This window comes from Canis lupus, chromosome 17, assembly GCF_003254725.2.
Source record: "Canis lupus dingo isolate Sandy chromosome 17, ASM325472v2, whole genome shotgun sequence".
NCBI lineage: Eukaryota > Metazoa > Chordata > Mammalia > Carnivora > Canidae > Canis > Canis lupus.
The window spans coordinates 27,044,550-27,116,638 of record NC_064259.1 but is presented as its reverse complement, the minus strand read 5'-3'; the positions used below and the strand labels follow the sequence as shown (position 1 = coordinate 27,116,638).

At 36.4% G+C, this 72,089-nt stretch overlaps 1 long non-coding RNA gene across 1 annotated transcript; it reads right to left on the bottom strand.

Annotated features, from left to right (window-relative positions):
• Positions 1 to 15,994: 15,994 nt before the first annotated feature.
• On the bottom strand, positions 15,995 to 21,138 carry LOC112665087 (uncharacterized). Its single transcript, XR_003140205.3, has 4 exons — positions 20,727 to 21,138; positions 19,694 to 19,810; positions 17,095 to 17,165; positions 15,995 to 16,345 (listed from the first exon to the last, which is right to left on the bottom strand). It is a non-coding gene; the product is annotated as an uncharacterized LOC112665087 (long non-coding RNA).
• Between the last annotated feature and the right edge of the window lie 50,951 nt (positions 21,139 to 72,089).

The window sequence follows — 72,089 nt, the reverse complement described above, 5'->3', positions numbered from 1 at the left end:
TAGTCTTCAAAGTTTCTTGCTGACTCTCAAAGTTTCTTCTTGCTCTCTACAGAAGTTCTCCTGACCTGCCTGCCTATTATACCTTTAATATGAAGCTCATAGCTAACTCCATAGATAAGGCAACTTTGTCAGGCTTGTCTTCATGCTTGGGATGATCTCAACCTGCATCACAAGAAGACAAACCAAGATGCCTCACTGCCCCAGTGCCCTTACATCAAAGGTGTGAAGAATTAGGTGCTTATAAAATTGAACTGTGAAGCAGAGAGAAAACCCAAATCCCTTAAGACTGACAACATGTAAAAACATATAGAGAGAATTCAGTGTAAAATTCAGAATAGAAGAGACAGCAATGGAGAACTGGGTGTCTTAGTCATCAGTTTGGACTGCTATAATAACAAATTAGTACAGACTGAGTGGCTTAAATATTCACTTCTCACAGTTCTGGAGAGTGGGAAGGCCAAGAGCAAGATGCAGCAGACCTAGTGTCTGATGAGAGCCTGCTTCTTGGTATGTAGATAGCTGTCTTCTGGTTCTATTTTCACATGGCAGAGGGCAGTGAGAGAACAAGAAAGCTCTCTTATAAGGTCACTAGTCCCATTCATGAGGGCTCTACCATCATTACCTAAATATCTCCCAAAGACCTCACTACTTAATATCATCACATCAGGGATTAGGATTTCAACATATGAATGGGGGAAAGGGGAAAACACAAATATTCAGCCCATAGCAATGAGTGATGGATCTGGTCATTGTATCTGGTAATGACAAATGCCCTGATCACAGACTTTAAGGACAGAGGTTACAGTAAATAAGATAATTATCTCCAACTGACCCATAATAGAGATATTGTTGTCCCAGGACAGGGCCTAAGCACTGAGGAATCACACGGATAACATCTAAGGTGATGCCAAGTCAGGCTTCATGGACACCATGTTCTTCTGAGCCATAGGGCTAAACATTTAAACCTGGCTCCCTATAAAAGTCTTAAGATTCATAGAAATAGGAGAAAATGATATTTTGATTGATTTTAATTCATCCATGGTATGGAGATATAAAACATTGTTTAAGGCAATGGAGAAAAAGAATTCTCTGCTTTTGAATAATCCAATTCTACTTTTATACTCTTTTGTTAACAGATAACATGATTTCTGATTTTAAATTTGCTATTCCATAAGTAAATTTTATTGGATTGTGTGATGGTTTTAATATATTTTAATAATTTTTTAAAGGCTAATCTATGAAAGAAAAGTCATGAGGCTCATTTGGTCACATTCCCAGGAATGAAACAGTCTTATCAAATAGAACTTAAGTATACCACCACCACTGCACCATCCCCAGCTTTTCCCAACTCACAAGTTACATTTCTACCTATATTTGTTAACTGTAGATATAGGTATACACTGCCATGTAATTTTGAGTATAATTAATTCTACCTTTTTATGAGTGAAATGTGTAAAACATTTTATGTTAAAACAGAGATTTTCCATACTTGTAGGATGAGTAAAATGTTAGTTGACATTAATCACTATGCCTGAATCCCTATTCCTCTTTCTCATCTTAGAAATAAAGATAATATAAAACTACTTGTAAGTAGTTGTAGATTCTTTGCTTAATCTTCTCTACCAGAAGAGAAGTAATTTGGGAAGTAATCTACTTCCCAAATTACTCTTTCCTTCCCTCTTCACACACAAACTTTTATCTCATAATTTTAAATTTATTTAGCAATAAGTTTAGTACATGCTAGGCATCAGCATGTACTAAAATAAAAAATAAAAACTAGGTATATAGGGCACCTGGGTGGCCCAGTGGTTGAGCATCTGCCTTTGGCTAAGGTCATGATCCCAGGGTCCTGGGATCAAGTCCTGCACTGGGCTCCCCACAGGGAGCCTGATTCTCCATCTGTCTATGTCTCTGACTCTCTCTGAATATGTCATGAATAAATAAATAAAATCTTTAAAAAAAAAAACAACCTAGGTATGTAAAGGTATGTAAAGAAAATAAAAACACCATATATTCCTCAAGAAATTCATAATCCAGTAAAAGAGATAGTTAAAATATCTTATGCAAGGATTTATTTATTTTTTCAATAATTAGTAACTGAATACCTTAAATATACCTCTCGTTGTGCTAAAGATGGGGTAAAAACACCATGGGGTAACACCAGGGTACTTATAATCTAGTTGGAGTGGGGGTTGATAGACAACAAATATATAGAAATAATGTATAATTAAAATTGAGTCAAGTTTTTTTAAATTAAATAGGATGCTCTAAAGACAATATAGTGAAAGACTTACTCAAAGATGGACATCAAAATATTTGAAGAAGGGACAGAAAAAAATCAAAAGAACATCAGGAGAGCCGAGGGGAAAGGGACTTTCAATGAAGAGAAGTTAATTCTGGCAAACAGCATTTTGTACAACTAGAGTCTTTTTTCACTTGTCTCTCTGGACTGGAGGTTGGGGAACGTCATGGAAGATTTCTCAGAGGAGGTTATTTTTTAGTGGAATTTTAATGCATGTAGGAGTCTTGCCAAGGTGCAAAGAGAAGATACATAAAAGCATGGAAATATGCACCATATGTAAGTAATGAAAGTCCTTTCCATTGAACTGAGGCATATGTTCTGTAGTGAAGAGAGGCAATATTTGAAATAATGAATAAGAGGCCTTGAATGCCATGGAGAGGAATTTTAACTTTATCTGGTAGACAATCAAGTAATTTCATTTTACATGGAAAAATATGTAACCAGATTTGTATTTTTAAAAGGTTACTCTGATTATGAAGGAGTAACAAAAGCGTGAGAATTTGGGCAGAAGAAAATAGGAGGACATTGTAACCATAACTTTGCAACAATGTGTAGAATGCCAAAAGTCGAAGTATCTAATCCACTAGAGTAATTCATATATAAATTTATGAAGTTCAAAATTGTAGTTGTGGCAGTTAAACCAGAAGGAAACAAAAACACAGTAGACTCAAAAATGGAATATGTCCAAGGACTTGATGGTAGATAATTCAGAAAGAGTTTTAAAAGAGTTAGAACAAAGATGGTTATAGGATTTATGATAGGACTCCATTTATCAGGGCCAGAAACCCGTTTTATTTAAGATGAATAAATTGAATGGCAATATCAAAGAAATATTTACATATTCAAAAATGAAGCTCAAGAAAGAAAATAAGTTTAGAGATTCCTATTTTTAGAACCACCCATTTAGCAAATTCAGTTGGAATCCTCAAAGTGCATGAAAGAAAGCAATATATAAGCCCTCCTAAGTAATAACTAAAGAGTCAGAAATACAAAAAATTAAATACCAGTTTATGGCTACAGCCTACATTTGAAGGCAAGAAAGACAAGACTACTGAGAAATTTACTGATACAACATACAAGGAAGAAGGAGTAGCCAGAACACTAATGTGCCATGAAAAACATCTGGGTCATTTCAGAGTTGGTCAGTTGATTTCAGGATTTTAGAAAACTCCAGAGTCTGTTATATTCCCCTGGAGAGTGTTGCTTTTTTGGGTTGCTTTTGTAGGTAGTCTACTTGGCTAAACTCAAACTGCAAACTCTGTCTCTTGATTAGCATCTCTAATCTTAGTTCAAATCTTTTGTCCTTAGCTAACATATTTGGAATATGCTCATTGCATGAATATTTCAGATGTCATCCAGAGATATGAACAGAGTTCACACACAGAACATGAAAATCCTCCTTTCTGGCTCTCCACTTTCTAGGATTCCTTTGTCATTTTTCAGCAGCAGTGACTTCCTTGTATTCTGTCTTCTAATTCTTCAGTTCAATCCCCTCAAATATCTCCAAAATTAGATGATTTCTAGGTTCCTCCTCACTTTTACAGTAACATGCTGAACACAGGTTAGTAAAAATGGCCTAATTTAAACACCATTCTTAGAATTTCTGATTAATACGAAACATAATGGGGCTATTACCTCCCTTAGCCATGACAGACTATTTTAATTCATGCTACTCAAGATTGTATTCACATTTAAATACCCAGTTGGTTCCTTTTAAACTTCAGATCAGTTAAAATCATACTTTTCTTTGGATTTTTTTCTTCATAAAGCAGTTCCTAAATTAAGACTTGTCAGTTGAAAGAACATCAATGTAGACTTCCCCTACATTGTATAAATGCAATTCACTTAGGACATGACCTAAAACAATCTTCACATAATTTCAATGTTTTTGTCATAGATTTATTTACTCATTCATATGTATTCTTTCAGCAAATATTTATTTAAATCCTCTCTGGCACTTGAGAACCAGAGGTGAACATCAAGGAAAAAATTACTCTCCTTATGGAAGTTATATCTGGATTTGGGGTGCTAAATTATACATAGGTAAACAAGTGATAACATGAGATATGCATCTACAAAAAATACTAATTCAGAGGGATACATATACCCTGATATGTGGCATTATCTACAATAGACAAATTATGGAAACAGCTCAAGTGTCCATTGACTGAAGAATGGATAAAGATGTGGTATGCATATACAATGGAATATTAATCAACCATAAAAAAGAACGAGATCTTGCCATTTGCAACAAAATGGATGGAGCTAGAGAGTACTCTGCTAAGTGAAATAAGTCAGTCAGAGAAAGATAAATACCATATGATTTCACTTGTATGTGGAATTTAAGAAACAAAATAAATGAGCAAAGGGAACAATGAGAGGCAAAGCAAGGAACAGACTCTTAACTATAGAGAACACACTGATGGTTACCAGAGGGGAGGAGGTTGGAGGATAGATTAAATAGGTGATGAGGATTAAGAAGTACACTTGTTGTAATGAGCACTGGCTAATGTATGGAAGTGTTGAACCACTATATTGTACACCTAAAACTAATATTACACTGTATGTTAACTAATGAAGTTAAATAAAAATTTCAAAAAAATTATAACCATGTAAGGTGATAGATGTTAATTAAATTTACTGTGGTTATAATTTTGCTACAATTAGGTGTTGCACATCTAAAAAATAAATAAATTAGTTATATTTAAATTTAAAAAACAAACAGGATTATATGGTAATATAATAGTGATCAAGGATGTATCATTTGTATTGGGAGTCTGAAATGTTTTATTAACAAGGATCCTACTAAACCAATTGAAATCTAAGTGTTGTGTGTATCATCATTTTTTTCTTTCTCTCAACCATCTGCAAATAACTCTTAATCTTTTTCTAATTATTTCTTAGAAATGTTGAAAAGTTCAAGAGTAGAAAAAAGCCATGTCAATTTGGTAAATTCCTTCCCTCTGCCAGAATGTCCTATGAACCCCACTCTTTGGGTATTTTAAATCATGAAGGAATCAACCCACTTAATTTCTGTGTAATGGACAATGTTTCCTCATCTGGCCAGAATTATAACATCAGAGAATTTATTCAATAATATTGTCCACTTGTTGGAATATTTTCTCCATTTTTTAACCAAAGAAATTTCCAGTGGTTTGAATTGCATCTCATTTAATTTCCCTTATTTATTTTTTCTGTCTCCTCTTAATCCAAGTAACAACACACACATATATATATAAATAAATATATATATTATATATAAATATATATATAAATATATATTCTATATATATATAAATAAAAGTAGATAAAAAAAATTTCTAGGACTGGAGGCATGGCAAGTATTCACCCTCTTTTCATCCTCTAAGCTACCAAGTGTTAAAAATATCTCACACATAATAGGTAGGAAATAAATGTGAGTTAAATTATAAAATAAAATGATTAAATACGAAACAAGTGCCAAAATCAAATGGCCAGAGAAAAAGTAATTAATTTTTACAAATCAGGGAAATAAAATGATTTTAGCAAACTGTTACATCCTGTACAGTTGGAGTATTTTTCCATATAAGTAATGGACACAAGATTATCAATCCTTATAAATACAAGGTATAACATCAAATTCTTGGCGGTGAGACATCCATTATAAATCTCAATGATACAATTTATCTCATGATGCATATCATAGTTCTTTGGATAGTATCTAATAAGTATATATCTTTAAATACTTGCCTACTAAATGTTACCTATGAGAAAGGAAATGATTCTCTATAGACCAGAACGATCCTCTCTCTAAATCCTTATTCACTCATTCCCAGAGATAGAAGAAGTCAAGTTAAAGAACAGAGCTTCCTAAGATGTTTCTTGATGTCATACATTTTACCAGTTTTATCACATCTTCACAATAAATAATATGCTATCTTACATCATCTTATCATTGGTTGTAGATATATACTAGTTGAGAAAAAAAACCTTTCCATTCTGATTTGAATTCATCTCTTTCCATTAAATGTTATTTGCCAATACAAGTGTAACATGCACACAGTTCACCCTAAAATAAAACAATATTCAGTAAGCATAATGAACAAAATTTATAATTACTTACCTCATTTCCAAGAAATGCACCATAGGTCTGGTTTTGATCCGATCAACAGCATATAAGAAAACCATTCCCCAGAGAGAACATGGCACACCAAAAGTAAGAATGTTTGGATTTACACGTTAGGTTAGTTATCTTTTTACGTCTTCTCTATGTCAAACTAAATAATCTCTATTCTTATGTCTTTTACTACCATAATATTTTAATCTTCTTAGTATGCCTCATGTCTAAATTTCTTAAATCTTTAGAATTATGGTGTCAACTGGGCACAGAGCTTCAGTAACAGGTGTTTGCTAAGTGCTGGCTTTCCTTAGAGGATCATCATACTGTGCTTACATGCTGTTCTCAAGTCCACGAATCCCAAGTTTATATTCACTCATAAATGAAAGTAATGCAAGAATTTCTACTTCTTCTAGTAGGAAGGAAAATCAATGAAAATATTTCACAATTTCTTTGCTTCCCTAACAGACTGAAATAAAATGTTTGCCTCAACAATATTCATAAGAAGCACTGTCATTTTAGAAAATGCCTATGCAAACATAAGCACTCCTAGGCCAAGCCCATATGCCTACAGCTTTGGACACTTTCACATTAATTCTAGGGTACTGTATTAAGACTAATCTTATATATTAATCATTTTGTCTCAGTCTTTACAATGGCTATAGGAGAAGAAGAAAACAACCCCCAATGAATCATTCAAATATATTCTGAGAAGCATATGCTTTACTCACTAAAATAAAAATATTATTTTGGTATATATAAAATACTTGGGGGAAGCACTGAGAACAAAATCAGTCATGTCTTAGCTAAAAAATAAAGTTTGTGGAGGATAAGAATATAAAGATAATATTAAATAAAATATATCTATTTGCCTATTATCTCTAAGCTGAGTCTAACAAAAAGGCAATGATCCAATTGAGAAAATAAACCTTTGTTTTAACAAGGCATGGCCATTGACTTATGAGTCATTAAATTTGACCCTCCATAATGCAGTGTAGGCAATCATTTAACAAAACCCCTTCCCCTTCTTCATAAGAATTTGACCTTTGGTTAGCTCTCTATTTTTGTTTCTCCAGGGACCAAATAAATATCACCTCTGTTACCAGCCAATATTGATTAGAGCAGAAATGATCTATGATTGGTAGACTTCATCTGGACTGGAAGGAACTACAAAGAAATTATCATTCCTGAGGGGGACAACCCATGAAGACACATGATATGGGCTACCCTGAGTATTGTGACTCTTATGTCCATACACAGCTCTCTAACTGCCATTGGGAGAGAATGTCTATAGAAATAATACAAGATATTTTGTTTTGTGTGGAATACAAAACTTCTAAGTAAGGAAGGCTCTGGAACCTAGCCAATGTGAATCTCATCTCCTTGTATGTGAGCTATCACCTGGGAGAAAATAACTACTGGTTGGTTCCATGAATACTTCCTTTAGAAAAGAAATATGTAACTCTGCTCTGTTAGCAAGATATGATTCTTTTCCTACATCATTTTTATTAGATTGGTGCCAAATATTGCCCACAAACACAAACTGCTCCCACTTCAATACCTTTGGTACATGCCATGAAAGTGGCATTCAACTTTCAAGGGGATTTATGTAAATCTAATGGGAGTCAGAATCCAAGATTATAGGAAGCCTTATGAATTGCCAAGTGATTAGCAACCAAAAGGATAATCACTAGAAGAGTCATTTCCTTCTTATAGTTGCACCCTATTCTCCATCTATCCCTTTGCATGAAGCAGTTTCCAAGGGGTCTAAAAAAATACCATAGTGCAGTGACTTGCCCCACCACCATCACTACCAACACCAATACTTTATAGATGAGGTGAGCCAGAGAAGAGACTAGCCAGTGTGGTTTGGGCCATGAAACAGTTTAGGAAAAAAGGAGATGAAACTACTCTGCATCTTCAATAAATGTTGGCCTATACTTAGCATTTAACAACAACAACAACAAAAAAAAAAAAATCACAAGAAAATTGTACAAATGCTAAGTAATCCAAATATTACCTTAAGTATTCATGGATAGCCAAGGTATAAAGGTAAAGTTCTGAGAACTTAAATAGAGACCTATGTGTTTCTGCCATTAATGCCTAATCCATGAATTCCCTTCTAATATAAACATAACAGGGAAATCAAAACTATATATATACATATATATATATACAGAAATGGGGTCCTTTCAAAAACTCTCTAAAGAGGAAGGAAAATATAGAGCTTACAATTTAAAACAAATCCTCTTTATGTTTACCCAGATCAGTTTGTTCCCGGAAGGTATGGATCCCACTTCCACTACATTTAAGTCTGGGCTGATATCTATGAAATTCAGTGGGATTTGGTCTAAATGGTCTTAGGATCCCTCCCAGTATCTCAAAGTCCATGGTGTTTTAACTCATTTGAATTGTTGCCCACAAATAGAACCTTGAAAAATAAAGAACCCCTTAGTAAATTCATCCTCCTCCTTAGAAAAACAAATCAGAGATCATGTCATAGTTTAGTCATTGTTTTTCTTTTTATCTTTAAAATGCCTTTTGTATTGTAGCTGTGTCTTCTCCAAGCTCATTTTTCCTGATCATTGATTTTTTTTAAAGAAGTTGCTGAAATCTCTTATCCCACAACTTAATTATGCTTCTGTAAGCAATATAAGTAGGTTAGAAATTCCCTTTCCCTCCATTTAACTTAATCAAAAGTTACTTCTTCAATAAAGATCCCCAGTGCTATGGCGAGCAGCTTTATGAATCAGAGAAGAGTTGAGAAGAATCCAAGCACTTCTTGGATACAATCAGCAAGGGGCATTATCAATAAGTGTCAGGCTAATAGAATTGCTTTAAATCTTGGATAAATTAAGGTAAAGCCACATAATTTCAGTTACTACAAATGATTCCCTACTGGGATGAAATTTTTGTAGACAAGATCCGAGATCAATGACAACCAGCTACTTTAAATACAATTGCATTCCTTTCTCCTTTCTCATTAACTGTTCCTATAAATGCCTTCTCAGCAGTGAGATAAATTAGTTTCTACGAGACACTAATTCCACATGGAAGTGTTTATTTAAAATATAATTCCTTTTATTTATAATTTTTTAAACCCAGAAGAATGTTATATTCCTGAAAGGAACTATTACTTAATCTACTATGCTTAGAAGCAACTAACCAGCCTAATCAGGAAAAAAAATAACCCCAAAATTTTTGGATTAAGATTACGTATTAGCATACAGCCACCAAGAAGAAAATGTCATTTTAACATTCAAGATAATATATAATTATCACACATTAGCATAAGGACTAAATTGTATATTGCAGTTATCTGCATATGATAGGATATTTGTATCAATGCGAGTTTGATGAGAAGGGGAAAGAAGAATGGGAATTTTGCCTGAAAAATATTAACAATGATGAAAATATAATTTGTATTTTAAAAAAAAAGAAACTTCAAAGTGAAACTGAATATGTTAAATAGAGAAACATAGCTCAAGGAATGAATTTGAATTACCTTTACATGAATGTTTGGTATCTAGCATATTCTAATAGGCTCCATAATTGGGATTGATGAAGAATGCTTTGCCTTATGAACAAGGTAGTTCGTTTGAGTTTATTATTCATTCTTGCTGCCCTAATATGAATTATCAAGTATAGTAGAAAGAGTATAGGCTTTGGGGCCAGATAAAAATTAGTTTAAGTCAAGTCATCAGCATTTGCTATGCATCAGAACATGAGCAATTCCTTAATTTCTCTGAGCTTTTGTCTTCTTTTAAATTTAAGACTAAATCTCACCCAAAAAGTGTCAAGGCAGGATTAAATGTGATAGTATATTCGAATATCTATGAAGGGGCCAGTGTTAAATGCAAGGATAGCCACAACTGGATAGAAATCAACTAGAATAGAAATCAAATGTCTCACAGTTCTGGAGGCCAAAAGTCCAAAATTAAGGTATCCGCAGGGCTGCATCTGTCATCTCTGCTCCCATTAGAGGCTCTTGGCCTTCCAACTTCTTTCTGGTGGCTTTAGGTATTCCTTGGCTTGTGGTTGCAACACTTTAATTTTCTGCCTTCTTGAAAACATGACCTTATACTCTATATCTTCTCTTCTTGTCTCTTCTGAGGACATTTGTGAATGGATTTAGGGCCCACCTGAATAATCCAGGATGATCTCATCTCAATATCTATAATTTTATTTTATCTACTGCAGCCTTGGTTCAAACTAAAGTCACATTCACAAGTCCTGGAACATGGACATATCCTTTAGTGGGCTACCCTTTAACCCACTATGAGACCTAAACGTAAAAATGCTCAATAGACGTCAGATTTTTCTAAAAATATATATAATGCATAGATTTACAGAACATTTGAGCAAGAAAGGAAAGGGTGAGCAAGACACTGATATTAAAATTAGTCCTCAGGTGATGAAAATCACCATTTTTCTAAGATTAAAATATTTACATAATTTGTAAATTTTTCTTATATCCACCCATCCAAGCTCACTATTTTCCAGAATAGTCCTAGAGAGGAGCCATGCCCTCCCATTTACTATTACATCTCAAAGCACTAGCCCAATGCCTGGCAGTTAGTGGTAGCTCAATAAATATTAATTAAATACATAAATAAATGAAAAGAAATAAATGCCTCTCAACTAGCTGGGGTAGATCCAGACTTATAAACTAGTTATTCTGATCACTGTTACTATCATCACTATCATCGAGAGACTGTTTTGTTGGTGCTACATTGTTTTTATTACAAACAAATTGAACTACACATTAGCACTGTAAGGAAGTACCCAGAGGGATTCATTCTGTGATTTTACTTAGAATTAGTATGTGGCTAATCAGTGATTCAGGAAGCCTGATCACTGACAAAGCCTTATGGTTTTGATTAGTTAAATGAATAAATCAAAAGAATTCTTGCAAGATAATAGTAGGGTTCAAAATACACCATGAGCCATTAGAGGCAGGATTATTGCAGAAAGAAGACTACATGGTAGGATTTGAAAAGTATCCTACCAAAATGTATTATCTGCCTTCCAGAAGTCTCATTGGAACTTAGTTCTTTAGATTAAGAAGACATTGCATCTTTTAAAAAATTTCTGTTAAAGTGCAAAGACTCCTTGGGAGTATTTTAAGTTATTTATTAGGGTATACAAATATATGAACACATACTATGTGTGGCATTGGACAAGATATTGTGAACTCTATGGTGATAAACAGGACATGGACTTGTACTCAGGAAGTCTGTGGCCCAGTGGAAGAGACAAGATCTATACAACTAAATCTAATTCAAGGCATAAAGCATTATAATTTCAACTAAAATATCTACTATTAGAGGAACATGGGATAGGAAGCTATTAATTCTGATTGAAAAAAAATGTGATAGAATTTGAACTGAATTTCAAAAAATAGGTTGGGTATTGGTAAGGAAAAATGGAGGAAAGGCCATTAAGGCTGAGTAAAGTAGGAGGAAGAGAATGTTACAACTCCTGAGAAAAAAAGGGGACAGGGAGAAGTTGAACAGAGGAACAGGAAGGAAAGCGCCCACAGTTTTCTAGGCATCCTTCTCTCAAGGATTTACCCTACTTTCAGCAATGCCTAGAACTTCAGAGAAGTTCCAGAGGGTCCAGTGAGCATCACAATGCTGGATTGGAGAGTGGAGGTCTCTGCAGGATAATCAGAGCTAGAATGTGTCGAAGACAGTGCTTGGGGAAGATTAAGTCAAAGCTGAATATTGTGATTGGGAAGGCAATCCTCTAAACTCATTTCCATTGCTTCCTAGATTTATAAATTGATCTTAGAAGCCACCCACAATATAGGGCCTGGCAGATACACTCTCTACTGAGTGGCTTCTCCTTGGCCAGACAGCTCAAAACCCCACCCGGCCTTTTCTTTCTGTTCTCATGACTGCCTCATCTCTTGAAAGATGCTCCTCCAAGCCATTCTCCAGATCCAGCAATGTCCCCCTGCCTACCCCACCATTTTTTCTTTCTCATTTCTTGCTCTTCTTCATGCCAGCCTCAATACATTTCTTCCTTATTTTCCTTAATACTCTTGGGCTGAGTTGATTTATCTGCAGCTGGTTCTAGAGGTAGGAAGACAGTGCTATTAAAAGTCCTTAAAAAAAGACCAAGTTAGTCCTCCCAAATATTTACATAGGAAAAACGGTGTATTTAACGGACTTGGTGAGGAAAAAACTTATGTTTGCTTAACTGAGGAAATTGCTTCTTCAGTGCAATTCATTTCCATGGCCTAATAAAGGATTAACAGCACACCTACTGTGGAAGTATCTTTTAAAAGCTCCAACCTATGCCTGTAAACTCTAAATTGCTGTTTTCAAGAGTCTACTTCCTGCTGAGCTACTTTTGTTCTTTTCATGAAGCTTCCCTGATCTATTATGAATGCTGCATTCTTCCAATTTTCCTGTGCATACAGTCATTTCCAAGGATGACTTCATACATTTTATACAGAGCTTTTAAAACCATTTGTGAAGGAAAAGTGAATGTTTAACAGTAAAATGCATTTCTGAAGGTCTCTGATAATGGGAATGATCCCTTGATTAGACATTTCCTTTCTATTAGGGATATTTTTTTTAAGCCTATCTTTTCCCATTGTTGCTGTTCAAGTTCAAAGATGGAAATTAGTGATTTCCTGAAGATTCATGTTAATTTAGATAATTTAGAGCTAGACACATTTTGGGTCATGGTCATTTGGGACATTTTTTGAGCAATGTAGGACATTGGTGTAACAATGAGTTTATTTTTTCCAGTTCATAAAAACTTGAAAGTTATGTATGAAAGAATGCCATTTTCCTACCCTATTGAAACCTTATGTTTTCTTTTACTTTGGAAGAGTTTTAGGGAATCAAAAAAGCTCCTTCATCTTCACTTTTAGAGTCTCTTCTCCCTAACAATTTTCTTTCATTAATAACATTAGAATAATCTTTACTCCAGGGCACCTGGGTGGTTCAGTCCATTAAGTGTTTGCCGTCAGCTCAGGTCATGATGCCAGAGTCCTGGAATTGAGCCCTGTGTTGGGCTCCCTGCTCAATGAGGAGCCTGTTTTCCCTCTCCCTCTGCCTCTGCCTCTCCCTCTGCTTGTGCTCTCTCTCTCTATGTCAAATAAATAAAATCTTTCTAAAAAAATGATTTTTACTATTTTTGTTCAAAAATATAGAATAGCTTTTTTTTTAAGATTTTATTTATTTGCTCATGAGAGACACACAGAGAGAGATAGAGAGAAGCAGAGACACAGGCAGAGGGAGAAGCAGGCTCCATGCAAGGAGCCCAACATGGGACTCGACCCTGGGATTTCAGAATCACGCCCTGGGCCGAAGGTAGGCACTAAACCGCTGGGCCACCCAGGCATCCCATTTTTTTTCTTTTAGTATAGTTGACACATGTTACATTAGTCTCAGGTGGACAACTGAGTGATTAAACTCTGCATGTTATGCTATCCTTACCACAAGGGTAGCTACAATACCATTGACTATATCCCTATGCTACGCCTTTTATCTCTGTGACTTATTCATTCCATAACTAAAAACTTGGACCTCCCACTCCCCTTCACCCATTTTGTCCATCTCCTGCCCCCTCCTCTCCAGCAACCTATTACTTTATTCTCTGTATTTATGGAAGAATAGCTTTTTATTTTATTTTGTTTTGTTTCAAAGGTAGTAGCTAGTAGCTACTAGAACTGCCCCTGCCATTATAGTTTATATTACAATTTATTGTAATGTTCTTTGTTAAAGGGGGAAGGAAAAGTTAAGCTTTTCCTGGAAAGGAGAATTGAAACAACAGTGCCTGCTTACATGAAGTTTGTAAAAGATGATATAGAAAAGATCATTTTTCTTTTCTTTATATCTCAATCTGAATTTCATTCTTAAAAATAAAATCCCCAAATGATTAGCAAATGGAAACTTTCTTTCCAGCTATAAGACTTGAGCTAAGCTTATCCAAATTAATGCCCTTCTAAGGTAATTTTAAAAGTAGTAGCCACCTCACTGATCTTTTGTGATCTGTATCACTTCACAAATCCAGTCACCTGCTCCAATGATGAATCTATAATCCTGGCTAGAATCAGCCAAAGGTAATTCAGAAATCTATATGGAATAGCCATTTTTGCCTCTGTGTGAGATAACAATTGAGGCCTCTGAATTTTTATTTCTCCTAAATTAAAAAAGTAAAGATGAAAGCACTACAAGATAATAACAAAGGCAATGAAGCAGTCAGGTAATGGCCCGGGCCAAATTTAGGGTAAACATTTATTCATTGCTACTCCCACAGAAAATGTGCCTGGTGCCTGAACTCCCTGAGCCATGTGGGTCTGGCCATCTGAACAAATCTCTTCAGTCATAAGGTCAGTACTTAACCTGATTACACCTTTAGGTTAATTTCTTTTTAATACGGTTATAGGACAGGCTTTTGGAAAAATAAGGCCATTTGTTGGCCACTGAGTACAGAAGATGTGCATTGGCACAGTTAGGAGACAACACACGGGTGTTCTGAGACTGGTTTTGCCACATATTAAGTCTGTGACCTTGGGAAAGACAATTTAAAAAGTCACATGCTAGAGTTAATTTGTGCCATTCTATGCATTGCTAAAGATCCCAACTACTGAATGCATGTAAGTTATGTAACTATTCAGTATACCCAAAATAATAATGTTCATAGTCATTGTCAGCATTAAACAGAGAAGAATAGATGAAAAGATGATTGGTAAAATACTCAGGGGCATATATGATTTGGTATGGTCCTCATTTTGACCATTAACAATAAGCATTTTACATGAAAATCCATTTTTATCCACCTCAGTAATGTAAATAGTATGGTCCTAAAAAGTAAAATACACATTTTAGGACCATACCATTAGGAATTTCTGAAAGAAAATCATTCTCTACCACATCACAAATGCCTTCCTACTACTCAAGCTATTATATTAAAATGAACACGTGTGGAATAGACGTACATGTGCCAGGCCCTGAGTAGAGTAGAAAGAATATATTTCCGACACCTATGACTTTGAGCTTGGCCATGTTTTCTGCTTTGGAAATAACATGCTATACCACTTAATAGTCCCTCCACCTGTACATGAGATTACTTGTTCCTCCATGCCTTACCAACTTGACTTAACATATTCATTAATTTTAACAAATCTGGTAAACAGAAAATCATGTTACTTTAACTTGCTTTGATTTTCATATACATATTGAACATTTGTATTTATGCTTTGATAAATACCTTTTTCATATCATCTCCCCTACATTTTATCAGATGCAACCTTTTTGTTTCTGTCTACAGTACATTTCAAAATTAAATTTTAAGTACTCTTTACAACAACTCAACTGTTGTTCAATTTATCCCACTAAAAAACTATATTCTCAAGAATATAAAGATACACGCACATATTGCTCAAAATAGTATAATTTAAAATAACTCAAAAGGTCTTTGGGGGAGGTGTAAGGAGAGGAAGTCCTAAGTTTTCTTGTTTCTTCTTATTACAATGATAAGTGATATTCTTTCACAAGTTTTTAAACTTCAAAATTTAGACTATTAAAAGAAGAAAACTAAAACAACACAACGGGAAAAAAAACACTACTAGCAATTCCACTGTTGAATAGCCATTCTATTATACCCATATGAATATCAGTATATATTTTTATACTGTATCATTTTGCAACCTACACATTTCATTTAATAATATATGATGATAATTTTTCTGACGTTAAATACTCTTCTACAACATCATTTTTATTTTTCTTTTAGTTTTTATGTATTTATTCATGAGAGACACAGAGAGAGGCAGAGACATAGGCAGAGGGAGAAGGAGGCTCTTTGCAGGAGCCGGATGCAGGGCTCCATCCTTGATTGTAGGATCACGACCTGAGCCGAAGGCAGCCACCCAACCACTGAGCCACTCACTTGTCCCAACAGGGTGATTTTGGATGTTTTATTTACTACAGGAAAAAAATTTAAGGGCAAAAAATGAAATTAATACAAACTTACTAGGACTGCCATTCAAATATCCTAAAAAAAAAGAGCCTTCCCAAATCGGGGAGACAATGTTATTAATAAATAAATTTTAAAAACATGTTTGAATTAATATACTGGTTGTGGCCAAATTTATAACCTACTAAAATTCTGCTTTTATGACTTCACTTATATTTATATATTATATTTATATAATAGGTTAAACCAAAGGAAATTGTCATTATTTGACATGAAATTAAAATATATTGCTGGCTCTTATATGTAATATAATAATCTATTTCTTTTTCTGAGAATAAAAGTCAATTGTTAAATATGTATAGGTGATGGCTAGTTATTCCTGCTTTTATGATATATTTTGGGTATGATTTATAGGTTTATATGTTACTAAAACCTGGATAAAAAATATTATTTCAAACTCTAATACTGTTTATGAGAAAATATGTTCCACAGCATTATTGATTTCTTGGAACACATACCAACAAAATGGTCATTTCTAGAAGTTAAAGAAAAGGAAATGATCAAAACTGTGCCATTTTTCTCATTTGGTAAAAGTATATAAAATTTAAGAATTATAGGACAAAGAAAGGATATTGAGAATCCTTTGTCTAATGTAGCTGAGTAGAAACTTTATATTTACTGATATGACTACTATATTTCATCTAGGAGCTTTCCTCATTGTATAGGAAAAACTAATTAACAGAACTAAAATATTTACCTTAACTGAGTATTCTGTGCTCCTTTCACCAGAATTCTGAAAAAGGCAAACAAGCTTTCCCTTTTGGCCTCCTATTGATAGAAAGGCATATTTAACTGCTGTCTTCAGAACATTCTTTTATAAATATGAATGATTTAAATATATATATTCTTTATTTGAACACTACATTTATAAAAATAGAGACAGCTCCTTGAGTTTTAATTAAAAGAGATGGATGCTGAAAAGAGAATCACAAGTAATAACCCTTGGATTCTCAAAGCAGCACCATCCTAGAGTGGTAGGAGTTCTTGATTTCACCACCAGAGCTCACTGGGGCAAAAATGACCAATTTTCTATAGAGATGGAGCAGAAACACAGCTGCTATGTCCATGCTATTCCTGAGACCAAAGCCTCAGTATCACTTCTTGCTGAAATCAGAGTATACCACACTTAACAGAGTGACCAACTCATTTGATCCAGGTTTCTTCTGTATACTTCTTGGTGGTTAGTCTTCCATTACAAGGTCCGTCTCAATTTTCCCAGGCCAAAGTAGATCCTCAAGTTGGCAGAGATGTCACATCTTGTCAGTGTTCTGTTTAGTCAAACTTAGTGTGGGCTCCAGTTATTATACCACAATTCCATAATACATGGGATTTAAAACTTAATATCAGAGGACTAACTGAAAATCTCATATCATCAATGTATCAGTTTTCTCTTCACATGGAGAGGTGCTCACACTGTAGGAGGCATATGTGAGCCAAATCCAAAAGGGAAAACAAAGATAAAGTCTTCCATCTCACACTGGGGTACACACTCTTTGAAATTTAGTGATAGTAAATCTAGAAAGGTCCATAAAAATTAAATTATAATTTTGACTTTCTAGTTTCTGCCACTAAATGTACTTGAATTTGAGAGTTAAATTTCTATATTAAGCAAACCCTATATCCTAATGCAGATGCATCCCTGGGTCACAATTTAGCTGCCAGATTTGCAAGGTTGGATTGAGTTCCAATGTATGCTGCTTCACAGAATATGAGTCATATAGTGTTTTTAGCCTCTAGTCCTCCATGCAAGACTCAACTCTGACTGAGAATCCTGCTCCTCTTATAATAGATTCTTCTCAGGAGGATTTTTCTCTAAGATGGACTGGTAAAAGCTACTTCAGTCCCCAAGACTAGTTTTAACAAATTTGAATTTCAAAGGAAACACCCCAGACTCTCTCTTCATTTAAATTTGTGGGTAGAAATAAAAGTGTTACAATTCCTTTACTTAAAACCACATAGGATTACCCAAGCTCCACATGGAGAAGAATATGACTCCACCTAGATCTGGAATCTTCATTTGGACCATTTTACTCCCTGTGTATAGAGCACCTGCTACATATAAATGTCATGCCATTCATTTTCTTCCTCATGGTGCTGTTGTGAAAAGGTGTGAAGACAGGAGGAGTATGTCTGACTTCTAAAGGAGACTGTACTAGCATTAATCTCCATTATTTCTTCTAATACAAATCTGTGTACAAAATTATTAAAATCACTCCTAAACATCCTCTTGCCCCACCCTATACCCAAAAGCCCAAAAGCCAAAAAAAGCCAACAAAATTTCCCCAAAATTATTCTATTTAATTTTAAAATAACCTATGTTAAACTGTTTTCACTACTTTGGGGGCTCATCTTAAGTGGCAATAACTCAAGCTAATGTTAGAGAAATGAGGAAATAAAGTTAGTAGAAGCATTTACAGTGTCTTCTAACAATGGACATGGTTTTGTTCTTTGTTTTAGTAATTGAGACTTAATAATTTAACCATCATTGGATTGTCCATGATAATGACAATCTGAAAACCAATTCCCACATGTATTATATCACTTTCCCAGCCTTACGGAATTCTTTAAAGAAAATAAAAAAGATACATGGAACTTTGTGCTACAATTCTATATTCAGCTATTTAGGATTTTGGTTGTTAAAAGGTATCAGAAATAGAAACTTTTTCTGAAATGTATTTTTTACACTATTTTACTCATCAGTAATAATAACGATTCCTTAACACAGCCCATGGTCATAACCCAAATAACCTCCAGAAAAGCAAAGGGTTGGAAGGTCATATTGCTGCTAAACTAAAACTGTTCAACGTATCAGTTTCCTATTTAAAAATCTCAAAGAATCTTGAAAAGAATTAATAAAACATAAAGCATAGAATTTTGAAGCTATAAAGAGTCTTACATTTTTCTCTTATGAGAAAAATGTAAAAGCACTTAGTAAACTGTAAAGTACCATACAAATCTATAAAATGTGTATTGCCCTCATCTGTGTAAAGCCTCTCATTTTACAAGTAACAGAATAGAGAGATTGAGAGATATAAAAGATTCTTCAAAAGCCTTTGCAGTGCTTTTCAAAAATCATTAGAACTATCAACACCCACCCCCAGGCAAATTCCCATTAAATTTAATCCACAATTACTGGTCTAGTATCAGCAGTTTTTCTAGCCATTCTCTTTTAACTCAACAGCTGCATATGTCACTAAACTAACCCAGAGAATATAAGACTGTGTATGTAATAGGCATTTTCCAAATTCCCCACAACTGCATATTTTCTCAAAAAGGAAATGAAAGACAATACTTACCTCATACTCTATTTTTCTTAATCTGGCTCACCAAACTCTTCTAGGGCCTATTATTTTTTTTGTAACTGATAGCATTTAATGTTGGATAGATCCAACATTAACCTCTCACCCTGCAAGCTATTAAGAAAAGCTGGTTAGAGACAAAAAAGATGCAGCAAATTGTACCTTTAGAGCTAAACAAAAGATGAATTTAAGTAGTAAATGAAATTGTTGCCCTACTCCCTAGAGCAATAGCTTTCAAATGAATTTTATTCATACATTTCTTTCTTTAAAAGAAGTCTTTCCATAAAGCTACGGAACATGAACACGCAAGGAGCTTCTCTGAAATATGAGTGGGAAGTCCAGATAAGCCCTTACCAGTTAGGGACCCTGAATACAGTGGAGCCCTAGAGGTTAAAACCCAAACTCTCTAAACTAGCATTTTTGATCCAGTCTAATCTAACTTCAACCCTGAGATTTAATAAACAAAAAGTGCTCTATGATTAGGATATGACAGCAAGATATTTCAGTCTCTCTGCAAGCAAATTAGCATATTAGAAATGTACGAACGCAACTAGGTGGTAACAGAGTGGTAGAAAGGAAATAATATTAGGGACAGAAGACTTTGTTTCTAGTTTATTCTACCTAACTTAGAGTGAGTCTCTAAATTTCTGGACTTCAGAGATTCATCTGTCAAACTTAAGAATAGTATGATACTTTTATGCTGGATGCTGGACCAAATCATTTCTTAGTGTTTCTTCATACCGTAAGACACATGATTCCATTCAATAAATATGTTTTCAATAATTGTTTCATGCTAAGGCACATGAGATATAATGATAAGCAAGACAGGCAAAATCCTTACATTCAAGAACAAAGTCTTATGAAAAAGACATAATAACAATTAATACTTGGGGATTCGTTTGGGTTAGGATTACACATGCTAGTAACAATCTGAAGTCAGACTGCTACATGGACTAGGCCATTTTATATATATATATATATATATATATATATATGTATATATATATATATATATATATTTTAGACTTACTTGGGAGAACTTCAATTTCCATATAGAATATTGGTCTTGGTGCTATTTTGGTCTTTGGCCCAGAGAACAACGTCTGACTCAGAAGAACCAAGATCTATGGTCTTAGATATTTAAGTGTCACAAAGCCATCCTCACTGTGGGAATGGATCGATTTAGGTAACTGGAGTTGATTGTCCTATGAGGGAATAAGGATGCTAAGCAGTCAAAGCAATATATAATTCATAGGCAGCTAATAAAGAAAACCTGTCTGGAAGAAGTGATATCTAAACTGAAAACTAAAATATGAGAAGGAAGTAGCCAAAGTAGGGTGGGGAGAAGGTGCAGTTGGGCAAGGATAAGAGCTCTCAGACCAGGCATGAGAGTAGTTTCAGCAAAACCCCGAAGTGAGAAAAGAGGGAGCATTTGGTAGGGGATGAGGTTACAGAAGAAAGCAAAGACCAGATTATTCAGATCTCTGTGTACCTTGTTAAAGACATTAAAGATATAATGCTAGGCATGGAAATATTTTAAGCAGGGACAATATTCAATTTAATTTGTATTTTTAAAATATAATGCTGCATTTAGTATAGAGAGTAGGAGTTAATAAACTTAAAAAACTAACGATATATAGTTATATAGACCTTACTATGTAAAGTCACACATATTAACTCATTCATTCTCATCAACGCTATGAGATAGTTCCTATTTTTATACATTTTTATAGATGAGCATACTGAGTGACCTGCCCAAGCCCCATACCAGTGAGTGGCCATATCTGAATTTGAACAATTTGGGAGTGAGGGAGTAGAAAAGTAGAAAATAATCAGTTTTAGTCATGCTGAGTTTAAGTGATTTATGGGACATTCCAGAAAGCATTTGAATATGTTGGTTTGAAGCTCTAGAAGGAGAATTACAATATTTGAAAGTAATTAAAATCATGGTAATGGACAATACAGTACCAGGAAAAAGAATCAAGAACACCCCATTTTAGTTAAATAAAAAATTAACATAAGTATTTTGTAGAGGTTAATGAAAATAATATAGTAACAACGTTAAGCAAATAAACCTTGAGCCCATGCATAAACAGAAAATAAAAGCAAAGACTTTGAAATAAGAGTTCAACCCAGAATGGCTTGAGCATAAGACCTTAGGCAGTATGCCCATATGTCCATGGAATCAGATCTAATGTCCATCCTCTATGCAATAATTGGAGAGGACACAGAGAACTAAAAGTCATCACCAAGCTAATAAGAGAAATTGCAAGTTTATATCAAGTCCCAATACATCAGCACTACTGCACATAAATGATAGCTTAAGTTCATAATGTACAATTTTAACTTACAACTAATGCATTTGGTCATTCCCAACTAATTGTTTTTCCGCCTCCCTGAAGTTCTAATTAAAGAAATTCTGGTATTTTGATAGGGAGACCATAGCAGACAAGATTTTCGTCCCCAGAGGGGAGAAATACAAATTAGCAGCACCCTTTACTGAATATTATTTATTGCTTCTATAATGTCCATTTTTACTTGTGTATTCTATACACTAGTTAGCACCATCCTGTGAACCGAATAAGTTTTCAATAATTGCTTAGTTACAGCAGAAGAACAGCTAGTAAGTGCTGCTGTGGATTTAGCCATTCAGAATGCTAAGCATTTACAGTCTCAATTTGCAAATACTGAACACTGTCAGCACAAAATGATAAAAAGGAAGTAAGCAAAAAGAGTCAAACTAATCAGCATATATCTGCCTTCCTTTTTTCATATTTTTTGTACCTGTAAAGTTGACCAGAGTTCTCTCTCCCCTCCCCAGAAAATGTCATTGTAAACCAAGGTTAAATAAGGAATTGAAAAAGTATTGTATGAAGAGAACATAAAAGGAAAGGAAACCTGACTTTCCTATCTTTTCCACAACTCCTGCTGCACTTTGTCTCCTTGGGGCCCCAGCTATCAAATGAATTGATCCCTGACATTTTTGAACACAGGCGCTGCATGTCTGACACATGTATATAGAAGATGGTAGCTTCTACTGCCCACATATCAGCAGAGCAGAGGAAGGCAAATAGCATTCATTGGGTTCATCCTCTGTGTCCTTTCACTTACAGTATCTCAGGTGACCTTCCAATTAGTCCATTAATCAACACATCTTTGCAGAGAGTCATATGGCAGACACTCTGTACTAGGGATGCTGTGGTGAATAAGAATACATGCTCCTTTTGATAATGATCTGAGTTTTTCCTAGCTTGTAGGTGTGAGATTGAGAATTAGCCAAATGTTTGGCTCTTAAACCTCTCACTTTTTAGTATAATCACCTTTCCTCCTAGGCATTTTTACTCACTCTGGGTTACACAGCCACAAAATGTCTATGTCCCTAAATAGGGGTTAAGAATTAAAGACAGAAATAGTAATAATAGCATAGTTCTTGTTTATGCTTTAAGAATCTTGTCACAAGAAAGTAGAATAATTAAAACGAGGCCTTTGTTGGTTGCCATGGTGCAAAGAGCAACAAATGGGCAAGGAGTTTTCCAAGATATCTGTAGTAGAGAAACTAGGAGTTAAAACAGAAGGCATGCCTCCTCTAAGCTCAGTAGTGGACCTGGTGCTACCAAAGCATGAATAGAGATCCATGACTTATTTCTCTAAGTCTGCTGCACACTCCATAAGCCCAAAAAAGTATCTAATGTTAATTTAGGAATATGACAAAATTCTCCTTCCATTTGTCTATTTTTCTTTTGTTCACAAAGGAGTAAGTCAGCAAGGAGTTACCACAAAGTACTGTGCCAGGTCAGTTCACCCCTTGATAAAAATTAATGTGATACAATCACAGCCCAGGTGACTAAAACTAGAGGATTGCCAAGTATAATTTGCTGAGTCACTGCTTTAGAAAATCAAGGTACTTCTTTGAGAACAAATCTCTAGTGATCTTTGAATTTGAGTAAAAAGTATGGGAGGCTTTGGTGAAGCATTGTGGAACTCCATAATAGACAGGCCTCCATCCCTGGTTGTTAAGTCAGGATCCTCATCCTGATGGCTCTTCCTTCCATCAACTCATTTCAGCCTTCTAACCAGGCTTATGTGAGAATTCCTTTTTGTGCTGAATATTAACACAATCAACTTAAGGGAGCAGATAAGAACCTGCTCCCTCGTTACTTGCACATCCTTTCATTTATTACATAACATTAAAATCATGCAAAATATTTACTAATTTGCCAACCACAATTTTTATCATCACTATAAAGTCCTTAAAGTAAAGCACTACCTGCTAACAAAGATAATCCTATTTCAAAGATATGTATTCCCTGAGTTGCAAGATGGCACAATGGGAATTATTCTATCACTTATCAGATTAGGGCTTCTCCTTTGGTGAAGACCAACCACCAAGAGTATTACACTCTAACACTGCTCAACTTAAATAAAGTCCTCTCAACCATGAGCTTTGGAGAGAAAAAGTGATAGGGCAGAAAAGAGTAGTCTAGGAATGGCTTCCTCGGCCCCAAAATGCTCCATCATGAAAAGCAGCAATTTCACTTAAGCATTGTCCCATTTCAAAATGCAGATCAGATTAATGGCTTGGGCTACACGGAACCAGGGACAAGGCTGTACCCACAGAAAGGAGATGAGCCTTCTCCAAGGTGCTGAATTCAAGCAGTGGAAGAAAAACCTTGCCCCTGGGATACTATATTCTTATGTTGATGGACATGCCAGAAGGAAGGTTTTCAGCTTCTGGATTGGTGTCTGAACACAAAGCAAGCTAGAAAAATTCCTAAAGAGCTGTGCCACCGGAAGAACCTCCTCAAGGAACTGGCCCCTGCATCCTTTATCTCTTCTTGGATTCAGGAAAATTAACAAGTGACAATCCAGCCACAAACCACCAAGGCAAAAGTTTGATTATTCTGAGTTGGTTCAAATTCCACCTACAAAGAATCTATTGTCCTATTAAGGACATTCTGAACTAGGGCTATAACTTACAGCCCCTTTCAGTTATCAACTAAAATTCCTTCAGTAAACTGTCTACCCCACAGATAACTGAGTTAAAAATTGCATCAGAATGTCTTGAAAGTTACTTTAATACAAGACCCATTAAATGGAATAAAGATTCACGCCTGGATTGTCCTTTAATAAAGTTTCATTATTTCTTCATATTTATGGGGACCACGGTTACAGAGAGGGCTGACAGCTCTGGAGTTTTAACAAACTACTGCTCAATTCCTGAGGAAAATGAGGACCTCAGAGTCCTTTCTTCAGTCTCAGAGTGAATTATGAATTGGCTGACCTACACTAGTACAGCCTTCAACCAAAAAAAAAAAAAAAAAATTAAAAAGGTAGGAGAACTCGGGAATAAATCAGCTGTCCCCTGAGGACACAAGACAGAGATGAAAACTCGCTGACTTCTTTGAGTTCTCCCAGAGTGACAACTAGGACAAGGAAGCTAAAAAGAACAAAGACTGTATGAGGTAATAAAAATGTCTGCTCTGAATTTTAGGCTGTCACCCCACAAAGCAAATCTGAGATTTGAGAATAATCTGGTTTGATTTTTGTTATCTCAAAGGTTCTAAATTGCCAGGCAAGCCCTATAGAGCAATTGTTTTCAACCAGTGGTGTGAAGCAGAGTCACCTTTAGATCTTTTTTTTTAATCTATTTTCTGCCCTTGTATTGCTGAGAGATAAGTGGGTTTAAAGTGGAACCAGGGTAATTTTTCAGAGCCCCTTAAAAGATTTGGAGGCACTCCATTGATTAAGAACCATTGTTAAGGAGACTAATCAATTTCCAGGAGGATAGTGTTTCTCAAACTTTAATGTGCCTGTGAATCATCCCGTTATCACCTTCCAATCCCAGGATCATATTAAAATGCAGATTCTGACTCAGTAGGTCTGAGATGGGACTGAATTTCTACATTTCTAGCAAGCTCCCTAATTATGTCCATGCTGCCAGTAAGGGAATGCCACTCTGAGGCAAATCGGTAAGCTTTATACATCAGCTTACTTCAGAAGGCTGCCCTCAGGTATATAGGCATGGGGTAGAGGCTAGGAGCCTGGTGCTGATTCATGTGTGGTTTGTGGATCAGCCACCAGAAAATCACTTGAGGTACTTATTAAAATTAGGATTCTAGGGCCTCACCCCAAGATCCCCAGTCAGAGCAAATCAAACAAACTTCCTGAGTAATGCTTTTGTATACACTAAAATTTAAGAACCATTAAAAGTCAGAGATTATCAACAATGGATAATTAAAAGAATTATGAGTCCTAGAATCATTCAATGATGAATTATATATTTAAACTCATTATTAATTTAACACATTTCAGCCTTTTCTAGTTATAACTGTGAGACTGAAAACAATACATACAGCCATCTTGATACTTAACTTTATATATATATATATATATATATATACACAAAGAATGAACAAAAATTCAAATATCATTAAGATCGCTTATCTCTACATTGACTATTCTCTCAGCCAGGAGACTATCTCCACAGCTGTTAGGCTTTAGGATCACTTACCAGCTACCCTAGTCTATCTATTTTTCCAACTGTTTTTCCTTTACCATCACCTGCTCACATTCACCTTCTTTCTCTCACCTGCCTACTCCATATATTCTCTATCTCTGCCAGAGAAAAATCGCTTTTAATTTTACCCAGCAAATATTGCTCTATGGCTCATACTCTGAACTCCAAATCCCTAAATGTCATTTTTGACAGTGGAATTTGAATTCAAAAAATGTAACAACCAAAATGCTTTTCTTCTCCAAAGTACTGATCAGAAGTAAATGCCATTCTCTTGCATATGAGAAAAATAGAAAAAAAAATCTACATCTACAAGAAGTTGAGTAGATACCAAATTTTAAATTAAGGCTGTACATGGAAGCTACACTTATAGTGAACATGGCATAATGTATAAGCTTGTTGAATCACTCTGTTGTATACCTGAAATCAATGTTACATTGTGTGTCAACTATATTCAAATAAAAACAATTAAAACTGTACCTAGGCATTACAAAATGGGGACCTGGAAATTACATATTTAATCCAATATTCAGGCCTTAAAATATTTTCTTCCCCCATACACAAGCTGGAATTTTTAGAGTCAAATTTACATGAAATGTCATTCTTTTAAATGTATTAAATTAAATATATAACTGCATATAATACATTATGCAAAATATTCTGTACATCTTTAGAGTACTTTTCATGTAACTAACTATTCCAGATTTGACAAATATCTCCTAACAGATGATTTCTCACAATTTAATTTGGAAAATGCTTGATGGAACTATACCATCCTCACCCATTTGTTCTTCCCTTTCACAGCCATACTTCCTGTGTTTATATCTTTTGTTGATAACAACATCAGAGACTGCTATGACAAATGAGCAAGGGTCAGAAAGGAATGGACCCATAATACCAGAAAAAGTGGCATGATTACTATTTGAGGTTCCCAAGATTGCTAAAACAAATTACCATAACCTTGGTAGCTTAAAACAACATATTTATTGTCTTACATTTCTTGGGGTGAGGAGTCCAAGATGTGTCTTACAAACTAAAATCAAAGAGTTGGCAGAGCTATGTTTCTTCTGGAATAAATTAAATTAAAATAGAAAGTAAATAAATAAAACACACTTTGCATATATTAGTCTTTAAAAAGGAAGCCTCTAGATGCAAAAGAAGGTTTGGAAGATGTAGTCCCAACTCAAGCATTCATGGTTTCATTGGGAAATATTTCATGGGGATTGATACCAATACAACATAATTCTTAGAAAGTGCCGCTCATCCTTTAATATTTTGACATGAGCACAGAAATCTTCCCCCTTAATGTCCCTTAGCTACAGCTAGGTCAAACTTGGAACATTAAAGTTGATTTTACTAAATATTTAAGGGTTTAAAATATATTAAAAATATATAGCATCTAAATGTCTATATAATCTGGTTTTGATAATCTGATTTGATCTCTAAAGTTTATATCACAGGTCTGATTTTTCCCCCTCCTAGATCCTGGTGAATATGCAGTAGGCAGAATCATCATGGCAGCCATCACTCAAGGGCTCACACTGGGACATTAACTTTTCTTAAAGTATGGACCCCACACAATGGGGTCACTGTTGCCAAACTCCTTATCAAAGATCCTCTTTCCTCTTTTCCTTTTTAAGTTCCCTGCTTAAAGCTATGCCTTCACAGAAGACAGACACCTGGAACTATCATTCTCAGCTTTCCTACCTTCTAGCTCCATGGCTTCTTCATCAATACCATGTACACACTCATACATGAGCTTCCCACCTCCATCAATGTGTTAGTCTTACAAACTGACATCAAGGTCAAGGGCTTAGTCTTGGAGAGGTTTGGCTAGGAGACAATAATCAAGATTTCAATACAAAATAAATGATAAGTGTTTAGAGCAGCATCTATAGAGAATGAGCACATATTCAATATTTTTTCTCCAGAGTCCTTCTTCCCTTTCCTCATGTTTCCTTAGAGAAGGTGCAAATGTTTCTAAATAACTAAAATGCTATATGTAATAAAATTTCTCTCCCTCTCTCTCTCTCTCTCATTCTCTCTCTCTCTCACCACTTTTATAATCAGTGGAGATGGATTGGACCTGGGGCAACATATCTCTACCTTGGCTGTATATTGGAATCACATAGAGAGCTTAAAACAATATCCTACTCTCCAAGGTTCTGATATAATTGGTCAGGTTGCTTCCCAAATCACTCTAATCTTCAGCCAAGGCTGAAAAGAGCTACTAACCTAGAACAGGATTCCTCTAACTTTACATATCACTATTTGGACTGGATAATAATTTGTTGTGAAGGCTTATTTGTATGCATTGTAGGATGTTTAGCAGCAGCCCTTACCTCTGCTCAATAGATGCCAGTAGCATCTCTCTACTCCAAGCTTTGACCATCAAAAATGTCTCCAAATATTGCCAAATGTCCCCTGGGAGGCAAAATTTCCTCCAGCTGAGAACCACTATACTAGAATACAGAAAACTGCTGCTCAGTATGATTCAAACTCTTCAGTCTTGATTTGTAAGTTGCTAGCAGTAAGCATCTGGTAGGGAGTAAGAGTGCTGCCTAAATTTGAATCCGTTCTACAACCTATCAGTTGTGTGACCTGAGGCAAGTTGCTTAACATCTCCATGCCAGTTGTGAAATCAAGCTAGCAAATACACATATCTTGAATGTTACTGTGGGATGAGCTAATACCAGTAATGCTCTTAAAGAATATCTATCATGTAGTAAGTGCTCAACAAATGTTAGCTTCTACTGTTGCTGTTAATTATTGCTTGCAACATTCTAAATCCATGAAGAAAATGAATAATGTGAGATTCTCACTCTAGTTTCTGTCAGTGACTTGGGTAGTGCAAGGCAAGTCAGAGTTCAGGAAGGTAACCTAATATCAAGTTTGCTTTGTCTGATAGCCCAGATAATGGCAGTTTTTGACCGAGTACATGGCTGATCAATAAAATATATCAGTCCCTATTTGGCTATCAGTTCCTCAAATCCAGAGGAAAGGCAATGATTCTCCTAACCCCATTTACTACATATATGTACATATACACATATATATATATACACAAAGTCTCCAACATATATTCCTTTCTTTGACTTATTAACATCGTCAATTCATTCATCCACTCAACCAACATTTATTGACTACCCATTAACTGTTATGAATATGGTACATATGCAGCTCCAATACAATCTAATCTCATGCCCTTTCTGTCCATGGAAATTGGAATATAGGATTTAATTTAAAAAAAAAAACTAAGAGTCACCTAGGCACAGTAGTTAAATTTCCATTGCCTCACACACAATAATGACTATTATTGATCATATCCATATAAACCTCCATTTTCCCAGACTTCTGAGTTTTAAAATCTAAAATATACTTATGCTCACATTCTAAAAGAATAACTTTAATACACAGTTATTTGACTACAAAAAATCTTATCCTTTATAATAGCAATCCTGATTGAGATTTAAATTAAAGATTATAAAGGAAAACTCCTCCTGGGTTTTTTCTTAATTAAAAACACACTTCACTTCTGGTCATCAAATGTATGTGGAGTTTTCCCACACCAAGCAATTCTGATTCTCCAGATATAAGCTGAGTTTCACAATTTAACTCGACTCTGACACTAACTACTTAAAGATAATGTCAGATCCCACAGGTTAAGAGTTCAATCCCACAAGACTGCTCCCTCAACTCCAGACACCAATCACAACTCCAGACTATCACCTGTGCTTCTTGCTGACAGGCTATAAATGAGGATTCCTATCAGGCCATCCTGGATTTGATCATTTGCTAAGATGGCTCACAGAATGGAGCTCCATTCTCTTTCAGGGTGCGTGACCCTCATTTCCAACATGTGTTTACCAACCAACCCAGAAGCTATTCAAATCCCATCCTCTTGGATTACTATGGAAGCATCATTACATAGGCATGATTGACTAAATCAGTGGCAATTGATTCAACCTCAACAACCATAACAATAAATATCCATGGGAAATAATAATCAATGGAAAAATAAAACACTTAAACAACTGCATATAAGTAGTGAAGATAAATAACATGGTTCTAAAAATCAAATATCCTTGTATTATTCTGGAAGAAAGTAAAAATATTGGTTTACTTTAGACTTTTATAAATATGCACAGGAGCACCTGGGTGGCTTAGTAAGGTAAGCATCTTACTCTTGATTTTGGCTCATGTCATGATCTCAGGGTCCTAGGATTGAGCCATGGGTTGGGCTCTACACTCAGTGGGGAGTCTGTTTCTCCCTCTGCTCTTCCCCCTGCTTCTGTGCTCACTTGCTCGCTCTCTGTCTCTCTCTCTCATATAAAGAAATAAAATCTTTATAAAAAATCCATACTAAGGAGCACCTGGGTGGCTCAGGCAGTTAAGCATCTGCCTTCTGCTCAGGTCATGATCCCAGGGTCCTGGGTCCTGTGGGGCTCCCTGCTCAGTTGGAAGTCTGCTTCTCCCCCTCCCTCTGACCCCTCTCCCCTGCTTGTGCATGATCTCGCTCTTTCTGTCTCAAAAATAAATAAAATATTTAAACTAGATAGATAAACTACACATGCTAAAACAGCAAGGGTAATCATTTAATGAATGATATGGAGCATATACTTCCAAACAAATAGAGGGAAGAAACTAGTGGGAAACAATATAAGAAGCCCCAATCAATGAAGTAATGATGAGAAAGGAAAGGTGAAAAAAGAACTAGAATGTATCATATGTAAGGAAGAGTTTGATTTAAATCAAAGGGAACTTGTGATCAAAAATCTATCTTTAAACTAAAATCAAAGATTTTTAGAAAATTTTAGATTTTTTTTCAAGGAAATTATAAAAAGAAAAAAATTATACAGAAAACATTACTTACGATGAACAGCTTTTTGATCCCCACCTCCAGAATCTCTGAAGAGCGGAAAGTGGGCAGAGAAAGAGGGAGAGGAAGCCATGAAGCTGCACATTTAAAGACACCCTAGGTGATTTGAGGCTGATGATCTAAAGTGCTGATTAGTAGCATAAGCATCACTTGGAGCTTGTTAAAAATGCAGGCTCTCAGGATCCATCTCAGACCTTCGGAGTCTGAATCTACACTTTATCAAGATTCTCAGATGATTCATACCCATACTGAAGGTTGAGAAACACTGCGTTAAGCACCTCTCAGGGAGTTCCTGCTGTAATTTAGATATGAACTAGAAAGAGTTTTTAAGGTATGAGGACTTTTAAAAGTTAATTTCTTTGTAGAATAAATATTCTTAAGCAGACATTTTTATACATTTTAAAACAGAATTTAAATCATTTTGTTTAACTATAAATGACATGGAGTCAGTGCTCTGATTATTATTAGATTGTGACTTAGGAGCTTATAACAGTTACAGGCTTGGCTGTAAGTAATGGAGACTTGGAAAATATAAGATTAAACAAGGCAGAAGTTTATTTCTTTCTCAAGTAAAAGCTGTCCACAGATGGGCAGAACAGTGTTGGGAATGTGGCTTCACACTGCCATCGAGGACCCTGGCTCTTATCTTTCTGCCTCAACTGGATGATACCTGTATCTCCAGGGATCAGCTCTCAATCCCAGCCAGTAGCTAGAAGAAAAGGACAAAGGGACATCTCCTCTCTTTTGAAGTGTATTTCTGGAAAATTCGTACAATACTTTTGCTTACATCTTGGCAGCCAGATCTTAGGCATATGCCTGTAATCTATTAACAAGGAATGATGGAAAATGTACACTTCTAGCTAGACATACTGCCAGTCCCAACATACCTGAGTTTTGTTAATAAGGGAATAAGGAGAGAATGGATGTTGGGGTGGGGAGCTCGCAGTCTCTGCTACAGACCTGCTGAGGAGTCCAAGCATGGCTAGAGGCAGCCCTCAATTTAAAATGCCTGACTTGGGATCCCTGGGTGGTGCAGCGCTTTAGCGCCTGCCTTTGGCCCATGGCACGATCCTGGAGACCCAGGATCGAATCCCACGTCGGGCTTCCGGTGCATGGAGCCTGCTTCCCCCTCTGCCTCTCTCTCTCTCTGTGCTATCATAAAAAAAATAAACATTTAAAATGCCTGACTTATAAAACAACATGTATATTTACAAGGGACCTGCTCTATTCTTTGAGAATACATTGTGTAATTTAATGCTTTGAAGAAATCTGTGAAGTGCAACATGAAAAAAATGAGAAAATGTGTAATGGCTTTACCCTAGTGAAGGCCACTGAGTGACTCAGCTTCAGGGGTTTCTTCCACCTAGTATCACTTTCCGAAAATACAAAGAACACCACTGGCGTGCTTTGCAGTGGTCCTAACCCAGGGACCCACTGCTTACCTCCTCTGTGCAAAATCCTTCCCTGGTACGGCCTGATGTTTTGCTTTGCCCTACCATCTTTTTTTTTAGCAACAGTATTTAAAACTCCCCAATTACCGATTCAAGCATCCTCTTTTAAAATATTAATAGCCATGGAATGGTTATGGGTCATCAGTCATTCGCTAGTGTGAATTGGTTTAATTATATTAATTTTCTAATGGCTGACAAAGATCAGCTGCTTCGTGGAAAGGAGACTATAGTTTGTGGCCCAGGGTGGTCATCAAATCACTTTAGAGGACCAAACTTTTGTTCTGCCCCTCAGCTGAAACGGTACAAAGGTTTAGCCTAAACACTAGAGACCAAAAGGAAAGGGGCATGAGGGTAATGTAGTGGCAGGCAAAAAGACCGATGGAAAATTTAAACTTAACTATTTCCAAAATTTGCCTAGGATTATCAAAGTACCAGGAATTGGTAAGACAGAAAAATTCCCTTCTCTCTGTAGCACCAGGGCAGACAACATAATGTGCTCAGGTTAGTATTATAAATACATCATGTAGGTCCATGGTGGATTCAGTATATTTTAAAGGATAGCTTAGAGATGAGCTAGCATGTATTATGTTCAATAGAAAATGCATAGAGCTCCAAACAACTGATGAGGAAATATAATTTTGCTTCCTGTTGTGTCCTTAACTTAGGGATTGCCAAATCTAGGCCACTTCTAACCAATATATCATTGTTGTTGAGGAACTCTTTTATATACACAATAATATGTAGGAGAACAAATATAAAACAGAAGTAGAGGAAAACAGTGCTGGTTAAATCCAAACTCAGCAAACTTGACCTCCAGCTCTCTCTCCCAGCTCCCAAAGATGGAGCCGACCTTCAGAACCAGCATTTTAAACCAAGATGGAACAGTGTCTCAAATAATGCAAGAGGTTAGATTTCCTTAGCAGGAAATATAAGGACTGCCTTCTCTGCAATGTCTGTATAGCATGTTGTATGTAAATCAGAGGCATGGTTACTGGGTGATAGGTGTTCATTTAAGAATAAAACACGGAGAGACCCACATGGGTGGCTCAGTTGGTTAAATAGCAGAATCTTGATTTTGGCTCAGGTCATGATCTTGGGGTCCTGGAACAGAGGAGCTCTTCCTCGGGCTCCCTGCTCAGTAGGGAGTCTGCAGGGAGCCTGCTTGTCTCCCTCTCTCTTTGCCCCTCCCCCTACTCATGCACACTCTCCAAATTGAAAAAAAAAAATCTTAAAAAAGAAAAGAATAAACTACTGAGATATGGATTGTATTGAATTTCACATTTTCAAAGAATTTTCATATACATGGCACCTGAGTGGCTCAGTCAGTTAAGTGTCTGCCTTCAGCTCAGGTCATGGTCTCAGGATCCTGGGATCGAGCCCCACATTGTCCTCCCTGCTCAGAGAGGAATCTGCTTCTCCCTCTCTCTCTGCTTTTCTTCCCGCTTGTTTCCCTCCCTCTCAAATAAATAAATAAAATATTTTTAAAAATTTTCATGGGCATCTGGGTGGCTCCATCAGTTAGGCATCTGCTTTTGGCTCAGGTCATGGTCCCAGGGTCCTTGGATCAAGCCCTGGATCAGGCTCCATGCTCAGCAGGGAGGTTGCTTCTCCCTTTTCTACCCACTCATGTTCTCTGTCCCTATCTCTGTCTCTCTCAAATAAAGTCTTTAAAAAAATAAAACAATAATAAAAAAACAAATTCAAAAAACTTTTCATATACATGCATCTTGTATAATGTGTCAACTCTATGAGGAAGGTAGTACAGGTACAGGTACTATTGTGATCATTTTATTGATAAGAAAATTGAGGTTCAAATAATTTAAGTGACTTTAATGAGTGACATTGCCTGAAAGTAATGAAGATAGAGTAATAAGGATTCAAAGCTCCTGATTTCTCAACCTGGGCTGCTCTGTACAATCACCAGGGAGACTTGGAAAAAAATAAAGTATAAGAATTTGGGGACAATGGAACTTGATTTTTAAACATTTCAGAACCCTTTCCCCCTCTAACCAAATCTGACAGAACAAATTTAAACACCCATACCCACAACAAAACTAGGAGTGTACATGAACCCAAAAATATGAGCAAGAAAGTAGGGAAAAACCAGCAGCAGCAAACACACATTATCCACATCTGCCTGGAGGAAGACCAAGAAGGCAAAGCAGCTTCTAATGGCTCTGAGAACCAGAGAGCCCCAAAGTGTAAAAACACTCACTGAAAAGTGTAATGTCAGTGTGAGAACACCTGCAGAAACCACGAGGGCTTTTACCAGCAACATAGTAATGTTGGGGGTGGGGGGACCATTTTAAGGAGATGTGGCATGAGCAGTAAAGGCCTTTTGAATTTTCCAAATGAAGAAAGGGAAGCTCCCATGCAACATAAAACCACACCCAGAGGGAAATACCAGTTGAGCAGCACAGGTAGGACAGACCAAAGGAGAAAGAAAACCCAGATGAAAGGAGAAGGATACAGAGGAGGCAGATTTCAGAAACCACTATACTTTTTAAAAATCATTTCATGAAAATAACAAAAAAGGTAGTTCTAAAGCCCTGAATCTAGAAAAGCCATCCTGGATCACCCTTCCTTCTAAAATCTGGGGAAACTTACTTCTCTTTAATATGAGCAAAAGAGAAGGCATTTGGTTAAATTCCATACAAAGTTATTATAAAATATATATAGCAGAATACAATAAAGGCTTTTCAGAAATATATGTTCACAAAAGTCTATCCTTATATTTCAGAAAAAGAAAAATGAAAATATTTACAAGAAATGATAGAAGCCAGGACACCTGGATGGCTCAGTTGGTTGAGCAACCAACTCTTGAGTGCAGCTCAGGTCATGATCTCAGGGTCATGGGATCGAGCCTCACATAGGCTCCACACTCAGCCCGGAGTCTGTTTGGAATTCTCTCTCCCTGTCCTTCTGCCCCTTACCCCCACTCGCTAGTGTGTGCTCTCTCTGAAATAAATAAACAAATCTTTTCTAAAAATGACAGAAGTTATGAAATCACAGCAGAAAACAGAATTAGAAACACACAGAAATGAGGTGATTGGAAAAACAAGTTTCTATGAAGAGATAGGGGATAAAACTCAGGAAAGAACATCAATAGAAGAAAAAGTAGATTTAGAAAAGAAGACTCAACCTGAAATCACTCAAAAAGCAAATAGACATAATGGATAATGCCTTAAGAGAAACAGAAAGTGGAAAAGAGGAAGGTTTTAAAATAAAAAAATACAAATATTTAATATATTTTTACAAAGATTTTATTTATTTATGAGAGATACAGAGAGGCAGAGACACAGGCAGAGGGAGAAGCAGACTCACTATGGGGAGCCTGATGCAAGATTCGATCCCAGGACTCTGGGACCACACCCTGAGCTAAAGGCAGATGCTCAACCACTGAGCCACCCAGGCATCCCATATTTAACATTATTTTTAAGAGAGAACATAGTCATGACATATTCTAGTAAAAGAACTGGATTTCAGGGGAAGAGAGAGAGAGAATCTTGTAGGCATCAAGCATGTCTCCTGCCTTCCCCGAAGCCACTTGTTAAGAAAAAAAGTAAATCAGGTTATCATCAGACATTTTGATTTTATGTCATAAGAAAATGAAGCAACATGTGAGGAATACTTACAGAAAAGAAAATGTGAACCATGCTGTATTATCCAGCGACCTAGAACTTCAGATAAAAAGGGCACAACTGTTATTAACCTGCCAAAGCAAACAAGCAAACGACTACAACCCTCAAGAAAATAGAATACTCAAGAATACTGTTTTTCTACTAAAGAAAGCTCAGGTAACCAGAATGACCAGAGAAACACTGATGTAAGATATGGTGGTAAATACTACACAATTCATTTGTAGAACTAAGAAATGATGATGATCATGGTGGGAAAAGTATAATGTGTGATGGTTATGATGAAGGATAGTTGGAAGGCAGGCAGGGACAAGGGGCTCCCCTAAGAGGAAACCACCCTCAAAAGGACTACACCACCCTGGAGGGAGCCCTCCACCCTTTCCCAAGTGATAGATAGGTGACAAAAAGCTGAGTGGATGACAGGCACATGGAAGGTTAATCCGATTAAAATAGCCCACCAACAAGCCTATAAAAACCCCTAGACTTGGAAACTTCTGTGACAACCCGCTCGGGTTCCCTCCTTCTTTGGAAGCTTTGTACTATTACTCAGAAAGCTTTGCTTCACTAGCACTCAGTAAGTCTTGCTTTGCTGCTCACCACTCTGCCTTGAACCTCTTCATTCTTTGAAGCGGCCTGACCAATAATCACAAGCACCAACGTAGGAAAAGAAATCCCAAAACAGTTACAGTCTCTGATTATAATAAAATGAGGGGACCAGAACAGGGACATATACAAAAAGGAGACTGAGTTCACTGATTGCCTTGGGTACAACCTAGGACTAAAAAAAAATTTCAAATACATACGGGAGGGACGCCTGGGTGGCTCAGTAGTTGAGTATCTGCCTTTGGCTCAGGGTGTGATTCTGAGGTCCCTGGATTGAGTCCCACATTGGGCTCCCAGCATGGAGCCTGCTTCTCCCTCTGCTTATGTCTCTGCCTCTCTCTCTCTCATGAATAAATAAATAAAATCTTTAAAAAAACAAACAAAAAACCAAATAGATACCAGAGGAGAGGGAAGAAATTACTAGTAAATTTAAGATTTCTGATAGTCAGGAACAAATAAAGAGTAACCAGAGAGAGAAATGAGAAGGAATGAACTATTGGTAGAACTACAATATGGAGGAATCTTAAAAATACTGAGGAAAAGAAGAAAAAAAAAAAGAGTAGAGAATGTATGACTCAGTATACAATTTTCGAAAATTCTGCTAATGTATAACAGGAAACCAATCAGCGGTTGCCTGGAGACAGGGAGGGGTTAGGGGCAGGAGGGTTAGCAGGTAGGGATTACAGAGATCACAAAGAAGCCACAGGAAAATCTTAGGTTGACAGGTTTATTCTCTTGATTGTGCCAATGGGTTCATGTGTATGCATATGTCAAAACTTCCTGAATTGTATGTTTTAAATTGTTTTTTATATGTCAATTATATTTCAATAAAACTATTAAATTAAAAAGATAAAAGGCCTATACTTAAAAGCAAAAGGAATAAATAACTTAATACCAACAAAGTGACATTTATATTGCTTCTGACTTGAGTATTTGGGTAGCTTTTGATGGAAACGATTTTTCTCTGCTCCAATCTTTGTCACCTGGGGAAATGGAATCATCTAAAGGCTCCCTCACTGACAGGTCTGGTGGTTAACGCTGTCTGCTGAGACCAGACCTGGGGCTGTTAGCCAAAACACATTGGAGTGAGCTCTCTCTGGAACCTTACCAAAGTGGCTGGTTCCAAAGGTGAGCATCCTGAGAGAAAGCCCAGCAGAAGCTGCATCACCTTTTATGATCTACCTACCAGAAGTCATGCAGGGTCATTTCTGTCTCATTCTGTTCATCGAAGTGTACTGTTTCAATGGGGGGGAAAAAAAAGATTCCTTTTGATGAGAAGTGGAAACACATGTGGGAATGGAAATATTTTTGTGACCATTTGCATTTGGAAAAATGCAATGTGCCATATGAGATATTAAATGAGCTCTGATGTTAATGAGGAACTGAGATTTTTGGCATGGAAGAAAGGAGATTCAGATGTAAAAGTGAAGAAATTAAAGAAAAACACTGCATTCCTGAATTTAAAAATATATACACATTTCTCGGCTCTATCTACTGGAAAGGCCTAGAAAATGAGCAATGCAGTAACAATGAACATGCCTAGCAATCAGATTTGCATCTCTAAATAGATTTCTCCATAAAAACCTAGGACTCCTTGGAGAAATGGCTGTTTCCAGGAATGTTTAAGATGAGCTTTCAAACCAGAAAGCGAGAATGCTATCAGAGGCTGCTGGGACTATGTCAGGGGGGCGGCGGGGGAAGTGGTCTCAGAATCCAAAATTTGTGAGAGGCTTCTCTGGTCATAGTAGAGGCAATTTAAGCATAAATAAGGAAAATGATTGTAAAACATTAAAACATCAAATATTTCTTAATTCATGCTTTCATAATAATACTATTTTAAAAACACTTCATTAGAACAAACCAGGAAGTACCTCGGTATCTGAAATCTGATAAATGAAGGGAAAAAAATCAAGCTTTTTTTTCTTTGCTGTGTAAACTATATCTCAGAGTAATCAAAGAGTTAATAAGAGAAAGCTGCTCCCTTTAGAAGTACTCCAGCTAGTAAGTAAAGAATCATTGAACTCAAATATCACCATTTTGTAAATCTTAATAAAAAAAATGAGTCTATCAGAAATGTTTTGCCTAATGATGGATGTTCCCAAAACATTGATGGAATAGCCTTTCCAAAGTAATCCCATCTAAATTCTATCAAGCTCATAGCTCTAACTACCAATTTATAGGAGATTACAGGGAACGTGTTTAATGATGGCCCAGAAATGACCCAGTCCCTTTTTTAAATTGCAAGAAAGAAGAGATGGAGGTAATCTATACATTAAAAGAGACGTTAAAAGACACAATAACAAATCCATGAATTCTCCTTGTTTGAATCCTGATTTGAGCCATCAAACTATAAAAAATAGGAGACAGCTGAGGACATGCAAACACTGGCAAGATATTTGATTATATAAAGGGATTAATTAAGCTATTAAGCTTCTAGTGGTCTGATGGTGTTGATTCTTTTAATGAGTTATCTTTTAGCCCCACATACATACATATAAAAACATGTACAAATGAAATTATATGATATCTAGGACTCACATCCAAAAACTCCAAGAGAAGGAGGCAGTGAAAGAGGGAATGACTGGGGGTATAGATGAACAAGTCGAACAATTAGTTGGGAGAAGCTGGGTGGTCGCTACACTGTCCTGTGGGTTCGTTCAATTATTTTCCCATTTTGTACATATGTGAAGGATGTTCTATAACAAAGTTTAAAAATAAGAGTAGATAAGTAGATCCTCACCTCACTTTCAGACATTCTGATTTAACTTTCTATTACTATCCCAGGTTGCTGGGTTTTTAAAAAATTCCTAGGGAATCTTAATGAGCAGCCATGAATGAGAACCACCTCACTGAGTCACATACCAGATATACTCAGACCTCCTAACATGAGAGAAAACCACACAGCCTGTCACCTAGGTGACTGATTTATCTCAGAAGCCACAAAACTAGCAGAGCCTTCATGTATAGAAGTACAGTGTATACACAAATATAAATATGCTAAAATAGTATACATTTCTGCTTGATAGGAAGAATAGCCAAAATTCAGTGAAGTGTTTTCTGTGGGATTTTCCTTCTGCACTGGGCTGTTTTACAGAGCTAGCTGGAGCAGGGTGGATTAGTGCAGAGCTAAACTGCAAAAAAGCCATTCAGTGACAGGGTGGCTGAGGCATTTGCCTGAACCAAGAATGCAACAAGCTTTTATCTGAGCATTTTTGGTTACAAATAACTCAGCTAAAGTACTCTTTATCACTTTCCATGGTAAGTGCATTTGGTTAATGCCACAGTGTGCTATTATAAAGTCCATCTTGATTAAATGCTTGGCATAATGGTTGAAATCGAGCAACACTTGAGATGTGTAAAGGCTCAATATATCACACTCATGGAAAACATAAACACACCCTGTTTTTCTTATTGTGAAATTTTAAGACATATTAATATTGCTCTCTCTACTAACTGAAATGGAAAAAAAAATCCTGAATCTCAACAAACCACTGTTTATTAACACTATCATTCAAAATTGCTAGAGCAGGTTATAGCACAAGAGCAATTTTTCCAAAAAGGGCTTAAAATATAGCACTGAGAAGACAGTCCTCAAAACACAGAATATCATTATACACTGGAGTCCTCAGTAAGCTAGCTGGAAGGTTTCTTTGCTCCTTAGGAACGTATCCTTGTAAATTGTTCTACTTAGAGGACATTTCAGGAAAATAAAATCTCTAAAGAATTTATCAACTGTTGCCAGTGCATGTGGTAAAGACTGGTTAAGTATTTACTTTTTCTTTTAAAAGAAAATTCAAGGTGGTACAATTCTGATCAAAATCTCACAAGAGGCACATATTCAGCCAGAACCTAAGTGATGTAGTGAAAGCAATGTCAAAACCGGGGGCCCCTTTCTTTTCGGGAACTGAGGGTGGTCATCTTATCCCAGAAGGTTGAAGGTACTTGGGTCTGACATCTGGTTCAACTCTCACTTTTCATTGCCAGCTTCCGCGTCCCTGACTATATAAAAATATTGATACATCTTTGCCCAACATACGATATCCAAAGCTTTGCTTGGAAACATGAATACTTAATTTTCTTCCAAGGACCTCTCCAGGACACTTTCATGAAAGTTGTACTTTTCATTGTTGTGGGTTTTTTTTAATTTATTGATTTATGTGGGTACGGGAAGGGCAGAGGGAGAGGGAGAGCTCAAGCAAACTCCATGCTAAGGGCAGAGCCTGACGTTGGGCTCCATCCCACCACCCTGAGATCACAACCTCAGCTGAAATCAAGAATCAGAAGCTTAACTGACTGTGCCACCCAGTGGGCTTCGGGCTTCCATACAAGAGAGTGCAAAGGGACTAGGCCTTGGGTTTGACAGGTTAGTTGGGTCCCTGTGAACATTATTTTACTTCTTTGAACTCCAGTATCTGCATCTGTAACACAGGAGTCAGATTACCTGCTTTTATAGGGTAATTAAAGGTTGAAAACAGTAACTGTGCAATGTCTTACCCATAATATGAGCTCAGTCAACATTTATCCCCCTACTTACCTACCCCAATTAGAAGAACTGCCTAAAGGAAATGAATACAACAACACTTATTACCAAACATTTTTCTAATCTAGATAGTATCCCACTGAGCATATTCCAGGAAGATTATTTTCTTGGGATGCTATTAGGTGATCTACCCAGTCCTGCCAGGGAAAAGGTAGTGTCTGTGGTCAAATAAGTTCGGGAAATTCTGTCTTCAAGACTGCTTTAAGACTTTTTCAGTCGCTAATGGAAACTATGACTCTGAAGGGATGACGGAGTATGCTACATTTTCCAGCATTCTGGGCAGTAGAAACCTTTTTGTCAGGAGCGCTTATTAACACCCGAAGGAACTAATATTCTGTGGAACACAGTGTGGCAAATACGGGTCCTGGGAAATGAACTGACAGGAGCAGTGGGCAGTATTTTGTTACCTCAAAAGATAACAATACTTTTCCTGTATCTTTTCTGTGCCTGGGGTTACTTATCTGTACCACAGGGATGAAATACCTTCAGCCAGTGGGTGATTTTTTTTTTTTTTTTTTTTGCATGTGGATGACTAAAAGTTGTTCATTCTTGTGAACAATTCAGTGAATAATTATAGTACCTGCTCCTTGGCAAATGAGCATGATTTCTAAAGGCACAGAGGTCACTTCATTCAGAAATATAATTAGTTGGACAAAAATGAATTGGACATTTTTATAATTTTAATAGACTGTTTTAAAGTAGGTTTGAGGGAACTCAGGGTCATGGAAATTTAAATTTTGTATGCACCAGTCAGATACATAATAAATAGCCATTTTGAAAAGGAAACTTTGATTTTGTTTAATGAATATCTGCCAATATCTGCATACCTATTATATGTAGAATGCAACATACTGGCTAACAGTGTTAGAAGGCGTGCATCCTTTGGAATAACAAATTGTAGTGAGTCTAAATTGTGAACTTACGGTACAGCAAAGGCTCATGCTGGCTCTTCAGGTAATCATTGGCTTTGAACCTCTGCCACATCTGGGCTTTTAGCATGCTGCAATATTTTAGTTTCAACTCTGCTTAGCAATGCCATTGCAGAAACCATTTTAACTAGTGCTCAAATGGGACGGAATATGTGTTGGTTGCCAAAGCAACTGCACAGTATGTGGTCTTACAGATCCGTTCCAGAGCAGCTGTGGTCTACTTTGGGGGAAGGTGAAAAGGAGGTCACTTGGATAGCAGTGGCTTCCAATCTACATATTCAAATGAGAGACATTCAAATTAACTATCCACAGATGATCCCAAGTACACCAGGAGGCTAAAGCCGTCCCAGCTGGGTAAGTCACTGGTCTCTGTGGGAAACAGAATTCTAAGTTGGTCTCCAAGATCCTCACCCCTTGTTCACACCCTACATACTCTGCTCCCCTTGAATATGAGTTAGTCTATGAATAGGGCCAATTTCATGCTTACAATCAGGTTACCTTACATGACAAAGGTGAAGGGATTCTGCAGATGTAATATAGATCCTAAATAAGTCGACATGGAGTTAATCAAAAGAGGTTATCCTGGGTAGGGCTGACCCAACCAGGTGAGCCCATAAAACAGACTGGATCCTCCCTATAGGATGAGATTAGAAGTGAGACACATTCTCCTTCTGGTCCTAGAGTAGTGAACTACCATGTTGTAGAGAGCCAAGTGGCAGGGATTGGTGGGTGACCTCAAGGATCTGTAGAATGACCCCTCAGTGACAGCTGGCACGAAAGAGGGGATCTCAGCCCTAGAACTACAAGGAATTCTCTGCCACAATCATTAGCTTGGAAAAGGACTCTTGGTGTCAGAAGAGACATCTAGATGGCAGCCTGGTGAGACCCTGACCTAACAAGGGGTACAGCTAATCATGCCTGGACTCTTGATCCACAGAAACTATGAAATCATATATGGATAGTGTTTTATATGATATGTTACACAGAAATAGAAAACTCATACAATCTCATCAACAACTGTCTCCTCAAACACATTTCTTAAATATTTTCAGCAAGAAATAAGAAATCATACAATGTTAGACCTATTAGGATACCATCAAAGTTTTCTCCTCAAACCTTTCACATCAGATATAAAATGATGATATAACCTGTTAAGAGTTGCATGTCAAGCTAAAAGAACCAAGACTGGAACAGAGGTTACCTGGCTGTCAGTCCATTGTTCTGTAAGCAAATCTTACCTGTCACCTAAGAAATACAATGCAGCACACAGAGAATTCCATGTGTACCTAACTCTCCCTATTAAGTAGGTTTAATTGTCCTTATTTATAGGCAGAAAATTCCTCCAATGGGTTTGCTCAGAACATGGAGCTTGATTCCATGAGGGCACAAATCAATACAGGTGTGCCAGCCATATCAAACCCTGAAGTCAAATCTAGGATTATAATGACAGTATTCCTGACACTCCATACATAAACATTTTTGTGAGTGTCCTCCTTGCCCAGGGGTTTATAAATACACATGATGTATCTATCAGAGTGCAGGCAAGAGACAGAAACCATGTGAGTTATTTGAATGGGAGAATTTAATATAAAGATGTAATAACTTGATAAATAGCTATTAACTAGGTAACTGAAAGGATAAGAAGAGATTTCTCTAATATAATAGGGAAGTATCTGCAAGAGACAGCTGTCATCCCAACAACCAGGGAACAAATGGAAGAGACTAGAAGCATTAAAACTTACAAGGAATCCTGTGAAGTTGAACATCAGACACCTGAGGAAAGAATGCCCGTTGCTGGGTGTATCTGGCTTGGAAGAGGGCCCCATGAAACTGGTACCCAGATCTCGAGAAAGGGAGCTCAGTGGGGCAAAGAAGCCTATTCTTCAAAGGCTAGGGAATTTTGAACTGGATTCAGCTGCTGTTGTAGGAAGGTGCTGCTATTGCCAGGGTGAAAGGTGAGGCAAGCCTCCTACCCTGCACCAGTCACTATGCCTGAGCCCTCCAGAAAGGGAAACCACAGCCAGTGGAAGTGAAGAGATGCTCTTCTCCATGTAAAACTGCTTGTGCAGATTCTCACAGCTACGCTACCTTGTACCCTTGTATCTCAGAGAGAGCATGGAGAAGCTGGCCTCTCGCTCTGTATCACTAGAACTGAAATTCAGGGGACTGGTCAGAAAATTATCAAATGAACAGACACTGCTGGGAGACCCCTCTTTGATCAGACTTGTGCATTCTGGCTCTCTTTCCTCATATGGTGAATCCTATCTCGTTCTTTAACGCAAAAAGCTCCGAGATAGATTGATAAGTAAGTCATCAGCACCCTTGAATTTACCCTGAATCCACAACTTTTACCACACTATCCTATATGCAAAGAGCATTTTAAGGAACAAAATAGCATCACAGTTTTGTATAGGATCTATAGCCTGATTGCATGAGATTGAATCATGTCTCCATGTGTGATCCTGGGCAAGTTAGTTGTGGACCTTGGGCTCCTCAACTATAAAATGGGGTGATGATAGTAGTGCCTGCCACATAAGATTGTTGTGAGAATTATATATGCTATTATAGGCAGAATGCTTGGAAGAGTGGCTGCCATAGCAATTGTTTTATAAATGGGAAATGTTCTTATAATTTATTCCTAAGTGTCATTGTGAAAATGTAACCAGATATTATGTCATCATACCAGGGGAATTCTGACTTCAGCACCAAGATATTTTATCATCCACCTGAAATCTAAATTTTGTAGTTCCTCAGGTTTGTTTTTCTTTTCTCTGATTATTTTCTTCCCAAAATGACTTCATCCTTTACTAGGACTATATATCATTTATATGTCATCAACTCCAAAATTTACTTCTCAAACACAGAACACTGCTCTCATCTTTAAACATACACATATCCCATTACCTACCTGAAATAGCCACTTCAACTGTAGATATCTTGAACATAGCATGCCCACAACTGAATCCTTAGCAACCCCACCCTCTTCCAATTTCTTTTTTCTGAGCCTTTTTTTTTTCTTGGTAAATGTACCAGAGCCCATCCAGATGCTCAACACAGAAATCTGGAAGTCTTCCAGGATTTATTTATCTCCATAACATCTCAGATTCAATTTATTAATATTTTAATCATTTTTCTCAAAAAATATAACTTAGTTCATGAATTTATCTTCCCCCATACCATTATTATTTTTTGTATAAATTACTGTTTCTACTCTTTGCCTCACCAAAATTCATCCCTATAAATCAGCCAGAAGATAATTTTAAAGCATGGATCAGGACATGAGGCTCTTTTATTTTTTTAAGTTTTATTTATTTATTCATGAGAGACACAGAGAGAGAGGCAGAGATGATATAGGCAGAGGGAGAAGCAGGCTCTCTGTGGGGAGCCTGATGTGGGACTCAATCCCAGGACCCTGGGATCATGACCTGAGCCAAAGGCAGATGCTCAATCACTGAGCCACTCAGCTGCCCCCATGACATCTTCTTAAATTCCCTGATGGCTTCTCAGTACACTGAAAATAAAACTCATGTTTTTTCCATGTGGCTGCCAGTGAATTCTGATGACATGCGTCCTTTCCTCTGCAACTTTCCCAGTCTTCCTGGACACCTTTCAGGTCTTCACACCCACCAAGCCCTGTCCTGCCTTAGAATCTCCATGCATGTGCTGCCCTCTTTGCTTGGAAAGTTCTTTCTTCTTTCATCTAGGTACTCACCCATATCCTGAGATCTTAACAAAAGTGTCAACTCCTTGGAAAGATCTTTTCTGATCACTCTGTCTAAAGTGGGTTCCCTCACCTATCATCTCACTCTTGTTCCATGATCCTCCACCTCCACCTCCTCCTCTTCATTCCCTTTAAAGCATTTATAATAATATGCAACCATTTAGATATTACTTTTATGTTCATTGTCTGTCTTCCTCTGCAAGATTGCTCTGAATCCTCTTTTCCTACCACTTTGTACTCTGCTACTAGCACAGTGCCAATCCCACAATAGATACTGAAAACCACTGTTGAATGAATGCATAAGGATATCATGGATCTTCCCCATAAATGTGTTTTTGTGAGGACAATAGAATTAAACACCCAGACTGAAATGAAAATTGCAAAATTCCTTGTGATGAAATGGTACAGCAACATATTTAGAATATCAGCACCACAAAAATTTTAAAATTCATATTTCCCCACCTTTCAATTCCAGATATAAGCAGATAATTGATGAGCTAAACCACAGAACTTCACATCTGATGTGGTTACCTATTGCTATTACCAATAGCTACCATGTCTTGAATCCTTTCTTCCCAAGAAAAGCCATACCTACTAGTTCTAATTTTACCATGTAAATTGCCAATACTTAGACCAAAGGCACAAATTCTAGTTCTTAATTAATCAATAGTCATGTCCTTTGGTGTTATTGTGAGAAATCATTATAGATCCTAAAATAAACGTTCCCAATATCTTGTGCCAGACTCATTCCCCCCACCCCCCCGCCCTTTATGTCATGCCTGGCATATGACCCCAGGCTTCTACGTTTGACCCTCATCATTCCACTTGCTGAGGTAGGCCTCCTAGCAAATATCTTGAAAAATATCTTTACATAAAGAGTTTAAAGTGTTATGTCTATGTGTACCATACTTATTTATACCCAAACCAAAGAACAAGACAGGGCTCACACATAGATTATTTTTGTGAAGAGACATCTGTGCCTCTGGCAAAACCTCCTCCCCAGAAGCACTCCTCCCCCCAGCCTCTCCTTCTCACCAGGACCATGTCTGAGCTTCTTCTACTGAAAACAGAATGCTCACTCCAGCCCTCATTCCCTCCAAGCTACCACTCTATCTCCCTCTTTTCCATCCAACCCAAATTTTAAGGAAAAAGTTGTATCCATTTTCACACATTTTACTCTGTCCTCAAAACACCTCTCTTCCAAAGCAACACAAATCCAGTGACTGACTGTGATGAACTATAAAGACCTAGCCCCTCATCCCAACATTAGGCAACTCTGAAGGGTCATCCTATGTTCAAAGTTCTCAGGATGTCAGTTGAAGCCTTCAATGAGCCAGCATCACAATCTAACACCTCCCTCTGATCTATCCTGTTATCTTCCATTCTCTTCCTCAGGTGTTGCCCTCAAGAATACTCTTTAATAAATGTCCTATACTCTGTGAACCTAACCTGTGACCAGGCTTCCATATTATCGGTATCCTTTAATTCTTTTTCAGACCATTCTTAACAACTGTGTTTTTACATGTAATTGTGTGATTATTTGTTTAATCCTGTCTCCCCCATCAAGTTCTATGCTCCATGAAAACAAGAGCCATTTCATTTTTTGCTCAGTATTGTTTCTCCAGTATCTAGCACAATGTATGTATTTGGCACATAGTATATGCTTGGTGAATAGTTAGTTCTTGCATTAATATGTAAAATAATTCACCACTCAGAATTCATTTCTTTGCATTAAGTTACCATTTCCCAATTAAAATGCAATTGGCCCTTATATTTAGTTAGCACAACCTAGGCCAAGCGCATAGTTTCCTGGGGAGAAAAGGCTTGAAGAATGGCCTCAGGAAGGATGCTAAGTTGAAGAAAAAGAAAACAACTAAATGCTAATGGAAGACCAACCATCAACATAACATAGCAGAAAGTTTGAAAAAGCATGGCTTTTAGATTCAGTCAAACGTGGATTTGAAGTCAGACTGTCACTTACCATCTCTGTGATCTGTCATAAAAACTAAAAGAATTCCAGTTGGAAAACATCACACATAAGGTAAACTCAGGAAAAATATTGGTGTCTTCACCATATACTTCTCTATCCTCCTCCATCTACTTTGCAGCTTTTTCTCAGGAGAGTACTGTTGCTAAAATTGCTTTATCTGTATATCCACAGAGGAAGAAAGCCAGCCTGGACATAGTTTGGCCCCTTCAAATCTTTTGTTCTTTTTTTTTTTTTAATCTTTCCAGTTTCAAGTTTACTTCAGTGAGCCAGTCATCACAGAATCCTTGAGAGGACTTCTATTGGATCTGGTTAAAAGTAATGAACTGAAACAAAGTATCATGGCAAAACTATGCAAATTGACCTAAACCTAAATCAAACTAATAGGCAGACTTCTTACCCACTGCCAGCTAATTTACTTCATGCTACTGGATATTGATTCTACTTGGAGTGGTGGAAAATCTGTCATGCTTAAGATGCCATCTGCTCCAACTGCCAATGGAAGTCACTTCTCCCTTCCAAGGTCTGTTGGCCAAGAACTCACCCCTTATTTCCCGCAAGCTTTTGAAAGCTTCATTAGGTTTCTAGTCAAAGTTGGACCAGGAATCCAATCTATTTATTTTCATTACTTCTAACAATTGACTAATTTTATACTTTTAGTGAGGAGCTTCCCCTCAACAACAGACACAAAATCAATGGAGGAAGGAAGACTTGTGGAAAAAGGATATGGGTGTTTTGTGGGAAAGTTGTCAGAACTGTAGACAGCTGAATAAGAGGAAGTGTGTCAGATTCCATAAAGCTACATAATAAGGATTATACAAAAATAATTAATTTAAAAAATAAGGATTATACAGCAGATATCAGTCAGAGGAAATGCACAGTAAACTTTCAAAGAAAAGTATATGTCTGGAAAAATTCGAGCAAGAAAATGTCTTCCCCTAAAATTATGGAAATTCTACTTCCTAGAACATAAGAGACATCTCAAATACTGTGGCTGGATCTGCAGTAAGTAAACAGCCATTTGTATTGATCCAACCATGAGTAGATGATGCACTTTTCTTTTTTTTTTTTTTTAAAGATTTATTTAATTAATTTATTTATTTATGATAGTCACAGAGAGAGAGAGAGAGAGAGAGAGAGAGAGGCAGAGACATATGCAGAGGGAGAAGCAGGCCCCATGCACCAGGAGCCCGATGTGGGATTCGATCCCGGGTCTCCAGGATCGCGCCCTGGGCCAAAGGCAGGCGCCAAACCGCTGCACCACCCAGGGATCCCTGATGCACTTTTCATACTAGATTTTATGGAACCAAGTAAAGGGGTCTAACTACATGAGCTAAGAATGAAACAAGTCTAACTCTGAACAGTGAAATCTAATGAACATTATAGTGCTTAGGGAGGTTTAAAATTATGTCAATCCATTTATTTCTTCTCAAAGTTATATTTCTTTGAAGTAAACTTGCTTGGTTTAAAAATTGTCACTCTATTCAGAACTTACATGATGTTCTGGTTCTGAACATTCCTAAATACAATGTTCACTGATTTTTCAGAAGACAAAAAAAAATAAAACAAGTTTCTGATCCAGAGGTTGATACAATATCCCACTTTTTCACAGTATCTGTCAACCCAAAGTTGACAGTATAATTAGATAATAACACCTAGTTTAACTGTGGTTGGTGAATTTTTTACATAGATATATTTAGAAGTGAAAACAATTTACCTGGTGCTAACAATTTGGGGGGGGGGGGTTATTTGTTTATTTCTTTTGTTTTTGTTTTGGGCTTGTTTTTTTGTTTGGGGAGTATTGTTGTTGTTGTTGTTTAGCCCTGGTGAAAACAGGAAGAGGCAGGTTTAAGGCATGAATAATATATCTGAAGTTTAGATATACAAATAGCCTACCCATTTATTTAAACAGTTAAGTTTGTAATCTTGTCAAAAGGCAAGTTAATGTGGAGTCAATTGCTAGACTTAAAAAGCCTTAAATTATTAAAATTCCATCTTTTTAAGAGGTTTGAATTATTAGAGATCTAGTGATATGCTAAAGAATAGGAGACAATAGTACATAATATGGCACCTCAGCCCACATTGTAGTCCCTTGGAATAAATGCATGCTCAGCAGGAGATATTCTAGAATGGCTTCTCTGGACATATGCCTGCTATTTCAAGTCCTTCAACTTTGGGTACTGTAATGTCCCTGTATTACAAATTTATCAGAGAGGGACTAAGATGAAGATTCCTGTCAATTACATCCCTTTATCAGAGAATTTTATTTGTATTGTAATATATTTTTGTCTATTTATAATACACATTAACTGTAGAGAACTAAAGACAATTAAAACCCATCACATTTTTCCTCACAGAAATAAGATCTTGGTGAATACATATAAATCCTTTTCTGTACATGAAGACATATATGCATAATATTTATTTACAAAATTGAGACTATATAAGGGAAATGTATTATAATATGCATTTTTAATTGATACATCTTGAATTTTTCTGACATTGAATATTTTTCTTAAGATTTCGTATATTTTCACAAACCCATCAATAAATATTTATCATCAGGTGGTGAAAAGTACTAAAAAGAATATATACCAAAGTTGTAAGGAGGATAGGAAGAGAGCAGGATTTGGGGGGATGACACTATGTTATTTAGGGATCTCGAGGAGGACATCGCTGTTCACGTGACATTTGAACAGAAATGGGAAGCACAGAGCTGCGGCTCTGAGCAGGAGAGTGTCTAGCATATTCAAGGAACTGCTGGGAGGTTAACAGGGCATTGAAGAGAAGTGAGCCAGGGAAAGCATAAGAAAATAAGTGGGAATAGGAAATGAAAGATGTCAGATGTTGGAGATAGAGATGCTAAGTAGGTAGGCAGACAGTGTCAGATCTTTTGGTCTTTGGAAGGACTTTAGCTTTTACTCTGAGCAAAACAGGAAGACACAGAAAGCTTTCAAGCAGAAGAGAATATGGGCAGATTTCTATCTTAAACAAATCAGCTTTTCTTCTCTACATTTAGTAAAGTGTAGAGCAGCAGTAGAGAGAACCAGCAAACATAAAATGTAGAGTAATCTATAGCAATAATCCAGGTGAGAGCAAATGGTGGCTTCTCCCTGGAGGATAGCTAGGGGGAGAATGGGAAATAATCGGGCTCTGGATATATTTTGAAGGTGGAGCCAATACACTTGCCAATAGATTGGATACAGAGCATGAGAAAGAGAGAGAGGAGTCAAGGACAATTCCAAAAAATTTTATCTGAAAACTGACCCAGAAACAAAGTCAAAGGTAAACTAACATTTCCTCTAAAGGGCCATATGGTAAGTATTTTAAGCCGGCAGGCATACAGATTGTCACAACTACTCAACTTTGATGTTACTGCATGAAAATCGCCAGACAATAAATTAACCAACAAAGATGCCTGTTTTCCAACAAAACTTTATTTACAAAACAAACTGATTGAACTGAGCCATAGGCCACAGTTTGCTGACCCTTTAAGTTGTCAATTTTATGGATACGGAGTTATTTATAGTATTTCCTTATTGTTGGAAAACCACTTGGAGTTTTAGCCACCTGCACTATCATGCACTTCAGCCCTACTTCTTTGATGGTCATTAATTTTGCTTCCTTCCCAGTCAGCCTGCTACTGTCTACCCATCAGTCTTCATATAGGGGTGTGTGTATGTGTGTGTCCCCTCCAGAGCTTTCAAACTGTCAGTAGGAGAAATAGACAATAATCAGCTTCTTCAATCTTGGCTGAGACTGAAATCTCGATTGATTTTTGAATATTCTGACCTTGCATTCCTTGGGTAAATCCTACTTGGCTATGGTATATTATCCTTTCTTTTCTTTTCTTTTCTTTTCTTTTCTTTTTTTACATATTGTTGGATTTATTGTTAATATTTTATTAAAGACTATTACATTAATGTCCATGAAGGATATGGCTATGCAGTTTTCTTTTTCTGGAATGTCTTTATATTTTCTGGTTTTGTATTAAAGTAATATTGGTCTCATAAGATGAGTTAGGAAGCTTGCTTTCCTCATTAATTTTCTAAAAGAATTTCTACAGAATAAATATAATTTCTGCCTTAAGTGTTTGATAACAATTACCTGTGAAGCCATTTGGCCTTTGAGGTGTTTTCTAAAGTACATAGTCATTCAATTTATTCTCGAATCAATTTGTTAACCTGTTATTTTGAAAGTATTTGCCTATTTTTATCTAAGTTTTGTAATATACTGCATAAAATGTTTAATAATATTTTTAATGTGCATAAGCTCAATAGCTGTGTTTTTTATTTCTGACGTTGTGTTATACATTTTTTTTCTTGCTCAATCTATCTAGATATTTATCAATTTTAATGATATTTTCAGGGAACTAGGTATAGGTTTCACTGATTTATCTCATCACTTTTGATTGATTTTCATACATATCTTCATTATTTCCTTTCTTTTACTTATTTTGAATCTAACTTGTCCTTTTTTCTAGCCTCTTAAGTTGGAAACTTAGATAATTGATTTTGGACCTTTCTTATTTTTTAATATAAGCATTTGAAACTAAAGATTTCCATCCTAGCACTGCTTTCAGGGCACTCCAAAAACTTTCATATGTTGTGTTTTCTTTGTCATTACTTCAAAGATTCCAATTTCAATTCTTTGGCACGCTGGCTATTTAAAACTGTGTGATGTAATTTTTAAATATTTTTGTATTTTCCAGATATTCTTTTGCAAATGATATTTATTTTAATTTTACTATGGCAAGAGAATATGCTCTGTACTGTTTTAGTACTTTTAAGTTTATTGAGACTTGTTTTATGGCCAGAAAAATATTTTATCTTAATGAATATTCCATGCTTTTTTACAAACTAGAAAAAAAATGGTATTCTGTATATTGGAGTAGAGTTGGGTTTTTTTGTTTGTTTTGTTTTGTTTTGTTTTTTGGAGTGGAGTCTTTAATAAATGCCAATTAGTCCAAGCCAATGGGTAGTGTTGTGCAAGTCTGTTATATCTTTATTTTATGTTTGCTTACGATATTCATTATGAGAAAAAAGTTTTGAAATCTTCAACTGGAATTCTGAAATTGCCTGATTCTCCTTTCAATTCTATCAGTTTTTCCTTCACAGACTTTTATGTTCAGTTATTGAGTACAAAACATCTGGTTGTTATGTATTATTAACTAATTGAACTTTCGTTATTATGCAATACCTCCCTTTATTCTTGATAAAATTATTCATACTTTTTTGATAGTAATATAGCCACTCCAACTTTATTACAATTAGTGTTTGTCTGGATTTTTTTTTCCCTAACATTTTTCTTGTAACCTATGTTTTTATATTGAAAGTGCCTATCATGGCAGACAGAATGTAATTAAGTCTTGACTTTTTTCATCTAATCTGATTACCTTTGCCTTTGAAATATTTAGTCCATATTCATTTAACATATAACTATTGAATATAAAGTGAGACCAGTCAGTATTTGCTTTCTTTCTTTTTAAACTATATTCAATTGGGAAATGCTGGCCCAGTATACTTAGAAATATGATTTCTATCTATAGCTTCAAAGCTGAAGCTTTTTCAAGAAGTGTGATGTAATGAAAATAGGGCAAAATACTAAGGGCATATACAAGAAATATATAAGGAAGGAAGGAAAGTACAAGCAGGCCTAATGATAATGAGAGAGTTATACAACCAATGGATTATGGGACCTGATGCTGTGAAAATAGTGTTGAAGTCTGACCCCTTGAGGCAATAAACTTCAAAGTTAAAAGTAATTGTACAGGGTTTTAGAAAAAGTATGAAGGTAATGAGGTTTCCTCATTGGAAGTTCAAGTAGCAAAGAATGTAATTTTCAGCTTGTTGTAATATTAAGATTTAAAAAAACTGTTATTTCACTTTAATAATGTAATATATGAAGTATTCTTACTATGGCAACTTTATATGTACCATTGTGCATGTTTAAAATATGTAAATAAGTTCCTCTTTAACAGGTAGATACTTTACATCATTCTTTTTCATCTTGAATTTGTATTTCCATTCCATTTCTCCCACAAAATTTTATCAGTTACATGTTTTTATTTTTAAAGTCTTTTATTTATTATCTTATTTCTATTTCTGCAATAAAAATATATCTAAATTAATTTTTATAAGTTAAAATTTGTTCTGGATTTAGTTATTATGCAATTGTTGGTAGTAACTAATTGATCAAAACATTGTAAATATGCTACTGATTTTGACTAGGATTAAACATCAAATGCAAAATTTAATTAAAAACACATTTCTTAATAAGATGGATAAGGCCTTTTTTTTTAAAGTATTTTTTTCCATGAGCTAGCATTGCTTATTACTAAGGTGGGAGAAGGTTTACACCAAATGTATTCCTTCATTTTTATTTATTTATTTATTTTTTATAGTTTAAGCACTGAGAAAATTCATTTATATAAGTAAGTAGAAAGTAATAGAAGGGGGATGGTCATATTAATTTTGCTCAATTATCTGAACTTCTCCAGAATTAGATATCTAAAATCACACAGAAATCTGTAATTTAAAAGAAATTACTTTAAATTATTTCTTAGTCTTTTTATGAAGTCAGAGAACTGGTAAAAAAGAGCCAAAGTGTGGTTACCTGGTTGGTCAGCAGAGTCAATCATCAATATTTAGAATACTCTGCTTGGCATTCTGGGAAGTTTTATATACCCAAGAGCAATACAACCAAAATAAGACCTTGGTTGGATAATTAATAGGCAATATAATGGCCATATAAACTGTCCATAGTCCTAATCTCTGGAAACTGTGAAACTGTTACTTTAGATGGCAGAAAAGGCTCTGCAGGTGAGATTAAATTAAGATTGTTGAGATAATCCTGAATTATCTGATGCGATTGATGTAATGACAGGTGTCCTTTTAAGAGGGAGGCAAGAGTTTCAGATCAAAGGAACCAATAGCAGTCGTTATGCTATCATCCCTGAAGCTGGGGGAAGGAGCCATGAACCAAGGAAAAGGCAAGGAAACAGACTCTTGCAGAGCACCTCCACAAGGAATGCAGCTCCTTCAATACCTTCATTTTAGCTTCATAAGGCCCATTTCAGAATTCTGACATCCAGAACTATAAGAAGATAAATGCTTGGTGCTTTAATCCTCTACATTTGTGGTGATTTGTTTCCAGCAGCAATAAGAAATTAACACAGGCGGTAAAACAGGAGAAAGGCAATTGTGGAAGTGGAGACAGAAAAGGATAACTGACATGATGCTCACTACAAGCTCATTCTCAAGCTAATCTATTTTAGGAAAATACAAACGCTGGGGATTTGGGAAGTGGTTTCCTAAAATTACCCAAGAATTCCTTGGGAATGTCTTTTGTGTTCCAAAGTACAGGCAACTCTAATTTGAAACCCACAGTTGGTAGGAGTTAACTGTAATAGGGTGCTGCCAGACTACTGGGGCAAGAAAGATAACTAGAAAAGTCAAGGAGTCAAAAAGTGAAGGTTAGAATGATCATCCACATAGATAATGAGTTAAAAAGAAATATAAAGGAAATATATTCAGGAGAGTAATTGAGAGTCAGGAATTAAGACCACAAGGAATGAGAGGTGGTGACAAGTGAGCTTATCAATGACTACAAGGATGAAAGTAGGTGATATCCACTGAATACATGTTGTCTTTTAATTTATTATTGATCATATAAATTGTCTCTGATTCTTTTGCAATTACTTCTAATATTAAAGTTCATATACTCACACATTCATCTTGCATGTTTCTGATTTCCTCATATCCCAGGAATTGAATTGCTCTGTCAAAATGTCTACACATTTTTAAGTTTTATTACTTAACAAACTGCCCTTCAGAAATATTTATAAATTTGCACTCCTACCAGCATTGTGTAAGGGTCTGAGATTTCCTGACACTCTAGAAATAATAATTTTTAGAATATTTGCTAATTTTTTGACAAAACTTCTCTTCCTACTGATTTGATTTGCATTTTTATTACTAATGATATTGAGTATCTGTATATATACTTACTGGCTATTTGAGTCTATTTTGTAAACTGTGTCACTGTCACTTATACTTTAATTAGCACTATGAATGCATTATCTTGGCATTGCTCTTTTTTTATTTTTAATTGAGTGATAAAAACTCACAATCTATTATATTTAGTTTTCAAGGTGTTTGAATCTTACAACCATCAGTTAGCATTAGAAAAAAATAGTAGTTATCCTGTTACAGATGAACAACCTATGCCTTAGCAAAGAGTTTTTTTCAAGCCCACACCACTCATAAATGAAGACCTAAGACTAGATTCTAGATGCTCTGAATCCCAGTCCAATGTTTATTTTAAATTCCATATCCTACCTAATACATTACAAATGCAAGACATGGAACAAATATTTAATCTGTAATTCTTGGTTTTCCAGGTCCAGCTCCTTATAAAAATATGTTACTTAAGACAAAATTATAACACATGTAAATATGTTCTACTCTATAATTCTCTTCTCAGTCTCAAAGGAAGGGAAATAATGGAAAAATATAAAAGGAATAATGAAAAAGGAAAAGACATTTTGCTCTCAGTCTAGCAAACTTCACAAATTGAGCAAAATGCTTTTCTCAGTCAGGAAAAGATTTACATTTCTAAAATAACAAAAGGATTACTTTTCAAGAAAAGCAGAAAGTTCTAGGTACTAACCATGAGTTACAAAGGAATCCATAAACAGAAACTATGGAAGGAAGAAATCTCCCTCAAAATATTGTTGCCTGAGAAAACAAGGAAGATTATGGTATTTGATGGTGAAGATAGGAACTCATGGTTTCTATCAAAATTGTCCCAAGTTATCCAATCAGAATTGGGACTCCTATGTAGTACAGGTAGCCCTGAATACTGTTTATTCTATGTCATGGGCCCCTTTTTAAAGTTTAGATCACTTGCATACAAATAAAAATCCTCTCCCCCACCTAAACACTTCTCTAAAATATTTTAACAGTTTTTTAGAAGTCCTCTTCAAACCTAAGCCACTAGAGCTGACTAGCCTCTATCCCAGAAAAGTGACAGCCATCACTTAGGCATAAGCTGCTCTCCATGCCTCCATGGGTGAGTCTTGTCTTACTGCTAGAGAACTTCTGCATTCCTGACTATATGACTAGATTTTTTCTAATTCATGGCTTTCTGATGTTCCAGATTATTTTACTTCTTGGTTATATGCTCTCTCCACTGGAAGCAAGTGTTGAAAGATGGTACCTATCTTTGTTCTGGTTATATGTCTGAATTATATGTCAGGAATCCTGGAAACCTAATTCAGGCTTCTTAACAACCAGGTTGCAGAGGCTACAGTCTTAACTATATTGTTGAGAAAGCTGTCCTATGTCCTATGTTATACCACTGATCTTATGCTTTGGCTGATCAAAAAATCTCCAAATTAACTTGTGTTGATTCTATCTTTCTGTTTGTAGAAGTAATTAATTATAAGATGTCCCCCCCCCCCATCTTATCTTAACACCTCTACTTAAATAAGAGAAAGACAAAATCTTCTTCTTCTACCCATTTAAGTTCTCAACTGGGACACCTATAATAAAAGATTAATAAGAGAAAAGCATACCAACTCATTTAATGTAAGTTTTATGTGACACAGGAGCCTTCATAAGGAAATAAAAACCAGAAGAAACAGTTAAACATGAATTTTTTTAAATTATTGATTGATTGATTGATTGATTCATGAGAGACACACAGAGAGAGATGCAGAGACACAGGCAGAGGGAGAAGCAGGCTCCATGCAGGGAGCCCGACGTGGGACTCGATTCCGGGTCTCCAGGATCACGCCCTGGGCTGCAGGCGGCGCTAAACTGCTGAGCCACCGGGGCCACCCTATTCTCTATTATTTTATCTGTGATAGGCCCAGTTAGGCTATGCACGTATCGTATCTTCCTTTTCCTTTGTTCTTCTTGGTAGTGTCACACCAGCAGGAATGTTAGGACAAACATTTCTCTCCATGTACAGCATATATCTCTAGAATTGTTTGTATATAGGCTGGAGGGAACTTGTCTATTTCTGGGTTGTTAGGGGGAAAGGAATGTAAAGATACAGAAATTACAGCCTAGTTTTATAGTGCAATTATAGCTTTATCTAATTCATTACACTATTTAAATTCCTTCTGAATTGAACTGAATTTTGCAATTCCATATTCAAAATTAAAAAAAAATATATCTACCCAATTATTTAACCGGAATAGAGTTGGGTAGAAGAAAATCATGTTTTTAATTTTTTGGTTGAGAGTCTAATGGAGATAATGGTTCAAAGAGAGAATCAGGCAAATTCAGAGGGGTGGTAGACAATCCCTATGACAATTAAGCTCTAATTTACTTTGGGGAACTGATTTAGGTAAGTGGAGGAGTTTTATATGAGAAGAATGGAACTGGCACTCAATAGAGGTGTCAAGGTTTACCTTAACCTTTATGCTAAACTCATTTTGGGTAGCTAAAATAATCACTGAATTAAGCTATTTAAGAATGCATACCCTGGAGGAACCTATTCTCTGGTCCCAAGTGGAGCATGTGATTAGCCTTTTTAATCTTTTTTAAGCTATTGTAGGGCTTTCTCTTTTCTCATGCCCAATTTATGCCTGAGTTCTTTCATAAGTTTCTTGTTAATTCTTAAAATTTATAGAGCAAGAAGGACCCATTTTTGAAAGGACATTTGTTGTTTTCAATGATCTTGGTCATCTTCCTTTAATTGTTGAATTTGTATTCCTGTAATTTCTGTATCTTTACATTCCTTTCCCCCTAACAACCCAGAAATAGACAAGTTCCCTCCAGCTTATAAACAAACAATTCTAGAGATACATGCTATATATTCTAAACAAAGACAGTATTATGGTCTCTCAGGGAGGAACCCATGATGTACATGGAGAGAAATGTTTGTCCTAACATCCCTGCTGGTGTGACCACTGTCCTTACAAAAGTGAACAAATCACAGGACAGACAATCCCTCCCCTTGGTTTACAAGTTAGTTTGCTGAGTGAAAAGTTGGACTAGTTAGAGAATAATGAAGCTAAATGCAAATTTTTGCATGTGTCCAATATCCATGCTTGTGCGCTAGAGCTACTAGTGGGAAAAATCACATGCCTCATACCCATTATGAAGTCAAATTAATAATACTAAATGGGAAAATCACAATGCAAACTTATTTAGTCAGATCCGCACCTCAAAGGGATGATTGGCCAAAAGAAGAAAGAAAAACAAAAATCAAATTTTGACTTGTATTTCCTTAGCCTGCTTGGAAAAGCTTTGCAATTCTCAATTAAAGAGACTGTTTTCCAAGATGGGCCATGAGTAAAAGGACCTTCCTAATATCAGCTATGAATAATAAAATTATATATATATATATATATATATATATATATATATATCTCCAAAAAAAAAAAACAGAGGCCTTTGTAATTAGATGAAAAGGGAATCTTAAAAATGATGAAATTATTTGCTATTATTTTATCTGTGATAGGCCCAGTTAGGCTGTGCACATATCAAGTATTTATTAATTAGTATTTAATAATTGAGTATTTGCTGAACTGGAAAGGAAAGAGCTTCTGAAATCACTTAAACATAAGGAGATATATAATTTTTTTTGTTTACCAAAACCTATTAGTTTCTATCAAACCTGAACAAAACACTATATAATTGGAATTGGTACTGCCATGTAATAACCTGAACTCTAAATATCATCTATTGTCTCTTTACATGGGCCCCTTCCATTTAAAAGCCTGGCCCCTTGCTTGTAAGTTTTACTTTTTCCCAAAGTGTACTTTTTCCCAAAACTTGTGTATGAGTTTGTAAGTAAAGGCAAAATATCTACTCATCAATTGCATTTTAAAATACAATAAGTATATGCCTCCTAACTCAATAGTAATTATGTCGGTTCTGAACATTTTTCTCCTACATGGTAAGACTGATGTGAAAATAACTAGGAAGAATTAGAACAGGAGAAGAGAAAACTGGAAAGAGAAGAGGATTACAGAGGATAAAATCCATTTTAAATTTTATTTTTTAAAGAGCCTTTAAAATTGAGAACGTTGGGGCACCTGGGTGGCTCAGTGGTTTAGCACCCACCTTCAGCCCAGGGCGTGATCCTGGAGTCTCTGGATCGAGTCCCACATCAAGCTCCACACAGGGAGCTTCTCCCTTAGCCTGTGTCTCTGCCTCTCTCTCTCTTTCTCTCTCTGTGTGTGTATCTCTCATGAATAAATAAAAAAGTCTTTAAAGAAAAATAAATAAATAAAAAAATTAAGAACTCCAAAGGAAATACAACTTTGAATTTAGTGAATAATTGCTTGCCCAAATTTTTTTCTTTATATTGCTGATGTTTCATTCTTTGCCTTCTCTTTATTTCTTTTCAGATTGTCTTTTACGTGTTCATACAATACAGCTGTCTCGACAACCACATTTAGTTAGTAACCAATTCCTAACAATGTGCCTCACCCTGGCCATCCTGGTTCAGGCTCTCAGCACCAGCTTTCATCATCCTGCACATATATGTGGGTTTCATTTCCCCCAACTACTTGCATAAACCCAGGAACTTTGCTATTATTTTATCAACTGTAAGTCCAATTAGGGTATGCACATAATAAGTGTTTAATAAGTATTTTTTGAACTGGAGGTGGAAGAGACTGTGAAATCAATTAAACTAAATTTGAAGATGGAAAATACTAAAAATATAGAAAATCCACCGTATGGCCAGTCACCAAGAAGAATGCCCAGGTCCACATATTCTAGTTACATGGTTCCATTACTTAATGTCTGAATACACTCTGATTTAGATATGATACATTAAATTACTGGGTATATCAGAAGCTTAGTTAATTAAAGAAGACTCAGAAATGTTTGTAGTAGGCCAAGTTGTTATTTTTGTCAGGCAATTAAAAATGTCATCTGGAAAACAAATGCAGTAGTTCCCTTTTATCCATGGGGATGCATTCTAAAACCTCTAGTGGATGCCTAAAATCACAAATAGTACCAAATTCTATCTACTATGTTTTTTTTCCAATAATTACCATGATAGGTTAATTTATCAGTTAGATACAATAAGAATTTAAGAACAATAACTAATAGTAAAACAGAACAATGATAACAATACATTCTAATAAAAGTTATGTGAACGTTGTCTCTCTCCCTACCTCAGAATATCTTACTGGACTATATTCACCCTTCTTGCGATGTTGTGAGATGAATGACAAAATGTCTACATGATGAGATGAAGTGAGGTGGATGACAGGCACTGTGACAGTGTAGGTTACTGTAAACTTTCTGACAACGTGTCAGAAGGAACATCTGTTTCCCAGCCATAGTTAACCATGGGTAACTGAAACTGTGGAAAGCAAAGTGCAAATAAGAGAGAATTCCTGTAACATGGAAATTGTAGTCTTCATTGATCTAAACTGCTTTCCGTAAGCAATCATGTCATTAAAAAATTAAGCACTTATGTTTCACTCAATTAATAACCAGAACAAACAGTAATCACACTAATGATAGAACATACAGTTCAAGAACTAACTGAAACTGGCATAAGCAAATGGGTAGGCATTTTGTTTAATTTGCTTACATTATGGTTACTCATGGTTGCATCCCATGGACTTCAGAATCAAAATTCTTACACTCATATACCTGCTCCACCACTTAGTCTCTGGGCAATCTTGAGCAGGATAAGATTATATATAGTTGTTGTGAGAATTAAATGAGCTATAAATATAAATTACTCAATAGTACCTGGGCCAAAGAAGATTTCAGTAAATGGTAACAATTTTTATTAAAACTTGTTTTTATTTCTTTCAGTGTTTGTTTTTGCTTCTCAACTTCTCTCCTTCCTTGACTGTCATTTGGCCTCTCCTCAAACTACATCTTAAAAAATAAATGCCTAGATAATACACTGGCCTCTGTAGACAACCCTTTTTCCACAGTTGGGATTATTACTACTTGGAGAATCAGATACATTAATACAAAATTGTAATACCAAACATGATACTGCAAAGAAAGAAAATCAGTAGATATGGATCATTCTGAGCAGCTTAGCAATTAAGGGAAAATTGTGTTAAGATAGAGATATATTATTCAAAGAGGGAAAGGAACAAATGGAGAGGGTGGGAGGGAGGAAAGGGGAGGTCGTAAGAGAGGAGAAAGAAATTAGAGTGAAAAATAAAAGAAATACTGATAGAGGAAGCTTCTAGAAAAAAGAGAAGTGATTGGAATCAAGAGTGTGGATGAATGGTTCAGTCCTAGAAAGAAAGTATAACATATTTTGAGAAATGAGAAAAAAAGGAGCTAATGAATGAAGATGTGGAAAAGTATTAGTTGATAAAGAAGTTGAATAAGTATGTTGTCGGATAAAATATTGGACACCTAGTTAAATTTAAATATCAGATTAAAAATGCAGACATTTTTAGTATTAGTATCTTCCTAATGTTGCCTGGGAAGTATCTATACTTAAAAATAGTTTATCTCTAATTCAAATTTAACTGGGTTCTTATACTTTTCCATGACCTGGCAACTCTAAGAGGAAGTTCAGTTTTTATGATCCTTTTATATACAGTGAAGCCAGCTATATGAAAATCGATTTGGAGAAAGTATAGAGACATGAGAGTGGAAAGGAGTATGAACAGCCATGGTGAGGCTATGCATAGTGATCTACTTATACAGCACAGAATTTTCAAACAATTTAGTGAGAGATACTTTATTTCTAGGCCAAATATTCTCTGGTTATTAGGGAATTAATTCAAATCTTGAGGGTTCTTTGTGCATTATCCTCCAATGGGTCAACACTAGCACTACTCTTCACTCTTATTTTCCACATTTAATTCCCTTCAGTGTTGAGAATAGAATTCTTTTCCTCAGTGCCCTTCATGCCTAAAAAAATCAAATTTTGATCTCAACTCAGGTCTAAGAACTTCTATTTAACTACCCTCAAGCCCTGAATTAAAGGCTTCCCAGAGGATACCTAGGTGGCTCACTCAGTTAAGCATGTGACTTTTCATTTCAGCTCAGATCATGACTTCAGGACCTCATGAGATCAAGCTCCACATTAAGCCCAATGTCGAGCTCTGTACTCAGCAGGGAGTCTGCTTGAGATTCTCTCTCCCTTTCCTTTCTCCCAACTGTGCTCTTTCTCTCTAAAAAAAATTAAATGAATAGATCCTTTTAAAAATTAAATTTAAAAAATGAAAAGCTTCCCAGGATTCTTCTAAGAACTACTTTTCACAATGTCTCTTAATGCACTGTTTTCTTCCTGGAAAAGTTCCTTTCGTAATAGGCTGGCCAGTTTGAAATCTTCCTTTACCAACTATTTGATTCTGGTCAGTTAATAACTCCTAGTCCTGCTACTCCTAGGCAATGCTATAACTAGAGTATTCTCTCCTATATCCCCATCCTTTGCATCACACATGAAAGCCCCCAGGTTTCTAAAATCATACTCCTTCATATCTCCACCCCTAGGGTCAGCACCTGCATGCCTGGCACACAAAACAGATTCTTCAGTATTTGCTGGCTAACCTACCCAGTCACCATACCCCATGAAGTCAAACCACCATTCAGTAGCAGCTTTGTCATATGTTAAAGTTTCATTTAATTTCAAAGGGAAAATATTTAATAAATAACTTTCAGAAAATATACATGAAGAATGAGGAAATACACTGAAACTCTGAAATCACATGGTAGGTTATCTCTGTCCCGGGATGGCTTGTCATGAAACACTCTAAGTGTAATAGCTGGAAAAGTCACCCTTACGATATTAAATTCTAAGGAGAGTTTTTGAGTTTAACTTGTTCTAAGAGTACCTGATGCAACCTACCAAGGGTTCATTTTTATCTTGATGCCTCCTAGTTGCTTTCTATTAATGTTTATGACACTCAACCACATAACATATAATTGAACTATTCATGATGCATTAATCTTTTTAGATTAGTAGAAAGTGCTGATTCATCAGAAAGACAAATCAGACTTGTATTAGAGCAGGCTTTTAAAAAAAAAAAATCATTATTTTTCCAGTCACTTAAATATACTGCCCTCTGAATATTTACACTTTTTTTTTTTCTAAAATTGTATTTATTTATTCATGGGAGACACACAGAGACAGAGACAGAGGCAGAGGGAGAAGGAGGCTCCTTGTCAGGAGCCCAGTACAGGCAGGACTTGATCCCAGGACCCCAGGACCACACACTAAGCCAAAGGCAGATGCTTAACCATTGAGCCACCCAGGTGTCCTTGAATATTTACACTTTTTGACTGAAGGGCAAACTCAGAGATATGCTCTGAAAAAAGATATTTTTAGAATATACTTTAAATCTCTTACCAGATGTCAAAATTTCATTTTTGAAGATTCCTGAGAGGAAATAAAATAATTATTTTTGGTTGTATAAAACACATGTCAATTTTAAATATATAAAACTTTAACTATAACTCTTTATAGCAGAGCCTTAGAAAATATGGGTGGAAGGTAGCAGGAAGCGGCACCAGGTTCTGAAATTCTTTACCTGCATCTACGAGCAGTGGTATTTCTCCAGTTACACTTAGGTATCTGGCACTAAAATGGTATTTTTCCAACTTAAGGGAGGCAGTCATATGTAAAAAATAAAAATTTTTTAATTTTAAGTTATTTTTGCTCATGTATGTGCCTGTGAGGGAGAGACAAAAACAGAGACAGAGAATGAGATAGTATGTATCTAGTATCAGCTTCTATTCATATATGCTAGAATGTAATATAGGTTATTTGATTAACCCAAAACTCTATTTGATTTTAAGTAAACCAAGGCATCATAGCCTTTTCTGTTTCTCTGCAAAGAACTTCAAAGGACCAATGATCTCTGCTATCTGCTTGTAAAAAGACTAGAACATAGTCAGGGACTAGGGACCTAGGTTTTACTCCCAGGTTTGACACTATTTCACTACATGGCCTTAAGATAGCTCACATATATCTATAGACCCCAATTTCCCCAAATATACAATAAGGACTTGGGTTAGGTCAGTGGATCTTAAACATTTTTTTAAATTAAGAAAGTTCTTTTAAAACAAAAATCTTACCAAGGAATACAATAAGATAAAAGCAAAATATCTTTGATTGAATAGTAGGAGTGAAAGTAAGAGCCTCAAATCACCCCTAAACTTTGTCTTAATAATGCTCAACTCTCACTCCTCAAAAACCCCACATAACCATTATTATTACACATTATTTATTCCTATTTTAATCAGGGCTAAATAAACTCAAAAATCTCCAGTTTTACCAAGAAACTATTTTATTAAATGCAAATATACTACAATAAAGATACTAGATGGTGGTCTATTGAGTTCATACAATTAGATAAGTCTGTAAATGAAAACCCACATCACATGCCTGAATATTTAAGGCTTGGAAATCAACACTTTAAGTCAAAATTATACAAAAAGCTGTTTTTTCCTGTAGGTGGGAGTTTTCTCAACAAATGCTAAAAATGACAGTAATTTTTAATAACACCCACATAACTGTGACCTTCTGGCTACAGCCTCCCCAGCTATAATTCCCATAGGTCTGTCTACATTTATGATGCCCTAGCTCTTATATTAAATTCCTTCATTCCCATCCTAATTGAATCAAGATTGGGTTGATGTTGGTATAGGAAAATGAAAAATATGCTAGGATTAAAAAAAATCTTAAGAATAAGAATCTGACTCAGTTCTCTCATTCTATGGAAAAACAGAAATGATGCTACAAAGATTACATAAGGTTGGAGAAATGAAAGGACTCGTAAGAATACCCTCATCTAGAGTATATTTAAGGCAAAGCATATGGTAGAGAAAAAAAGAAGCAAACATAGGAAGCATCAGGGGCCAATAGACTTGCAGGTTCAGCTCCTCAGGTTCCTTTATCAACCACCCAGGATGAGCCTCATTTCTAGACTATGAGCCACCATAACAGTCTGGATATGCATGAGAATTCTTAGTTCAGGAGAGCTCAAGCAAAAGTTTCCAGAGAGGTTTTCTATGCCCTATTTATCCTAGAGCCAAACCCAGGCTATGTAACTGGTTAAACCAGGTATAATTCATCCAATCTGCATATCCCTAAAAAATGTTAAAAATTTTGCCCTGGCCTCCACCAAGGGAAGTTTGCACTTTTAAGGGCACATCATTACCTAGACTAGCTCATCCTTATCTCACCTAAGTGTCAAAATCAGACTTCCAGACTTCCCAGAGATAAGTAGAGATCTGTTCCAGTCCAAAAGTAAGATAATTCCCTTATAAAAACCCCACTGACACTGAAAAATAAGACATGAGTAGTCCATGACATGAATTAGTGAAACAAAATATCGCATTCCCGGAGAAACACAGAGAAAATGCCACAATCAAGGACTTGAAAGATGGTGGGAAGGTTATTCCTATCAAACACCAAATCAACTCACTTATCTGGATTATGTAGAAGCCAGATGAATTTTAGGGAATTACAGTGGATTATCATAAATTAATCAAGTGGTGACTCCAATAGCAGCTGCTGTTCCAACAAATCAGCACAACCCCTAATACCTGATGTGCAGCCTCTGATCTGGTAAATTCCCTTTTCTCTCTCTATTCCTTTCACAAATGAAGGGGTAGCAATAAACTTCCTCTGCCTTCTTTCAGGAATACATTAACTATCCAACCTACAGTTTCCATCTAGGCTGTATGGAATGTGATATCTGGCCATTTCACAGATCATGACATCAGTTCACTACATTGAATGCAGACTGACCTAGTGAGCAGGAAATAATGAATACCTTAGACCAGTATTACTTAAAGGGTAGTTTGCATACCAAGAAAGATATAAATACTATTTGTTGTTAACATGTGATTAGTTAAGTACAGAAATTTAGACTAAGTATTTAGAAATTATATAGTAATTTGATAGCATAATTTGTTGAATCTAATATTAAAAAATTTAAATCTGTATTTTCTGTGTGTGTATAATTTTTTTTAGTTATTCATTTTTGCTGTATTTTACAAAAGTGGTCTGAAATCAAGTGGAGATTTTAAAAGAAAAAAACAGATAGTTTGAGAAATATTGCCTAAAGCAGGGATCAACAAACTACCAGGAACCTATCTTTGCATGATCCATGAGCCAAGGATGATAGTTCACATTTTTAAAGAATTATTAAAAGAAGTGAAAGAAGAATAAGGAGGAGGAGGAAGAAGAAGAAGAAGAAGAGAAGGAGGAGGAGAAGAAGAAGGAGAAAAAGAGGAAGTGGAAGATGACAAAGAAGGAGGAGGAGAAAAAAGAGAAAGAAGAAAAAGAGGAAGAAGAGGAAGAAGAAGGAAGAAGAGAAGGAGAAGCAGCAGCAGTAGTAGTAGTGACAGTGTTTCATATGATGTGTTAAGCCTAAAAATATTTAGTATCTGGCCCTTCACAGAAAAAGTGTCTGTAATCCCTACCCTACATATCTTGGTAAGACGCATATGTCACAAAGCATAAGAAACAAGCTCCTCAATAATTCAGGGGTTGTATAACTTCAGTAAGGTTTCTAGAGTTCCAGTGCATGTCAATTTATCAGCTCTGAGGTGAGGGACAAGCCAGTACATTTGGCACCTACTACCCCTAAGAAAGAAACATGATGCCTATTAGACCTTTCTGGGTTTTGAAGGAAACGTATGCCTGATTATGGCATGAAGGTTGCTTGGACATATTTACCAAGTAACTTGTAAGATATCTACTTTTTAGTGGAGTCCAGAGAGCAGGCTCTACCATGAGTCCACACTACCATGCAAGCCTCTCTGCCACTTGTGCCTTATAATACAGCTGCTCCCATGGTACATGAGGTATCTGTGATAGGGATGGTGCATGGAGTCTTTGGCAGGGCCCTCTTAATGAATCATCATGTAGACCCTTGGGATTCTAGAGCAAATCATGCCCTCTTCTGCAGAAAAATCATTCTCCTTTGAAATACAGCTTCTTTAAACTGGGCCTAGAATAACTGACATGAGCCACAAACTTATTATGCAACCTCAGTGTTCATCACATGCTGAGTGCTACCTGAATCACTAAGCCATAAACTCTGAGAGTGGCAGCAGTCCATCTTCAAGTGGAAGTGGTATATGAGAAACTGGGCTCCAGAAGGTCATGAAGGTGCACATAAGCTTCATGAACAAGACTCTCATGGTGCCTACTTCTGTTTCGTTGCCTCTTCTCCCTTACCGCACATATGGCCTCAGGGAGACTCCTCTATGACTAGTTCACTGAGAAGGGAAGACAGTTGGGCACGGCTCATAAATGGTCCTAGAAGATAATCTAAAACCACCCCAAAATGGATGGCAGTAGTGGCCCTGGAAGGGGAGTTGTTTAAGGGATATCCTCCCTGCAGATAGAATTTTGAGAAGTTATTTGGTTTGCCTAAAAGATGAGATTGCCTGGGAAATGAAAGTGTAAACCCATGCTTTTATGTGTGCAGTCACTAACAATTGAGTGAGTGGATTTGAAAGAGCCAGATTCAGAAATTGAAAATCTGCTTAGGAGAAGAGGTCTGTGGATAGATCTTTCAGAATGGGCACAAAGTGGGGGGATATTTATGTCTCATGTAACTGTAGCAGGACAAACATAGCAGAGGTTGCTTCAACAATTAGAGGGACAAAGTGTTCCATTCTGTCCAAAACTAAAATAGCAGAAGTTGTGGACATTTTGGAGAATCTCAAAAATAACAATTTTCATTCACCATGGCTCATGTGGCTATATCCACTATTAAGTGAACAATTTATCAGCAGCATAGATACTAATTGAGTCCTCAATAGGCAGAAAACTATGATAAACTTGCCTGGGGCAAATGGACTATTGGTAGTAGACATGGATGTTATAATTATCAAGTATGGCCATGTGACAGGTTGAAAAAAAAAGGGACAGTAACTGTCCATGTTTTCTTTATTCTTTATACATCTATATTTGCATAAATTAATCTTCTTCTCTAGTCCGCCACTATAAAATATGAAATATGCTCATATGGGTTGAATCTATATTTTAATATTCAATCATGGAATATCAGAACTGGATAAAGGGCCTTCCTTTTTTGGGAAAACAAATGTGTCTTCACTTGAACCGATGTTTGTTGCATCATGTTAGTTAGAAATAAGATGCTAGAAAAATGAAACTAGACCATTCTCTTACACCATACATCAAAATGGATGAAAGATCTAAATGTGAGACAAGATTCCATCAAAATCCTAGAGGAGAACACAGGCAAACCCTTTTTGAACTTGGCCACAGCAACTTCTTGCAAGATACATCCATGAAGGCAAGGGAAACAAAAGCAAAAATGAATTATTGGAATTTCATTAAGATAGAAAGCTTCTGCACAGCAAAAGAAACCATCAACAAAACTAAAAGACAACCTACAGAATGGGAGAAGATATTTGCAAATGACGTATCAGATAAAGGGCTAATATCCAAGACCTATAAAGAACTTCTTAAACTCAACACCAAAGACACAAACAATCCAATCATGAAATGGGCAAAAGACATGAACAGAAATCTCACAGAGGAAGACACAGACATGGCCAACACGCACATAAGAAAATGCTCCGCATCACTTGCCATCAGAGAAATACAAATCAAACCACAATGAGATACCACCTCACACCAGTGAGAATGGGGAAAATTAACAAGACAGGAAACAACAAATGTTGGAGAGGATGTGGAGAAAAGGGAACCCTCTTACATACACTATTGGTGGGAATGTGAACTCTGGAAAACAGTGTGGAGGTTCCTCAAAGAGTTAAAAATAGAGCTACCCTATGACCCAGCAACTGCACTGCTGGGGATTTACACCAAAGATACAGATTCAGTGAAACACCAAGACAACTGCACCCCAATGTTTCTAGCAGCAATGTCCACAATAGCCAAACTGTGGAAGGAGCCTCGGTGTCCATCAAAAGATGAATGGATAAAGAAGATGTGGTCTATGTATACAATGGAATATTACTCCGCCATTAGAAATGACAAATACCCAGGATTTGCTTCAACGTGGATGGAACTGTAGGGTATTATGCTGAGTGAAGTAAGTCAATCGGAGAAGGACAAACATTATATGGTCCCACTTATTTGGGAATATAAAAAATAGTGAAAGGGAATAAAGGGGAAAGGAGAGAAAATGAGTAGGAAATATCAGTGAGGGAGACAGAACATGAGAGGCACCTAACTCTGGGAAACAAACTAGGGGTAGTGGAAAGGGAGGTGGATGGGGGTTGGGGTGACTGGGAGATGGGCACTGAGGGGGGCACTTGACAGGATGAGCACTGAGTGTTATGCTATATGTTGGCAAATTGAACTCCAATAAAAACATTTTTTAAAAAAGAGAGAAGACACTATATTTCTCTTTATTCAGAAATGAAATATAGGGAGAAGTGTAGTACATGGATGCTGAATTGATAAAGAGGTGAATTTTGTTGGATTGTCCTTTTTTAACACAGCACTGCCTCAAGAACACAGAGGAGTAGCCAGGAACTACATATTTCAGGATCCCCTACTTTGTATGGCTTTGTGTTAGAGCTTACCAATGAGAGAAACTTGTGATATTTTGCAGACAGACTAGAGAAGAGATTCTTCGGATCTATTGGGAGTTCACAGAATCTTAATTCATGGTATTTTGGGGAGTCCATGGTAACCAGATGGATGGGTAGATGGGATATTCAGTGACCTCCCAAGCATTCCAAATGCACCCACATTTTTGTGATAGTCTGACAGTTGGTAGGAATTTTCCCAAAGATACTGAGATTGCAGCAATTTCCTGGCAAACTTTTTATGAATCACACATTTTAGTGCTTCAGCCTAAGGTGAAGTGACTATCTCTCTGACCTACCAGCTATAGACTTCCCAGCATTCACTCTCTCCACTCTTTCCACAATCATGTAAACTTTAATTCCTTTGATTGAAATTTTCTTCCCCATAATACCTAAAGTGTCTCTGTTTTCCTGACTAACCCAGATTGATACACATTGTTTGCCTTTACTTTTATCTGTGTGCTTCTGCCACTTAAATTCTGATTTCCAAAAGCACAGTACATCTGTGATGACACTGGCAGCAGCATGACTCACAAACTTTTATGGCATTTGGATATAGCTACCTTTTGTTTTGAAAATATAGGGCAAGATGTGGGGAAGTACTTCTCCAAGACCTAAGCCAGGAGAATAGATGTTTCTTTATGGTTTCAGACTGCACCGTGCCAGTGCTAAGTCTTGAATCCCAAGCAACAGAAATAATCATGTATTCTTAAATAAATATATTCTCTGTGTGTTTGAGACACAGGGACTTTTATTTTTTATTTTTTTAAAGATTTATTTATTTATGATAGACATAGGGAGAGGGGCGGGGGGCAGAGACACAGGCAGAGGGAGAAGCAGGCTCCATGCCGGGAGCCCCACGCAGGACCGATCCTGGGACTCCAGGATCACCCCTGGGCCAAAGGCAGGCGCCAAACTGCTGAGCCACCCAGGGATCCCCGACACAGGGACTTTTAAAGTTTAGGGCCTAGAACAGGGGTCTGTCTTGTCCCAAGCTAAAGGCAATTTTAAGAACAAGGGTCACATGTCCAGAAAGACTACAAAGGAATTTACATAGATGCTACATCTTCTGGTCTATATGTTGCCATCATTTTAGAAGCTGTCACAGTCAGAAACTGGAAAATATTGTTTACATATTTATGTAAACCACTGAAATACATGGAGTGATTTATTCATGTTGTTCCATAAATAAAAGCAACTGACATTAAATTAGTCACAAGAGCACTAAGTCACATTTCCCTTTATTACTTATATCAGAGGCCCAAAGGAACATGCTATATGCCCTCAGAGTGATTCAGTGGAGCTAAAAAAGCCCACCAAATGTCTTAGGCCTTTTAGAATTACACATCAGAAATGTTTATAATCAATATGCTCAAAGTAGCCAATGGAGAAACCAACCAAGCTACACAAATGCTGCAGTGCATCTGTGGGACCTTTCCTACTGAATCAGTGTTATCTAAACCCATACAGAAGACATCAATTGCTGTCCCAGCAGTAAAGAAGATTTCAGGTTCATTTTAATCCTAAGATTAAAGGGATAGAAAAGATGCTGAGAGATCTTCAAGTTCATCAAGATTAGACTTAAATTGCTCCAAGGAGAACAGAATCCAATCTCTTTAGACTCTCTAG